Source organism: Callorhinus ursinus, unplaced genomic scaffold (assembly GCF_003265705.2).
Source record: "Callorhinus ursinus isolate GAN/ISIS: 27379988/994484 unplaced genomic scaffold, GSC_fseal_2.0 scaffold10, whole genome shotgun sequence".
Lineage (NCBI taxonomy): Eukaryota > Metazoa > Chordata > Mammalia > Carnivora > Otariidae > Callorhinus > Callorhinus ursinus.
The window spans coordinates 23832344-23901481 of NW_027397072.1; the positions used below are offsets into that span (position 1 = coordinate 23832344).

General features: G+C 53.7%; 2 protein-coding genes across 3 annotated transcripts in view; one reads left to right on the plus strand and one right to left on the minus strand.

Annotated features, from left to right (window-relative positions):
* Positions 1-4424: 4424 nt before the first annotated feature.
* Positions 4425-54649, plus strand: TOGARAM2 (TOG array regulator of axonemal microtubules 2). Of its 2 annotated transcripts, none has more exons than XR_012379547.1 (21): positions 4425-4560; positions 9757-9906; positions 12923-13061; positions 14982-15092; positions 16583-16864; positions 19400-19611; positions 20647-20831; positions 23760-23806; positions 26116-26282; positions 28735-28885; positions 29077-29238; positions 31453-31606; positions 31762-31867; positions 32712-32947; positions 34937-35095; positions 38938-39055; positions 39453-39547; positions 41109-41301; positions 42243-42436; positions 49609-49695; positions 54166-54217. XR_012379547.1 is itself a non-coding variant. In XM_073896835.1 (21 exons), exons 3-21 carry the CDS (start codon positions 13034-13036, stop codon positions 54420-54422), a joined length of 2967 nt encoding a protein of 988 aa, XP_073752936.1. In that variant the 5' UTR covers positions 4425-4560; positions 9757-9906; positions 12923-13033; the 3' UTR covers positions 54423-54649. The 2 variants fall into 2 exon arrangements, 1 of the variants encoding a protein (XP_073752936.1); XM_073896835.1 differs by having other exon boundaries at positions 42220-42436; positions 54166-54649.
* A 9070-nt stretch (positions 54650-63719) lies between these two features.
* PCARE (photoreceptor cilium actin regulator) overlaps positions 63720-69138 on the minus strand; it is a 9855-nt gene continuing 4436 nt past the window's right edge. The window contains exon 3 of the mRNA XM_025867675.2: positions 63720-63897. Within this exon, the coding sequence (XP_025723460.1) occupies positions 63720-63897 (178 nt within the window). The remainder of the gene's footprint in view (positions 63898-69138) is intronic.

Consider the following 69138-nt stretch of genomic DNA (forward strand, 5'->3'; position numbering starts at 1 on the left):
TTCATCATTTCATTTACTCAGTGCCTTCTGGGGCAGGCTGAGCCTCGTGCCCTGTGTCAGGTGTATAGAAATCACTCATGGTCCTTGTGTTCAGGGAGTTCACAGAATGGTGGGGGACACAGACACGGAGTCATCAAGCTCACCTGAGAATTACTGAGATGACAGGGAACTTAGGGACTGGTGGAGATAGCCTCATACTCAAATTGGGTGATTGGAGGCAAGTTTCATGGGAGGGGTTTATCCAGGTGTGGGCAGGATGTGGAGAAATCATGGGGGAAGCGCTGAGGCCGGCTGGTCATGCTGGGCACCCCCACCATCCCTCCTAGGCTTGAAGGGGAGTAGTTATAGGACCTCAGAATCACAGAGGGCTGCCTGTCAGGAGCCATGACCTTGACCTTTGTGTGACAAGCTGTGACCTTCAGGTGAGGGGTGCAGCCAGCCCTGCAGGACTGAACAGGGGAATAGAATCCTGGCCTCTCTCCTCTGTCTTCCGCTGGCCAAACCCAGGGGAGCCAGAAGGCAGTGGCCACTGCCTTAAAGTAGCCGGAGAGGTGGGCACAGAGAAGAGTGAAGGGGAGGGAAAGAGGCTGGGTTGTGGGGGGAGTGGAAAATAGCCTGCACTCAGACTCTTACCGGAAGGGGCAGGGAGCTTCTCCAGGAGAGGATGCTTGAGTTCTGTATCAGTTTCCTGGGCCTGCTGTAAAATGTACCACACACTGGGTGGCTTAGGACCACAGAAATTTATTGGCTTATAGTGCTGAAGCCCACAAGTCCAAAGTCAACCCTGTTGGCAGGACCACCCTCCCTCTGAAGGTGCTAGGAAGGATGATCCAGGCCTTGCTCCCAGCTTTGGTAGCTTGACTGTGGCAGCCTAACTCCAATCTTTCCACAGCATTCTGTGTGTGTGTGCGTGCGCGCTCACGTGTTCAAATTTTCCCTTTTTAGATGAAACCAGAGAGGGAGACAAACCATAAGAGACTCTTAATCATAGGAAACAAACTAAGGGTTGCTGGAGGGGAGAGGGGTAAGGGGATGGGCTAACTGGATGATGGGCATTGAGGAGGGTATGTGACGTAATGAGCACTGGGTATTATATAAGACTGATGAATCACTGAACCCTACCTCTGAAACTAATAATACACTTTATGTTAATTAATTGAATTTAAATAAAAAAATTTCCCCTTTTGATAAGGGCACCAGTCATATTGGATTAGGGGCCCACCCAACTCCAGCAGCACCTCCTCTTAACGGAACCAGTTGCATCTGGAAGACCTTATTTCCAGATAAGGTCCCATTCTGGGTTGTCAGGACCTGAAATGTCAACATATGAATTTTTAGGAAACACAATTCATCCCCTAACAAACTGTCTTGAAAGATGTGTAGGGATTCACCAGGCACACAAGCATGGGTGTGTGAATGTGTGTGCGTGTGTGCATGTGCACGTGTGTATATGTGCATGTGTATGTGTGTATGAGTGTGTATATGCACGTGTGTGTACATGTACGTGTGTGGGGGCGTGTGCGTGCACATGGGTATATGCACGTGCGTACACATGTGTCGGTCCATGCGTGTGTATATGCGCATGTGTATGAGTGCATATGTGTATATGCAAGTGTGTATGTGTGGGGGTGCATGCATGTGTGGGCATGTGGGCTCATGCATGTGTGTGGTGCTATACAGGGGGAGCTATTAGGCAGACACCCAGGGGCCTGAGAGCCACATGTTTGGGGTCTTTCAGGTGGCTTGGATGACATTGAATCTGGTCTCTTCTCCCTCACTGCCTTTGCCTGTGCCCCACAGGCTCCCCACACCCAGGAATTCCTCTGCCTGTGCCCCCGGCACCCTTCTGTCAGGGGCTGATCCAGGCTTAAACAATGTGGGGGCTTCTTTAAGAAAGAAGACAAAATTTGATCCGAAAATATTTAGGATGACAAAAGAAATCACAGCAAATTGGTGAGGCAGGAGATTCAAGCCCTTCCTTCTGGGATCTCTTCAAATGAGTGACCAGAAAGCTTCCAGATGGCAGCCTGCCCCTAGGCTCCCCACTCTCCTATCTGGGCAACTCTCCCGGCTGGAGTTCCACCCCTGCTGGCACCTGGCCAGCTCCTTAGCCTTCAGGCTTCAGGCTGATACCACACCTCATGGCCCCAGGCTCACTCTGGTCATGTGGTCCCGGAGCGGGGAGCATGTGACTCACCGAGTGCCTGCTCTACCCTGCCCAGCAGAGCTCCGAGTGCTTTCCGAGGGTCAAACACCTGGGGAGGTGGGAGAGCCAAGCCCCTCTCCGCTTGGCACTTGGGGGAACCAGGCCTCCAATAGCTTGTGTCTCGCCTGAGGTCGTGCAGTGTCTGGAATCAGGTCCAGTCTGCCCCCAGAGCCCTGCCTCTCAAGGGCTGCACGAAATGCCCCTGCCTTATTGTAGGTAATGCAGGAATGCACAGGGAGTTGGGCAGGGGGTGGGGGTGTCTCTCTCCATTACTCGGCTCCTAAGGGCAAACTGTCATCTTTCCTGTGTTTCCAGCATCTGGCAGAGACTGTGGCGCAGGAGGTCCTTGGGAGATGCATTATGCTCCCCTGTCCCGCAGGGTCAGGGCGTGAGCAGGGAGGCACAGGGAGAGACGGGGCTGACGGAGGACAGGCGGGGGGCCGGGCTGGAGGGACTTGTCAGATGTGGTGCCAAGTGTGGCCTTTACCAGAGGACACTGGGAGCCACGAGGGGTGTCCGGCTGGGGAGTGATCATCGGATCTGTATTTTCGAAGCTCTGACTCGGGCTGTGATGTAAGTACGGGGTCGGTGGGCGGTGCACACATGCCCTCTCCCAACAGAGCTCAGGGACATGAAGGCTGGCCTCATCCTGTGCCCGCGCTGTCTGGCGTTGCCACTGATGATTCACTCTCACTGATGAGCTATGAGACTTGGGCAAGGGCTCGCCTTGCTGGGCCTCAGTTTCCCCATTTGTAACCTCAGGTTTTTTTGTGCCGACCTCGCAGGGGGAGGCCAGGGCAAAACACATGGAAGCCTCTTCCTGCTCCTAGCTGCCACTGGTCCTGGTTTGGAGGAAGTGCCTCCTTCCTGGAGCCTCTGGTAAAGGGAGCTCAGGAGCTCAGTTCCCCTTGCCGGCTTGCGCCCTGAGGAGCGATGGAGGGCAGCAGCCTTCCTGTGGAGCCCAGTGGGCCTGTGGGGTTCTGGCCCCGGGGCTGGTGCCTGCCACTGGGGGGATCTTCTCAGTGCTTATGGGCTGGCCCTCCTGGTCCCCTCGTGGAACGTGGTTGCTGCTCCTTCCACAGGAGAGGCTCCACGGGCCTGCTCTCAGTGGTGTCTCAGAGAAGAGGAGAGAACCCAGGAAGGTGCTAGAAAGGCCTGGAGAGGGTTCAGTCAGTAAGCCCTGGGCACGTATGATTCAGCCGGCCAGGTCTCCTGGATGTGTGGCCAGCCTCCCACTGGCTTTCCCTGCTCTGTATTATGCATGCCTGCCTGTTCCCCTGTAACCAGCTTGGGGCATCTGCCTAGAAAACTTCGTAGTGTCTTTGGGTGAGTGGCTCTTTGCAAGGCTGTGTAAAATCAGCAAGACCCCTGGCTCCCACTGCCCCCACCCTGTGCCCCTTGGAACGGCGAGGGTTAGAAGGGGGTGGCGTGAGGATTGGGAGCAATTATCACAATGTCAGCCTGGTGTTTCTGCCAAGGGCCTGGGCTCGGCGAAGAAGCACATATGGGCTATTAGTGTTCACATTTTCCAAAAGCTGGGATAGTGAAATTGGGCTGGTGAGGAGGCCCCAGGCTTCTTGCTATGCGTGTGTTTCTGCTGGGGATGGGCGCTACCAGAGATGCGGGGCCTAATGACAGGCTGATGTTATCACAAGCTCGTTACCTGCCCTATTTAATCCTTACAGCTACCCTATCAAGTCAGTGTTGTTATCCCTATTTTATAGATGACGAAACAGAAGCTGGGTAAGGTTAAGGACTGGCCAGAGGTCACAGCAGGAAGAAGCTGGATCAGTATTCAAAGCCAGCTCTGCCTAGTGCCAAGGCCTGGGTGCTCACACTCCCTGCCCCTCTGCGTCTAGAAACAGCTGGAGAGCTGAACCAGAATTGGGCTCACAGGCCCCTGCAGCAAAGCCAGGGGTTCATTGCCAACGGCATCCCTGCCCCAAGCCCGCCACACACTCCCTTGCTGTGGGCACTGTGCAGTGGGGGCCAGCTGGCTCTCACCGGCAGCCCCACGGGACCGGTTGGCCACTTGGGAGGGCCCCGCGCCTGGCAGGGCCCCAGAGGAAGTGAGGCCAAGGGGAAATGTCTCCTGGCTCCCTCTGTCCCTCCTGCAGGAGCTATGGGCTCTTTCCGAGCAGTCGTTGCTATGCAGCCTTGTTTATGCAAGGAGAGCCTGGCAGAGGCCAGCAGCACACGCACAGCAGGGCCGGGAGCCTGTTTAACAGCCTGGGGCCGGTCAGGCCCGGGGCCGCCTCGTCCTTGCCCATCCAGGCCCATGGGCCACATGGTCTGCGGAGAGATGCCAGAGCCTGGATTCCTCCAGTGACAGGGGTTGGCCTCTGGACAGAGAGGTAAGGGGGATGTGCAGGGGTGAAGGGAACGGGAGGAGGGCCAGCCTGCCTGGAGTCCTCAGAGGGATGTGGAGGAGCTGAGCTGGAGCAAGTACAAAGGGCTCCGAGGGATGGAGGCCTTGGGACTGTGGGGCGGTCCTTTCCTCTCTCCGGAGCCTGCTGCTCTCTGAGCCTGCGAGCTGAGGAGGGGGGCTGCGCTCTCCTCCTGGCCATTGCCTCCAGCAGAGCTCCCTGTTTGGGGCTAAGCTGCACTCCCTGGGGGTGCTGAGGGATGAGGAAGGCTCTGTGTCAGGGGCGCTGGGGTGCAGGCCTTGGACAGGCTGGAAGAAGCAGGATTCAGGCCGCTCTGCCTGCTGCGAGGCCTGGGTGCTCCCACTCCCTGCACTCCTGCGTCTGGGTTTCAGTTCGGGCTCCACCTCTTACTGGCGGTACTGACTTAGGCTCTTTTCATTCTGAGCCTCAGTTTCCTTGCCTGTGAGGTGGGGGTTAAATGACGTTTCCCTTGCGGCTGCTCGTGAAGGGTGGAGATGGTAAGGAGAGAGAGGAGTGTGTTGGTCCCTGTGCTCAACAAAAGTTAACTTTTGTTGGTGCCATTATTATTATAGCGGAGATGATCGTGTTCCCTTCCAGAGCAGATTTGGGGCTCCTGAGACAAGGGTTTTGTGAACCACCTCTCCAGGACAAGGGCTCACATTGGCTGGGGACCTCGAAGGGCTGATGTTTCCTCCAGAGCCCTGAAAGGGACTCTAGGGCCTGTGCTGGGTGGGGGCATTGCTGTGGAGAGTCCTGGAGCACGGTGGTGCCCAGCCCCACCCAGGCCGGCCATGGAGGGGTGTAGCCAGGCGGGTCCTTTCTAACCCCAGGCTGGCCAGCTCAGCCCCTGCAACCTTGGCCTAGTCGACTTGAAGGAAGGGGAATGTTGTGGGAGCAAGTGACGGGGAGGGGTCAGGTTGAGCTCAGGAGGGACCTACTTCAAGGTCACCCATTGCCCCCAGTGCCACCTGAAAGGAACCTGACTTGGCTCACCGGCATGATTAGAAGTTTATTACTTGTTTTATACTCAACCTCTTGCCGACAGAAAGATGTATAAAACTTACCAACTGTTCAAAGTAGAATTTTAAAGTCAATGTGTAGCCCCCACTGCCCAGGGCAGGAAAGAGATGCCCTCTAGGGCAGCCCCCAGGTGCCTCCCTCACCGGACCCTTCCTATCACAGCTGCCTCCCTGCCCCCGAGGGTTGACCACACTCCTCATTTCCCCTGGCTTTTCCATAAAGTCTTACCATCTTTGTGTGCATGTCTAAGCTGCTGAATTTTGTCTTTGAAATTCATACAAACAGAATGGCAGCCTTTAGAGTCTTCTGTGCCTAGCTTCTCTCAGTAAACGTTGCACTGCGGAGTCACCCATGGTGCTGAGTGGAGTGGTGTTGAGTGGTTTTGTTCATTTTCTTTGCTGTGCAATATTCCATGGCATGAATACCCATAACTTTTTCTCCAGTTTCCTGTTGGGCATTGGGATTATTTCCGGATTTGGGCCACTGCCAACAGAGCTCTATGAACATTCTTGTACTTCTGTCTTGGTTCACAGCATGCAAGGTTTTCTCGAGGGTAGACGCCTAGGAGCGGTCTTGCTGGGCATAGGGCTTGCATGTCTTTAACTTTAGTAGATGAGCCAGACCACTTTCCCCTGTGGCCGTGCCCTCGTTCCCCTCGCCAGCCCTGCGTCGGAGGCCTGGCTGCTCGGCGTCTCACCAATACTTGGTGTCGTCCAGAGTCCTCCAAAGACTTGGCAATCTTTGCAGACTGGCGACAGGGACAGCGGTCTGACTAATTTGCATTTCCCAGATCAGCAGGGGGTCAGGGCCTGTCTTGCCTTTCTTCCTCCTGGCTTTCCTCCATCTTGGGGAGGCCCCTTTTTCCCCTGGTCTCCCTGCTCAGCCCCCTCATCATGCTGTTTGCCGACCTCCATTTTCCTCTCTGCCCTCCAGGCCCCTCTGTCCCTAGGCCCCATTCTCTTTCTTAGGGGACAGTCACTCATCTGTGTTATTCCCTTGCCATCGAGCTTGGAGCAGCAGTCCCGGGCTCCCGTCTGGAGGTCTGAGATTTCCACTGGATCTGTGCTTCAAAACCTCTGGATTTTGGCCCTCCTTGCATCCCTTCCTGGGCCTTGGCTTTCCCTTCAATAAAATAAGGACAGAAGAAATGGCCCTCCACAGAAGCCCTTTCTGTTTTCCAGGCCAAACCTGGCGTATGTCCTGGAGAGGCACTTGGAAGATTCTAGCTTTTGGTCGGGCAGAGTCAGCTTTCGCCCGGGGCCATTGGGAAAGGACAGAGCTGGTGGTCTGAAGCCTGCTGAGCTTCTTACAGGGAGACCTTTGTCAAGAGCCATTTCCTGGGACAGGACAGGCATGTAGACGCTAGGCATGGCCAGCACAAGTTTGCTGAGATGCTGATTGGAAGAGGTGTTTCTTTCTTCTCAGCCCCTCTGGTCCTCTTGCACCTGTAAAGTGCTCACACAGTGCAGTTTGATGACCAGAGCTCCAGCTCCTGGGCAGGGGTCCCCAAGCAGGGAAACCCATGCATAAAGCCTTCCTGGGGCAGTGGACCGGGCCTCTCTGTGTGTCAGACTCCAGGCCCAGGATCAAGCTCTTGGACAACTCAGCCCTTGATGGTGTAAATGTCAGGGTGGATGCAGCAGAAGACTTCCAAGGACTGGCCAGGGGCTGTGTGATTTCAGGCAGGATTGACACAATGGCACCCAGCCCCACCAGGAAACGTGGTCCCCGGGAACACGTTGTCATGGCTTTGGCCAGGCCCTGCAGTCTGAGGCACTGCCCTGCCCACTGCTGAGGTGCCCATTTGGGGGGAGGCCTGGGTGGGAGGTGGGAGAGGGGGAGGAGGGAGCTGGGGACCCTGCCAGCCGGTGGCCAGGGGTATGGCCATCACGGTACGCTTTGGCTCTTGAAGGCCCTGGGTATGTCCTGTAGCCTCGCCAGGCCCCACATTAACCCCTCAGTTACCAGCCAGGAGACTAGCTAACCTTCGGGGTCTCTTACAGCTGAAAAGTCAGAGACAGAGGAAGCAGATGAAGTCTCCTCTTGGCCCCACCATGTGAAGCTTTGTTGAATTACTAGCACATGTTCTGATTTCTAATTTATATTTGCATCAAGATGATACACAAAAGTGGGGCAGGCTCAGAAGATTTTGAATTTTGGAAATTTATGGATATGTCACATACCATTTTCACTAGGGCCACGACTGCTCATCCAGTGCCTTGGTGTGAGTTAGAAAAAGACACCTCTTTGTCAAGGCACTTTACTTCTATTCATCAGAAAAGGGCAATAAATGTGCAAATCTGTAGTGTCTGCAGTGTGAATGATATCTCTTTAATTATGATGCCTTGTGCAGTGCCCAACCTGAACAATCACACAAGGCGGCTGTGCTGGTCACTTGCTGTCATTGTTTTCCAAACAGAGCTTAAATAAAACTTTTTCTCAACCAGGGGCCTTCCCATGTCTTCTAGACCAATGATTCTCATATCAGAATTCCTGGGAGGTGGGGGGCTGTTTTGAATGTCACAGCCCTAGACATAGAGGCAGCTCTCTCCTTCCTCCCCCAACACACACACACACTGGACTATTGCAAATGGAAGGCCACCTTCCTCAGCTGTGATGGGAATAAAAATGGTTCGAGAAGTTCTGCTTTGGGCTCTTGAGCATGAGATCCACCCTGTCCCGGAAAGTCATTAAGATGCAGGTGCTAACCGTCTCCTTAACAGACTCTGTTCTGGTAAGAAGGGCTCTCTTGGAGCATTTCCCAGCAAGGTGATACTTGAGCTGTTCTTCTAAGGGTCCTGCCCCAGCCTGTCTGCTGCCTCCTGCTCGCCCCGGAAAACTTCCGCAACGAAGGTCATCTGCCAGGCGGCACCTCATTCCGCCACCCAGCCTCAACCAGGCCTCTGGAGCTTCTTGCCCCAAAAGCTTTCAAAAAGGATATTGTCCCTCTTCTCGCACATCTCAACGCACACACTGAAATTGTTATTAAAGAATAATATTAATAGGCCCCATTTGTTGAGTTCTCGCTTAGGGGCCAGATGATTTGAGATGCTTTTTGTATTTTATTGAATATGCTCAGTAACCTTGTGAGAAAGGCATTATCATTTCCCTTTTGCAGTTAAACGGAAGCTCAGGTTTAGTAATGTGTTGCGTGTGAAGTCTCGCAGCTGGTAGGTGATGGAATTTAATGCAGGGCTGTTGGCCACCGGGCAGTACTGTGTTCTTCTGCCTCGAGCAGCAGAGAACGTCAGCCCCGATGCCTCCGCTGGCCAGCTCGGTGACCTCCGTCCAGCTACTTAGCCTCTCTGAGCCCGTCTTCTTAGGCGTAAAATGAGGACAATAACATCTGCCTCGTTGCTCTATTTCAAAAGCTAAATGGCATGATGTGTGGCAGCACCTAGCGCCGTGCCTGGTGCAAAGCGGCGTGGAACTAAGAAATGTTAGTTCCCTTCCTTCGTTTCTTCTCAACAAGACTGTCTATAATTTCGACATTTGGGGCTCTAAGTTTGATTTCTTCATTCATGTGTGCTGCAAGCAGTCATGGAGCTCTTACTATGTGCCAGGTACTGTGTTTGGCACTTTGTATTTCTTTACAGTCCCATAGGCCTGCTAGCTGAAGCACATCCTGCTGTCTGGAGCACAGAAGGTTCCCGTAGCATTGACCCCACCTGATCCCAGTTATGGCAGGGAGGTGGCATCTGCAGTCAGAGGGTGTAGCTCCAGAGCTGGTGAAGAGGCTCCGGAAGGGGGCACTTATGGTTGGTGGGGGGCATGTCATCTATGAACTGTCTTCCTGCCGGCCCGCATGCCAGTCACTGCTGGAGCCAGGAGCCTGAGTGGGGGGCCCTGGGCACCTCTCCTGGGGGGTCTGGTGGGTGTGGGGATCAGTCTCCTGGTTTTGGTGGTTTTGGTAGCTCCTGGCTACCAGCGTCAGGAGTCAGATAATGCCATTTCCTCTCTTCAAAAGCTCTTTAGCGTTCCCTTCCCTCCCCACACGGGCTCTCCACCTTCTCAGCCTCGGGTCCTTCTGCCAAACCCCAACCCCACAGCCTGTTTCTTCCTCCATGCCCCTACTCAGACTGTTTTGTCAGCCTGCAAGGCCTTTCCTGTTTCCCTCGCCAGCTAGACTCTGCTTCCTTCCAGGCCCAGCGAGGATGATGCTCTCCTGTGGTGGGTCTCCAGGCGCCTAGTCAGACAGCTCTGCAGGTCTCCCCTGTGCCCGTCTCCACCCAGGACCCCCTGCGCTCTGCCTGGTGTCACGGTGGGCATTACTTTCACAGGATAGCATCCCAGGTAAGAACTGCAGGAGGGCCCGGCCCGGCCCATTTGAGCCTCTGACTCTACGGACATGTCTGTCTCCTCCACGTGAGGGGCACCCATGGCACCCGGTCTGTCTTGTAGGGACGGAGGGCTGGCCCCTCATAACTTTAAAGACAGCACGTGGGCGGGGGCAGGGAGAGGAAGAGTCCGCACCTGATCTTACTATCTACCAGCAAAGGTGCTGAATTCTTTTCGCACTTCACCTAAGCCCAACCAAACCCTTGGATAGGACATTTTTTTCAGATGAAGAAACCAAAGCTCAGAGGAATTAGAGTTAATATGAGTGGGGCAGGTGGGAAGGGTGCCCATCTGAGGCCTCTCTTCAGAGAGAAAATGTTTCTGCAGGGGACATTTTTGGGCTCAAAACCTAGGTTTGTTCACTCTGCCATCTTTGCCCATTCCCCTTCTCTACCCATCTTGACATGGCACCGCTGTTCCCACCCAGCACGTCTGAGGAGGCACAAACTCTGACTTCCTGGAACCCATGTCCTCGGAGGCCTCTAAAAGGAGGAGTGGGTAGTGTCATGGCCGCACAAGGGATGCTACATGTGTGGCAGCCCCTGGGAGGGGGGGCAGGTGGGGCTGCATCTCAGGATCGGGGGCCCATCCCCTCTGGGGCCTCTCTGCAGCCACAGGGGTGACTGGGATCTTGTCCCTGGGGCTGACGTTCTTTACTGGGCCAGTTCTAGCTTTATTTCCTTTCCACTTGAAACCTGAGTCCCTTCCATCACCTTTTTCATTCCCGTGGCGCCAGTCACCATGGAGCCTCTGTAGTCATAGCTTTAGTGGAAGGAGTGGACAGCGGTCAGTTACCTTGGGCCACTCCACTCCCGAAGCTGGAAAACCAAGGCCAAGGGTGGAGGAGCCAGCTACCTTGGGCAGAGCCTCAGGGAGTGAGGACAGAATCCTGGTCCCCAGAACCCACTGGCTACTAGCCCTTTAGGTCAGGGGTCGGCTGTTCCAATAGGAAACAGTCACTCCTCAGTGCCCAGAGCAGAACAGTGCCAGGGGTACATGGGGGCTCAGTGGATTGTGTCTTGGGGGTCAGGTGCTAAGTCCGGTTGATGCTAAACCCCAAACTTCTATCTATCCACATTGGGGCTGGAATTTCTGATCTTGGTTTTTAGAGTTTGTACATGGATTTTTAAGTTCCTACCAGGTCGTGGGCCTCCATGATTTCCCTGGGGAGGTGCCGTCCATTGTTCTCGCGTAGGACATAAGATGTGGTTGTTTGTCCATTTGTAGCTTGTGGCCACCTCCCCTTGGGCAGGTGCCTAGGAGGTCCTGCACGCAGACCCTGAGGGCCTGCCTAAGGGGTCAAACGTGTTGACACAGTCAGGAGCAGGCCCAAGAGGGGGTCTGCCTGCTGGGTTGCCCTGGCAAGCTAAGAGAAAGAAACCAAACAGATCCCTGTGGCTTGCTCCCTAGAAGACTCTAAATCAGTAGGGGCCAGAGGTGGGGCCTTGGAATCTGTCATTTTTATCAGTTCCCAGGTGATTCTGATCCACAGCCACAGTTGAGAACAAGGGCTGTAGCTAAGTATCACTACTCTGCATATAATTCGCATAGAAAGCCAACGCTCTGGTTAGATATGGTAGCAGCAGTCTGTGGGTCCTGCAGCTCTCACTGTCTACAAAGCCTGGACTCTAGCTTGTTTGCTTTAATTCAGCTGTGGATGGTGTGTCCCTGCCTGGAACATTCCTGCTGGGCTTTGCTGGCAGCTGCCTTGCCAATCTCTTGAGTCTCTTTGCCAGCTCACTGGGGCGAGGAGCGGGGTGTTGAGACCTGTGGAATAGTCTTCCACCACCTTGCTCGGGAGAAGTACTGTGTCTCACTGACATCCCCTTGTGGCCAAATACTTATCCTAGTAGTCAGCACATAGGGAGTTGTGAGGAAAATTCTCCTCGGACAGAGAACCTGAGTGCTTGAGGACGTAAGCAGAGAGACCAGGCAAAGGCTGGGCTGGAACCTCTGTTGGGGCCAGAAGTGTTGCTAGGAGCTGCTCTGCCTTCTGGGGCCGGGGTGGGGATGATGGCAGGCTGGCTTCCAGATGGAAGGCAGGTTTTCTCAGTTTCTGAGTTGGGATATGCTGCTCAGCAAAAGGAAGTTGGCATTGCATCTTGCCCTGTCCCCAGATGATATCTCAAGGGAGCTACTCCAGAGTAGAGACTGGGAGATGTGGCCTTTACCCCTGAGTTTGTCACTGATCGGCTCTGGCCATCCACCTCCCCATCTGTCATAGTGAAAATGGGTCACATCTGTCTCGGCAAAGACTATAAATCTGTGTGAAGTTGCAGAGTCTGTGGTGAGACCCTTGTCACATGGAAAGAGAATGAAGTTAGGTCCTGAGCAAGAGCCGATGACTGATCCCAGAGGTTTAAGGGGGACCAAGAAGAGGCTTGACGTGGTCAAGCAGTTGGCCACAGGACAATGAAATGACTCTCTGACAGGGTCAGAAGTGTATGGCTTGGTGGGCATGTGGACCAAGAACTTCATGCAGATAGAGCCTGGCATATCCGAGAGAAAACTAGAGAGCTGGTTTCTGGGGAGAGACCCTGCCACATACCCGAGTGATAAGCAAGAGTCACAAAGCTCGACTTTCGTCAGGAGCTTCCAGGGCAGTGGGCAGAGAAAATGGGATTCTGAAGAAAATAGAAACTAAAGGAGAAGGAAGGTGTCAGACTCAGCCTTGATCAGTTCTCCCTTCCCCGGAGACCCTAAGGTGTCCTTGTCAAAGCCACAGGTGAAACAGCTTTAGTGGGCTTGGTGACACTCTTCATCTACAGCTCTGCTCACAGTGGTACAGCCTTGGCACCTGCAAAACTTCGAGCGTCTCGGAGAGGCAGGATGTCAGAAAAGGGGTGTCCTTTGATCCAGCAGCAGATTTCCTCACTCCGAGAATACTTGGGCTCCTGATGGACTTCCTGCAAAGTCACTTAAAAAGTGTTTGTTACTTGTACTGACATCGCTCTGCCGCTCCCTACCGTAGGACCCTGGATGTTACAGGCTGCCGCCTTCTGGATACCCCAGGACTGTGCTCACAGCCCAGAAGTAGCTGCTGCCTCTGGACAACCTCCCAGGCACCTTCTCCACCCAGGGCATGAGCACCCATGATGCTGTCCCCCCAGGTAAAGGGCTGCACTTGGCCTGGGAGATGGAGCCAGGCAGGTGGCCATGCCTTTCCGCCCTGGCCCAGCTCCCTGCTGGCTGATGCTGGCCCTCCATGCTCAGCTTGCTGTCTGGGGGCTCCCGGGCCCAGGGAAAGGCTCAGAGTGTTCTAGAAAGTCGTCTGAGCTTTACCTCCCTTCTCTGTGCTGGTGGGCTGGCTGAGGAGCTGGCCTGTTTTGTGGTCAGAGGACATGGGGCTGGGCCCTCGGACAGCGGCTTCTCCATCTCTTCAACGGACAGAGCAGGAGAAGGGGAGGAACAGTGTGGCTAGCTCAGGGTCAGGAGATGGCGTTACAGGCCTGATGCTCTTCCTCTGGGAGCCAGCTGTGTGAACCTCCGTTTCCTCTGGAGAGTGAGGGGATCCACAGGTTCTGCCACAGATGGAAGGGGTGCTGAATGGTGGAGAGCTGCTTTTCCCTGGTGGGGTTGGAGCCGAGGCCCCGGGATGACAGAGTGGTTCAGGACACAGGTCATTACCTAGGGGCAGAGCACCCTGGGGCTTTGATATATTAATGTGAGGACAACTGCATAATTTAATGCCACATCAGATCCTGCCGGACATTAGATTCTTAGAGGGAAGTGGGGAGTGCTGAAAGCTTAAGAAAAACCTAGAAATCTAGAAATAGAATGAAGGTGTGACTGTATGAACCCCTAATCCTGTCCACCTCCTTTGTTTTACTGATCTGGGGATCGAGACTCAGAGAGGCTAACTTATTTCCCCAAGGTCACACAGCTGACAGAAACAGGAGGGGAACAGACTCCTGACTCCTGGTCTGGAGGCCTTCCACCCTGGGAGTGGGTGTGCTGGGTCGCCCCTGGGTGGAGGCTTCTCCAGGTGGTGGGTTAGGGCCCCAGGGATAGTCCTGAGGTGGCCTCGGATGGGGAGCCATGGGGGTGTTGGACCAGCGATTCAGCTTGCTAACATTCAAGTGCCTCCTGAGCACGGGTCCTGCAAAGACAAATAGGATAAAGTCCCTGTGCCAGGATGTGAAGGGTGGGGTGGGGAGAGGCCAGGAGGGGGAGGGTGGGGTGGGGTATGCCTGGGCGGCTGCAGGGGCGCAGAGGAAAGGCAAGGCTTCTCAGCGTAGTGGGTGCTTAGCCGAGGCTCCCCCTCTCCCCTCCCAGGGAGTCCTGACTCTCAGCTCAGCCCCCCCCAGCCCCCCTCCCGCTGGGCTCCTGGGCCCCACACTGTCACTGCTGGTTACTCATGGTCTCTCCCAGCAGCCTTCAGGTCTCACCAGGGACTGGGGAACAGGGTCCCTGACAGGCAGCGTTCAATAAATATCTACGGTTAGGGATCAATCAAATCAATTTGCTGAGCCGGGGAGGTTTAGGAGAAGACGAAGGGCCAGTGTGGGACACGCTGATGAGGGGCTGGAGGACTCCCAGGGGAGGGTTGTTGGGCAGGTAATTGGATGCTCCGCTCTGCCCCCGTGGGGCGAGGTCAGGGCCAAAGCCACAGGTCAAGGGGTTACCGCATGAGGGTGACAATCACAGGCACGGCAGTGAGGAGTAGCCCACGAGAGGTGCGAAGGGCAGAGGCGGGGTGGGGGTGTGTGTGGAGGGGGGGAGCCCGTGAAGGAGGCTAAGAAGGTGTGGGGTAGCCGGGTGGGGGTGCAGGGGCTGGAGCAAGGTCGGACGGAGAAGGCGTGCGAGTGTGACCGGTGGGGGAGCCAGGCCGAGAGGACTGGGAAGAGGGGGTGGTGGGATTCGGTGGGGAGTGTAGTACCCTGGCCTGCTGGGTGCGGGCTGGCGGGCCCCCTCTCTGTGGGCCAGGCTCTGGTTTGGGGATGGGCTGCAGAGACCCCGAGAGCAAGAGTGCTGCGGCAGCCTGTTCCCCAGTCCTGGTCTCAGTGGACTTCCTGTGCTTCTGTCCCCAGCCAAGGTTCTGGCTCCTGTGGCCGTGTACTGTGCGAGTGTCCCTCGGACCAGTGCTGGGCCCCGCGCGCTCCCGGGCAGAAGTGACTCCGAGCTCCAGACTTACGGAGAAGGTGAGGTTGGTGGGACTTGGCCTGCTGACTGGTCACACCAAATGGCCTTCCAGTGCCCTCAGTGGCCTCTCTGGGGACTGGGGGCAGAGAATCGGGGTTCCACCGGCAGCTGCCCAATCAGGGCCGGGGACCAGCGAGCAGAGCTTGGGCCCCCTCCTGGAGAGAGGATGTGAGTTGATTTCGATGCCTGGCTGTGTCCTCCAGCTCTTGGCACTGGCCACTTTTACTGTGGTCCCTGCTGCAAATGCCCTTTGGTCTTAGGTGGGTCCTTTCAGTTCTGTGCCTCCGGGGATGGAGGTGCACAGAGGGCTGCCCCAGGAACAAGGACGTGGGGATCTCAGCACACCTCTCACTCTCATCAGAAGCCAGGGAAAGCCGCCGTGAGCCCCGGGAAGACAGGGTCTGCAGCAGCCAGGGTGGTGGTGGGGACGGGGGCCCCGCTAGTGGGACAGCTGCTCATGTTATTTTCAGGACAGCCATTCTGGTTCTCGGCCACTCTCTGCTCTCACTTCCAGCTGCAGACCCTCTTCTCTGCAGAGCCCCAGTTCCCATGTTTGCGAGGGAGAACATGATCGTTCTAGCTACTTGCCCTCTTTCAGGCTACTCCCCTTACAGGCCTGTGGCCGGCACCTAGGTCAGCTTTCGCTGGGCCTGGTGCTGCCCAGGATCTGTGGCCTCTTCTGTGGGCCTTGTGGCTTAGGTCAAGGCCCTCCAAAAAGGCTATGTGTGTGGCAGAGGTTCTAAAAGCTGGTCTCTGTATTTGTTTTCCCTGGCCCTTCCGTGGTCTAGGCTCCTGCAAGGCCCAGTTCAAACATCACCACTTTATGAAGGCTTTCCAGATCCTTCTCTTCCTCCTCTATGTGCACAAAGCATTTTGTTGATATCTCTCTTATGGCACATCTCCCAGTTTACCTTGTAATGCCACTTAGGGATAAATCTTCTTTCTCTAATAGCTTGAAAGTCCTTTTGTGGCAAAGACTGTGTCTTACCCATCTCTGGATCTCCACTGCCTGGACTGCTTGGCACATAGGAGATGCCCTCTGAATGTTTATTGAATGAGTGGTTGGATAAGCTGGTGTCTGCATGGAAGCATGATTGGTTCTGGGTCACCTGAACTCTTTTCAATCTGCATTTGGTATTGTCAAGTGTACTGAATGGATTGGTAGGGATCCTGGAGATTGCTGGATGGTGGTCCCTGGACAGAAGGCCTTCCCTAAGTATATATGCCCTCATGTCTGTGCTGTCATTGGGCTGCATATCGACTCCCTTGTTCTTCCCTTGAGTAGCTCATGACACATCTTGTTAAGGTTAGGCTTCCCAGATACTGTTGAATGAATGAATTGACCCAAGGAGCGATGGTAACAACAAATGATTGGGATTCATGGGGCAGAGCCGGACTGTTCTAAGGAACCAGCACCGAAGAGTTCACTGGTACCTGGTGCCACCATGGGTGCTGTGTGCCCAGCCACTCTCGCCTCTGTCTCCCTCAGCCTCCCTCCAGCCAACTCCGAGTGTCCTGCTAGAGAAGCCGCTGCAGCTCTTGAGTGGACACGGGGACCCCAGCGGCCTCAAGTTGGATGCCCCCCTGAAGGGCTGGCCCGCCAGGAATGGCCACCCCAGGAGCCTTGCGGCCCTGTCTCTGGGGTCCAAACCCCTGGCACCCTTCTCCTCTCTGGAGTCTGAGGCCAACAGTGTGGCCCGGGACACCACCCAGATCAAGGACAAGCTCAAGAAAAGGAGGCTCTCAGAGGGCTTGGCGGCATCCTCCCGAGGTGAGCACTGGGCCCTGCCCACCTGCCTCTCACCCACCCTGAGGCCAGGGACTCAGGCTACCTGGCTGTGAGGATCAGTAGGTGTCCGGCTGGCAGCCGGGTTCTCTGCACGCTGGTCAGGACGCACCCACCCAGGGCACTGTCAGCCGCCTCCCTGGGAATGCACCTCCTGCCTGGGCTCTGCAGTGGCCTCCCGGCTAACCTCCCCATTCCCACCCTTGCCGCCTTCTCCTCCTCGTCTTCTCTCCAGGGGGATCCTTCCAAATGGCCCATCTGATCATATTCTCCTTCCCGCTCCCACCAACGATGCTTAGAACCACCCCGTAGTTTTTGGAAGTGCTTAGAGTAAGCTCCTGAACAGTCCCTGTGCATGAGGCTGACTGCCCTCACCCTGTGCCTGCACCACTCTCCCCTGCTCTCCGCTCGCTCTCTCCCCTGCTCTCTGCTGTCAGATACACTGACGCTCCAGTCCTGGAGCAGGTGGGCTCTCTCTGGCCTCAGGCTCTGACAGGCTGCTCCCCCCACCTCCGGAATCCTTTCCTCGCGGGGCTACCATTCATCCTTCCTGCTTGGCTCAGAAGCCTTCCCCAGAGAGGTCTCCTCCACTCCCCAGTCGGCATCCACCCCAGTGACCCTCTCTAATAATGCCCTCCAGTTTTCCCTCTGACCTCTCTTCGTAGAGCTGTGTCCTTACACATCTGTGTACTTACTTGTGTGATTATTTGTTTCACATGTGAATTTTGCACTCGGTGGTATTCTTGACGAGGGCAGGCGGGGAGTCCTTAGTGCAAGGCAGAGTTGCCTGGCAAGGGAGATTCTCCAGAAATGTTTGTTGAATAGATGAGCAAAGAATTGAACAGCGAGCACTTTATATTTCTCTCTCATCTGCGTGGTGGGCAAACCAGAAGAACAGGCCAGATTCCAATCTTAGCCCTGACACTGGCTGGCTCTGGGACTTTGGGCAAGTCAGTCACCCCTTCACCCTCAGTTTCGCCTCAGTGTAATGGGGATACTAATACTTCTGTGTGCCTGAGAGTTTGATGAAAACATCGTACACAGAATTCTCAGCACCCGGCATTGTGGGTAGCACTTAATAAATTCTCATTTCCTTTTCTCTCTCCTCTTCTCCTGGACTCATCACTGGGTCCTTTTTTAGCTCAGTGAATGCTTGAGTAACACAAGGAATAAGGAGCCTCGAAGTCTTAGGAAGGAAGGGGACATCCTCCTCACTGAGCAAGATGCTCCCCCTGCTGAGGTCTCCCCGGGGCTGACGTCGCCCAGGATGATGCAGGGGAGCCCCTGTAAGGAGTCCCCCTGTGGCTGGACAGTATGGACGCAGCAGGTGGGGGCTTGGAGTGCTGGAGAAGCTTGCTTAGAATTTCCAAGTGGTGCAACTTCTGGAGTTGCCAGACCAGTGACTCCCTCCCCAAGAGGTCTGAAGTCTTTCTCTAGACATGTCATCTCTTTGTACAAACTTCTAGTACAGGAGAAAAAGAACAGGAGTTGTTCTACGCAAGGTACGAATGGGATGTGATCTTGACTTAGCAGGTCCCTCAGCAAGTGTGGCGGGATGGGGATCTCTGGCCCCCTGAGCAGGGCTGCGCCTGCCCTCTGCATCCTGGATGGAGGCTGTGTTGGCCTCTCTGTATCACCTCCCAAATGGAGCCCAAGGCAGGTACCGTCGCCACCTGGCTTGTGACCCCTTCTTCCCTCCCTCCCCTCAGCACACCGACACAAGGCAAAGCAGAGCCAGGCTGGGCAGAGGAGCAGAGAAGCTCTTTTGATGCGACCACTTTGATGTAGCTGGAACAAAATGGCCTTGAGAGTTAAATGCTAAGTTTTTTTTCACCACCACCACCACTAGTAGTTGCAAAGATAATCCTGAGCTCTTTACTGTGGGGATGGCAGGAGGCATGTTGCTGTTCCTGATGGCGTGGGGCGGAGGCAGGGAGGATGCCTGTTGGGCACAGAAGTTACTCAGAAAAGAGCTAAAAGTGGGAGTGGTCTGCTTTCAGATGAGGTCAGGGTGTCTCCTGTGTCGAAACAGCAGTACCCACACATCATTAACTGAAAAGGAAGGGGGAACAGAAGTAATTTATGGGCACCTGCCACGTGCCTGGGACTTTCTTGGCATTTTACAGAAGTCCCTGAATTTTTGGATAACCCCGTGATGTAACTACGTGCAGTTTACAGATGAGCTAATGGGGATTCAGAGACTTGCCCAAGGTCCCACAGCTTCTAGCCAGGACTGGAGTCCGCTGTCCTGACTCCTGGTCTAGTACTGGTGTGTTTCCCGTCCTGCCCAGGCTGCCTCCGAATTTTAAAAGGGTGACTTTGATTGGCCCTTTTTACCAAAGTTTATAGGAATGGGCACGCTTGCTCAGCCTAGTGGTGGGGGTGGGCCGGGGTGGATCTCCTTCTGCTCTCACAGTCTCGGCCTCCCCTGGAACCGATGGCCCTGTTGCCAGTATCTGAATTCCCCCGTTCCCAATGCTCCAGGGACTAACTTATTCCTCACCCCCACCCCCTGCACAGTCTCCCTGGATCCTGTGGGAGGCCCCAAAGGAGTTCCTCTGAGGAGCACCATCCCCCGGGCCACTTCTCAGAGGCTGCTGAGGGCGCCCAGGCCAATGCCTCCCATCCAGAGCATCCCCCCCACCCCTGAGGCTGGCGGAGCCAAGGAGAAGGGCCTAGACCCACCTGGGAGCAGTCAGGGTCCCCAGGAGCTGAGACCCGGAGCCCAGGAGGTAAGGTGGCTTGACTGTTCTGAGTTTTGCCTCTCCTTCCTTCTGTCTTTGATTCCACTCTTTTTTTTTTTTTTTTTTTAAGATTTTATTTATTTATTTGAGAGAGAGAGTGCATGAGCTGGGGGAGAGGCAGAGGGAGAGGGAGAAGCAGACTCCCCGCTGAGCAAGGAGCCCGATGCGGGACTGGATCCCAGGACCCTGGGATCATGACCTGAGCCGAAGGCAGACGCTTAACTGACTGAGCCACCCAGGCGTCCCTCTTTGTTCCCATTCTTTACCACCCCCCCCCCCATTCCTGAGCCCTGAGCTTCTCTGGAGGTGTGTGAAGGGCTGCCCTCAAGGATAGGGGTAGCACTGGGAGGGGCATCTTCCCTGCAGCATCCAAAACCTCCAGTGCCAGGGCGGAGCTCTGGGGGCCTGGGCACGATCTGGCTGGCTGCCCCAGAGGTGCTGAGCACAGGCTGTGTGACCACCGGCCCTACACTTGGGGATCCCTAGGCCTTCTCTGGTCTAAACGTTCCAGAGTTCCTGATGCTTCTGACCATCCCTATCACAGGCAAGGGCGTGCGGCAGAGGGGAAAGGTGGCTGGGCTGAAACTCAGGAGATTTGGGCTCTGGTTTCCACTCTGCCCCTCACTGGCTGTGTGACCTTGGGCCAGTCACCCTCCTCTCTGGGCCTAGTTTGCACATCTATAAAAAGAAGGTATTAGACCAGACGTTTTTGAAGATCCCTTTCAGCTCTGATGTTGTAGGAGTTTCTGAAATGAGAAGAATAGAAAAACAAATAATAATAACAAAAAGAGAGTAGGGATGAGGGGGGTAGCCCGCGGCAGGTCTTCTGTCTTGGAGTGGTAAGGAAACAGTGAGCTTTCTGGGGGTGGTCCCAGGGTGGTGTGGCTGGGAAGAAAAACCAGAGGCCACTTCCCAGCACTGCCTACCACCCCAGGTGGCTCCTGATAAAAGGGACCACCCTGTGTGAGGGGCCTGGGAGGTGAGCCTCCAGAACCTTCCCTCAACCTCCGCTCCCGGGTGCAGATCTCCAGACAATACCTGCATTGCAATGACGAGAAGATGCACAAGTCGCTGGGAGGCGTTGTGACCCCGCCCATCCCGAAGGCCGCCGTGTCTGCTGGGGCCTCCTCCTCTACGGCTGGCCCCCTTCCCAGCTGCTTGCCTCCCGGCCAGGGTGTCCTGACGGGCCTGAGGGTCCCCCGCACGCGGTAAGCAGCCCTCTCTCCAGCTGGCCCTCTGAGATCCGAGATCTGCTGAGCCTCCAGTGCCAGGGAGGAGCTCTGGGGGCCTGGGCACGTGAAGGGCCTGGCTCACCCATGAGCCACAGACCTGGGGACCTCACAGATAGCTGATCCTTGAGCCCAGCGGGCTGGGCGTCTGCGCTTAGTAGAGAGTGTCTCAGCCTCCATAGTCCATCAGTTTGCTGATGTCTGTGGTTGTTGCAGTGATGAATGAAATAGGAGCTCTATTCACGGTAGCTCTTTGTTATTATGTATTTTCTTAACTAATGGATATTAAAAATACAAGCATTATCTGGTATCTGTATGGAAGTGGGAGGGAGTGGTCCACAAAAGCTTTGGATGTAAAAAGGGGTCTTTATACACAAAAATGTTTGGGAATCGGGGGAGGTAGAGGGTTGCTGTGTTGTAATGAATCTGGATTTATGGCTCTCAAGTGGGACAGACGGAACTCTTCAGATGTCCCAGATCATCCCATGGTCAGTCCAAACTGATGTCGGAGCAGGTGTGTGTGTGTGTGTGTGTGTGTGTGTGAGAGAGAGAGAGAGAGAGAGAGAGACAGAGAGACAGAGGCAGACAGGGGGAGAATGACAGAGGCCTCCCTTCTCGCATCCCTTTGGGGCCTGCTGTACTGCGTTCTGCCGTTTCTCTCATGTTCCTCACGTCTCCGTCTCCCATGCTGCCTCCCTGCCCATCTGTACCCACGTCCACCTCCTCCCCAGCCCCGGTGGAGTGTGGGCCTGCTCCTGGATCTGAATGCCCGCTCCGTCGACCTGTGCTTCCTCACGCCAGGCCCTTCCTCCCCTCAGTGGCGGTGCTGGTGGCTGGAGGGACTCTCTGGCCCCAGACCAGTGGCCTTTACTCCACCCTCCTTGCTCTCGACTTCACATCCTGTGAGGTACTGACGTCCACGTCCTTCCCCTTCCTTGCCCTCCTGACTTGAACCCTGCTCCCTGACCTCCTATGGCAGGACCTTCTAGGCAGTGTCCCCTGCGCCCTCCTTCGTCCACCTCTTAGACGTGGCTGTTCCTGCAGTTTGGTCCTGGCCGTTTGTGCCCAGCTACTTGTTCTCCCCTGGGGGAGTCCTGTCTGTGCTGGCAGCTTCCAGGGATGGGCGGCTCCCTCATTCCCTCATCCCCCGCTCTGCCCCAAGGTCTCCCTAGAGTTGGGCTCCGCGTTTCCATCCTCCTGGTGGGCATCCCCGGTGTCCTCATGGCCGATGCCGATCCGGCGTCAGAGGGAGGGAGGGAGGCTGTGCCACCATCATGGCCACACTGACGGGCCACCTCACGTTGCCCCAAACCCCCTCCCTCCCACGACCTCCCGGCTCCCACCGGGGTGCGGGCATTCTCTTCCATCTTCCAATTTCGGCACCATCTTCAGCTCTTGCTCCTGTGGCCCCTTGTCCTAGCAGATTGCCACATCCCATCAGGTCTTCTGTAAACAAGAGAAAGTATGAAGGCTGCCACCCTCTCTTGCCCCTGCCTCTCTTCTCCGTTTCCGCTCACGGGCTCCCTCTTGAGTGCCCCAACAGTTCCCAGCCCAGCACCTTGCTGCCTGGGCTCTGCATTCTAATCTTCCCTTCTCGTGCACCACCCCGCGTACCTTTCCTCCACGCCATTCTCATTTTTTTGACGTCCTGTGTCAGCAGGTTAAGGAGAGTCTCCTCGGTCTGACGTTCAGGGCCTGTCCCAGCCCACCACCCTGCAGGCCTCCTGGGCTGCCCTCTGGAGCCGGCCCACCCCCAGAGCCTCCCCGCCCCATCCCTGCAGTCCCAACACCAGCCTTCACCTGGGGGGGGGGGGCCCGTTCAGCTCCTACTGTTCTTCAAGCCCCAGTCGCACACCAGTCCTTGTGCTCAGGTCTTCCCTGCCCTCCCTGGGGAGGCGATCAGGGAAAGAGCCTCCTCTGCACTGTCCACACAGCATCTAGCCCACGGACCACCTGACCACACTTTTTTTTTTTTTTTAAAGATTTTATTTATTTATTCATGAGAGACAGAGAGAGAGAGAGAGAGAAGCAGAGGGAGAAGCAGGCTCCCCGCTGAGCAGGGAGCCCGATGTGGGACTCGATCCTGGGACCCTGGGATCATGACCTGAGCCGAAGGCAGACGCTTAACCACCTGAGCCACCCAGGCGCCCCCCTGACCACACTTTTATTTAAACCGCCTATCTATTCTTCAACGGGGAGCACTGCCGGGCAGAGGCCATAACTTGAAATCTCTGCCCATCCTTCTGGGGAACCCCCCGGGAAATGATCTCAATCAGGCTGGGAAGCCTTCCTGGAGGAGGTGAGGCCAGAGCTGAGTTTTGAAGCCTGAGGGAGAATTTGGGCGACGAGGAGGGAGAGACGTGAGGCATTCCCGGAGCCTCAAGGGGTGTGCGCACCAGCACCAGTGTTGGTGTGACACAGGCGGGTGAGGTTAGCAGGACTGCACGGCTCCGTGTGCTAAACCGAGGACTGTGAGCTTTACTCTGAAGTAGCAAGGTGCCACTGAAAGCCTTTAGGTGTGGAAGTGCCATCAGATCTGCGTTAGAAAGGCCACTTTGGTGACCAGAGAGGACTGAGCACGCTGAGGCGGAGACTCTTGCAGGATTGGCGGGCAGAAGCCATGGGCCCCTGAGCGGGGCAGCGGCGGTGGTCTGTGGCGTCTGTGTCTGGACCCAGCCTGGCCTGGCCTGGTCTTCGGTCGGCCTGCCCTTGACTTTGCGGATGGAGCTGCATCCCCTGCAGCTTTGAGCTCCTAGCCAAGAGCCTCTTTACAGAGCCGCCCCCGCCGCCTTCACGGGTCCCCCCGTCTCACCTGTTGCCCCATCCTGGAGCCACCCAGGCTCCTCACCGAAGTGGCTCCTACTTGCCATCTCTCATGGTGCTTTTTTTCTCCCCGATTCTTTCAAGATTGGTTCAGGAGAGTGGGCCTCGGGAGAAGACCCCTAAATCTCTGGGTACGTACTCCCCACACACACCCCTGCTTGCTGTTAATTCAACTCCCTGCTTCCTGGGCCAGGTAGGGGATCAGAAGTAGGGTTGGAGTAGGTGTGAGCACCCTCGGACCCTAGCCCCTCATTTTATGGACAGGGAAACTGAGGCCTCGGGCCATGCCACCTTGGAGGGCGGTACCAGCACATGGAGCTTCCTGGTAGCCCAGTCGCGAGGGAAGCCTGTGTGACCTGTGACCGGCTGCACCAGGACTGCAGGCTGGGGTCTTGTCCCCGGTCCCAGAGCCTGGAAGGTGGCCCGCCATATGTGCGCGCGGGTCTGCAGGGCTCCAGAGACCGTGCTTCTGACACCTTGGGCGGCTGCCCCTGCACTGTTTTAAGCAAGCAGAGGAGAATGTTCCATACCAGGCCAAGTGAGAAATTGAACCATATCCCCTGAACCCCTCAGTCAGCGGGTCCCGGAAGGCTTAGTGTTGGGAGAATAGGGCCATCCCGGTTGTTAGGGAGGCGGGTGGCCTGCAGGAGGCCGGGGCGCAGAGAGGCTTCAGAAGAGGGAGCCGGAGGCTCTCCAGCCTGATGACCTAAGTCTGTGGGGAGGAGGGAGGCTGAGCCCCGGGCAGGTCCGGTGAGGGGATCTGGATGGAGCACCCCGAGCCTGGGGAGGAGGTTTGGAGATAGCTGCTGTGCTGACCAGCAGGAGGGGGCAGACTCCTAGTCCAGCTTTTGGGCAGGTCACTCTGGACAGCTTAGCAGGTGGATTGGTTGGTGAGTGGGGGGCTGTTGCCCAGGAAGCCCCAGCCTCAGGACTCGAGCTGAGCCCAAGAGGCAGGCCTGGCATAGAAACCTCGGTGGGGGCTGCTTCTCCTGGTGCAGTGGGGGTGACCTCGGACTGTCTGCTGTGACCCATGCTGGCACCCACGGTGTCCCTTAACAGCTACCCCTGAGTGTGCCGGCATGGGGGTTTGGGCCAGGAGACCCCAGTTTGCAACTATTCCCCTGTTTGCATCCCCAGCTTGCTGCTTGAGAACCAGGTCCCCGGGGGCTGGGGGGGGGCGCAGGGGCCAGGCTGCTCAGACAAGGCTTTCTAGGATGTCTCTTGGAGGTGGAGGTGAGGAAGGGGATACAAAATAGTAAAGTCCTTAAAGGGCTCTCTGACCCTCCAGCCATTAGCTGGGGATAACATTGCCCAATACGTGTAACGTGCCTGCCTACCACATAGAAGGAGCTCACGTGGTATTGTCTGAAGCTGAGGGCTTCCCCAAATTGTGTGGCATTCCTGCAGTCCTTGCCCTCCTTAGCCGGCACCTGAACATCTGTGTCCTCTGCCCTGCCCCCTTACTTTTGGGCAAATGAAGCCTTTGCCCTTCTTCTGTCTTGGCCCTCGATCCTTCTCCTGGAAGCCAAGCAGAGGGATCCTTGGCAGAAGGCATGGGCTGGGCAGAGGTCCAGGGTAACCTGGGAGCCCTCCTGGAGGCCCCAGATTCAAGGCACCCCTTCTAACCTCAGGCAGCCCCAGATGGTGGCCCCCATTCCAATGGACCCCTTACTTGCAGGTTCACCCAAGGGCGGTGTGCTCCAGACGTTGATGACAGGAGAACCCAGTTAAAACTGATCTACCCCTGTCTTGCCTCCATAAGAAGGCACGTTACTTTTGAAATCTATTGACCAGGAAAATCTAGAATGACCAAGAAACACTAATGATTTGCTGTCACTTGGAAGTGAATTTGTATTGTATCAGTCACAAGAGCGTGTGAAGGTTGCTGGGTCTCAGCTTCCCTGTCCGTACAACGAGGGGATGGGACTAGCATTGGTTAGTTCTCTGGTCCCTTCAGGCTGTGTGATGATGGGACTCGGTTTATTTTCTCTCTTCCTGAGGTGCACGCCTCCTGGGGAGAGATAGACTGACATGCTCAGGAACTATCTTAAACTTCCTGTGGAGTTTAAGTTATATAGTGGTATATATAACTGCTATATAAGTGGAGACCCACTCCCTGTTTCCTGCCCTGCCTCCTCCCTTCCCTGTCTTACGATAAGGTGTGCAGTAATTATTGACTGAACGGTTGGATGGATGGATGCACAGAGGAGAGCAGGAGAATGTTGGTCCTTGGGCAGCCTGCTCTGTGCCCGCCGGCGCTGTTCGGTAGAGTTTCGCCACCAAGGAAGCATTGGGCGGAACCGTGGAGAATGGCAGGCTTAGGCAGTAAAATGCTATACCAGCCACAGGGTCATAGGGCCCCAGGGGGCAGCCCAGAAGGGTGAGTGCTGCTTCAGAGTGCTGGGTGTCCTCAGCTTCATTCTTGTTCTTGACCCCGCAGAGCCAAGACCTTCGGCCCTGCCTGTCAGAGACAGGTCTGCCACCCCTGAGAAGCCCGCCCTGCTTTCATCTCAGTCCGCTCCTACACTGACAGCTTTCTCCTTCGGCCAGAACAAAGGAGCCCGCCCCTCGCTCAAAGAAGAGGACCAGAAGGAGAGCAGTACCAAGGTATCTGGAAAGCGAGGGGAGGAGAAAGTGGGGGTCAGAGTGGACCACTGGCTGAACACAAGCATGTTTTCTGAAATACATAAATGTGGGGCCAGCCTGAGGAAGGCAAGAAAGAGCCCTGAGTCGGCTTCCCGGTGCTTAAGGCTGGAAGCTGTAGATGGTTTGGGGGTGAGGACCAAGGAAAGGAAGAGAAGGATGGGGGTTGGGGGCTAGGTGAGGGGAGGAGTGCAGTGGGGAGCTGAGGGGCAGGGTTGGGGGGGAAGGGAGGGCAGAAGGAGGTCACGCGGGGTTCGGGAGGAAGCAGGATGTGGAGAGCACAGAGGGGCTTAGGTGAACCAAACCGAGTAATTTGAACCAACTCCCAAGATAGCAACTGAGAGACAGCTGAAGGGCAGGTCAGCCAAAGACTGTGCTTGACAGGCTGACGAACACCTTGCGCTTCTAAGGTGACCTAGGTCCGGATGATTCCCTTCCCTGGTCTGGATGAATTTACTAAAACTTGAAGAGTCACTATTAGGGGAGCTCTGTGCTCAGTCTTTGAAGCAGAGATATGAGAGTACAGGAAACGTGCCTGGAAGGCCCGCTGCGCGCACGTGCTCTGTTAGAGTCCAGTGATGACGACGATGGGGTCTGGGCCGCGCGGCCTTCCCGCTCCAGCCAGGGCGCCGGAGCTCGACAACCGAAGGAAGAGGAATTCAGGGCTGTGACGTGACCCCACTGCCCCCCCCCCCCCCTGGCCGCTCACCCCCACGGTCAGACCCTGGACCTTGTGATCACTTCACCCCCCACTGGCATCTTGCTTTCAAGCATCCCCTTCGCCCATACCGCGTCCTGTTCTTCCAGCTTTGTCCAGCCACACCCCGGCCCCGCATCTCTTCCTGTTCTTGCATCAGCAATATCCTCCCCAGGATCACACCATTCCTACCAGCATCCTAGCTCTCCGTTATTTCTTTTGTCTCAAGAAAACAAAACTACTGCCTCATCTCCACCCGTTCTGTCCTGAGTCCGCTACAGTCGGGTTTGGGTCCCACTGCCCCCACGGAAACGGCCCACATCAAGGCCACCAATGACCTTCACCTTCCCACATGCAGCACAGCTCAGGGCTCTTCTCACTCGACCCGTCAGCAGCTTTGGTGGCTCACTCTTCTTGCAGTCCCCACCTTGGGAGGGACGGGGGTGAGGGGGTGGCTTCCTTCTTGGTTCTCTGCCTCCGTCAGATTTGGTTGCTTCCCAGTCCTTCTTGGCTGGCCCCTCCTCATCGTCCTGCCCGTTACACGCAGGAGGCCCCAGAGCCTGCATCTCTGGCCTCTGGTCTATTTCTACTGACCCTGTGTGACCTGTTCTGGTCCATGACATTAAGTGCCATCTATATGCTAAGGACCCCCAAATCTCCCTCTCTGGCCCAGACCTTCCCCTGACCTCCAGGAGCAGTTAAATTATATAACTAAGTATGTATTAACTGATACTCTGCATTTCCATTTAGGTATCTAATTATATTTCAAACTTACCTCCTCCAAAACTCAACGGTTGAATCTTTACCCCCTAAAATCTCTTTCCCCAGTCAATGGCAGGAAAAGGCAACTCCAGCCTTCCAGATCCTCTGACCAAAAATCTTGGGCCCACCCTTGCCTCCTCTCTTTCTCTGTCGCCCCACACCTCATATATCAGCAAAAGCGGTGGGCTCTACTTTGGGGACCTGTCCAGAATCAGGCCATTCTGTCATCTTCATTCTCACTACGCTAGTGCAAGCCCTACCACACGGAAACTCTTGGTTCTCTTTTGCAACTTTCCGTGAGTCTTAAATTATTCCCAAATATAAAACTATAAAAAACAACAACACTTAGAGGAACCCCGCATCCCCCAGTGGAAGTCCAACAATGTCACTCCTGTGCTCAGAACCTCGGTGGTTTGCTGTGTCCTTTAGAGGACACGTCTGACCCCTCACCATGGGCCACGGGGCCCGGTGCACTATGGTTCTGCCCACCCCTGCCACCTCTGACCCTGTGTCCCACCATCCTCTGCCTCGGGGTGCTCTGGCCAGTGTCCTCACCGCCCCCCAACCATGCCCAGCACACTCCAGGCTCAGGGCCTTTGCATTTGCTTTCCTCTGCTTAGCACCCTCCGCCCCTAGAAATCTGCATGGCCTCTGCTCTCTTAGTTCATTCATGTCTCTGCTTAAATTTCCCCTCCTCCGGGAGTCCTTCTGGGCCTTCCTACCTAAAATGGAAGCCCTGTCACCCTCTGTCCCTCACTTTCCTCCTGGTACATACTGCCTGACGTTAGAGATTGGTCTGTTTGGCAGCCCTCCAGGAGCAAGGTCTCGGTTGTTTTGTTTACTCCCAGAAGAGTGATGGCAGGGAGGAGCCACTCACATTCCTGACTGAATAAATGCAGGTACAGAAAGCGCCGTTGGGTCCTCACCGTAACAGAGTTTACCTTGACCTTCTGCCAGATCCACGTCACCATCTCCAAGTCTGCCCAGGAGAAGATGCGGCTGAGGCAGATGAAGGAGATGGAGTTGCTCCAGAGGGCAGAGGAGCTGGAGAGGGAGAGGGAGCTTGCTTCCCAGAGCCTGGCCTCCCGGAGAGCCCTGATGAAGGAAGGTACTGGGTGCCTGGGGCCCAACTCCCTCAGGCTGGGGAGACTTCTTGGCCAACCACTGGGCAAGAGAAGATTTACCCACAGCTCCCCATGCTCCCCATCCGGACACTGGACAGGGAGCTACTGATGGGCCCGTGTCCAGAGGAGGACAGGCAGGACCAGTGCCACCCTAGGACTCTCTCTGCCTCCACAGGCCTCCTTCCCCTCCGGGGTAGTGGGACCATGTCTGTGCCCACGGGGCTGAGCAACCCGCACAGAAACATCGGTGGCATCCTGAGGAAGCGGGCCAACCGGGCCTCACTGCCCAGCATCCCTGTCAGCAAGCAGGAGCCCAGCTTTGCCCGCCATGCTTCAGGTAGGGCCCAGGCCGAATGCCTGGGGGACACATGTCCCTCTCGCTGCGTTGCCTCGGGATGCTCTGGGGTACAGCAAAGGTGACCTGGGCCGTTCTGCTTCTTCCTATTACCTGTGTTAGAGTAGAGGGCAGTCTGAGATGCGATTGCCTTGCCAGAGAACGAGGGATAGTATGGGAGTCAAAAGCATCTACGGTCCAGACTGGGGATCCAGGGAATTGCAACTAGAATTACCGATAGAAAGGCAGGTGTGCCCAGCCTGCACGACATGTCCTAGAGGACTCACCAGTGCACCGGGACCACCGATGCTGGGGAAAAACACCCACGAAAGTAGCCGGAAACATCGGGAAGGGGAAGAGAGGGATCCGTAAAGACCTCGGGTTCCTGCAGTTTGCCTCATAAAATGTCGGGGTGGGATAGGGCTGATTACAGCCTGGGATCCCAGGATCCAAAAGTTCTTTGGGGTGCTCAGGAAGGTGCCAAGGCACAGTAGAGGCTCTGACCCCATTCTACCGGGGCAACATCTATTTTGCCTCACTTTTTTAGATATTGGGCATCCACCTGACATTTCAGTTTTGAAAGATTTTGCTACTAAAGAACATTTGAAAACAACCAGCCTGACTCAGAGTTTCTTTAAGTGTGGGCTGTAGTGGGACCATGGTGACAGCGTAGAACACCATGTTTGGTGCCAGAAATAACATTGACGCATCCTTCTTCTCTGTTCTCTATCCCTTTGATTCCGTCAAGTAGAAAGTCTTAATTCAGTGCTGGTCTTGAGCATCCCTTTCAGGCTTGGCAATCTCCTTTTTAAACAAAGAGATCTTCCTTCCAGCTTGAGTCATCAGAAGCTGCCTACAATTTGGTAGCTGGAGTTTATGACGTCCTTTTACTTTTATTGCAAATATCCTAACCTGTGGCGAATAATATTTGTTTACCACTTATGGTAGTGACATAAATTTCCCTTTAGGATAAAGTTATTTAAGATCTGAAAAGTGGGTTGGCTTGAAGAAAAAAATGCCATATAAATAAAATTACAGGTAATGAAGAGACATGGCAAGAAGTCATGAAAGTGGTGATTGAATGGTTGATACTTGGGAGATATTGATCTATATAATCCATCCCACTCATTTTATAGTCAACAGGACTGAGACCAAGACCCAAAGTCACCTGAGTTTACTTAAGGTGATGCTGGTCCATGGGGACTAAGATTTTGGCTAATGAATCTTATCCAATGGCAAAGGTGAGAAGAGAATCTGGGAATGAGGTCTTTTGGTCTTTACGTAAAGGATTTAAGTAAAGGATTGCCCTGCCAACTCAGATTTGCCTAGGACCTCCTGGGTGCGCCATCTTGACAATCATGCTGGTGGAGATGAGCCTCTGAAGAGAAGTAGCCAGGAAGCGAGGCGTGGCAGTGTGAGCTCCGGGTTCGGAGGAGAGCCTCTTGTCATGGCTCCGCTGATGGAGACGCTGAGGGACTGTGGGTGGGGACCCACACCCTTCCAATGCCTCTGAGGCCCCGATGATGTGTTTCGGGCATTGGAGCAGGTAGATGGCTAAACTGCCTTCCTGATCCGCTAGGATTTTATGATTCTAGCATCCGTCCCCAAGGAAGGGGAGCCTAGAAAACATGACCTGAGTTTTAAACAACATCCCTGCTTATTGGCAGTCCCTGCCACATCTTGACCACACGGGCCCCCATTAGCTGCATTGTCTCCTTTGAGCTTTCACTGTCCCCTGCTTCGTCCTTTGGGCCACTTCCCTGCCTTGCCCCTGGGCAACTTCACAAAGGATGGAGAGTGGGGGAAGGAGGAGAAGCTGATAACACAGCCTCCTGGGTGGGGATGAGGTTAGAACACCACCAGTGTGAGTAGGGGCTCCCTCCTCACAGACTTATGAGCCTCTCCCAACCACAGATAGGGCAGGGTTGGGGGTGAGTCACCGGCACGGTGGGCTTTGTCACGTGACATCAAGCAGAGTATCACAGGCTGGCTTGTTTAGAACCATGAGGATGGCAGGGCTGGGGCGGAAAAGGCCAACAAAAGCTAGAACTTTCGGAGGTGTCCGCGTCTCCCGGCGGGGGTGGGGCGGGAGGAGGACACACAGATCCTGCCCTCCAAGCCCCGGGCAGCTCCTCCTCTGAGCACATCTCGTGTTAGGCCAGGCCTGGGTCTTCCTGCTGAAATGTGCCATGTTCCTTTTCCTTTCTGTGAGGGCAGCCAACTCATTACCTGTGGTGCTTACCTTGGGGTCTCCCGAGCGGGAAGAAGAGGAGGAGGAATTGGATCCTAGAACCTTTAAGGAGTTGAGGCCTTTCTCGAACCCTGAGGTGGGGCTGATGGATGCCCTCCAGTGCCTGGAGAGCAGCGACTGGTGAGGGGACCCCTTCTCCTGACCCCAGCTACCCGCCTCCCTTGCGGCGGGAGAGGGGTGGTGGTGGCGGGGGGTGGGGAGTGCCCCGATCCGCATGGGGAGCAGGGCTCCTCCCTCCCCACCTGCCTGTGACAGGCCTGGAACTCGCTTCTCAGGCAGATGAAGGAGAAGGGCCTGCTGAGTGTCCAGCTCCTGGCAGTTTGTCATTCAGATGTCCTTGCTGGGAGGCTACACGACGTGTCCTTGGCTGTGACGGGGGAGGTGAGGCCACCTAGACAGCCTGTGTCCTGTGCACTGTCCCCACCCTGCAGAGCAGGCCGTCCCCCTTCCCTGGTGTCGCTGCTCAGGGTGGGTCACATGGCAGCCACGGAGGGGCCATGGCTCCCTGGAACGTGGCATCCCCTGCTTATTTCTTAGCCCTCAGCCACAGAGGTGGGAGGTAGCCGCCCATGTCTCAGATTGGAAAACTAGGCCCTGGGGTTTCCTTGTTTCTAATCTCTGGGCACTGAAACAACCAGAGTCCTGTATGCCTCTTCGTCCCAGCCCTGTGCTGTCCTCTGTACTCAGATGCCCAACAAGGGGCTGTAGCGTTCTGGGCTAGATCTCCAGCCTCAGGGAAGTTGTAACATCTCCCAAGGATTTTTCTCCCCTGGGGCTGGGGCTGGGGTGGGGGCCTAGGCCGGGCCCAGGGAGGCAAAGAGATGCATCTTATCATCTGGGAAGGCCAGGTCCCTTCTTGGGAATAGACTATTCCAGTGGTGGGGGTGATGTTGGTGGGGGGGGGGGGCCTGGGAAGACTAAATTGAACATTCTTTGTAAAAGTACTTAGAAGACTAAGTGTTGCACAAATTTCAGATGTTCAAATTTTAAATTTCAGGTGGAATTAATCACTATGATGATAACAATAATAACATTTCTATAAAAAATGGGGCTGTTTTGTCCAGAGCTACTGCATGGTTTTCGTTTCCAGCCTGGCAAGGCCTAGGCCTGCAAGAAGGGTGGCGGTGGCAGGAGACGGTGGGGCTGTGCCCCATACTTCGTATGTTCTGGAACCCTTGGCAGGGTCCAGCAGTCCTTGAGGCTCCCTGTCCCATCTCTCTCCTAGGTCACCAACCTCCGCTCCAAAGTGTCCCGCCTGGCCATCAGCACTCTGGGAGCCCTCTTCCGGACCTTGAAGAAGAACATGGACCAGGAGGCTGAGGAGATTACCCGCGGCCTGCTCCAGAAGATGGGGAACACCAGCGAGTTCATTCAGAGAGCCGCCCACCGCTCCCTGGGGGCCATGGTGGAGAATGTGACCCCCGCCCGCTCCCTGGCGGCCCTCACTTCAGTGGGCATCTAGTACGTGGTGGCTCGTTGTCGGAGGGGTGGGTTGGGAAGGTAAGGCAAGGGGAGAGGTCTGGGGATGGGAGAGGAGCAGCCAAACGCAGGAGGTGCCCCACACATGTAGCTGGGGGGAGGAAGACCCCTGCTTCCTGGGGTGCTTCTCTCCCACTTTTCTTGGGCTAGGTTGGGGATATTGAGACGAGCTCAGGGCAGCCCTGAACCTCAGCTGCAAGTGGAGAGCTATGGCGTTCTGTTCAAGGCTGGGGAGTTCAGAGTGTCCGTGGTAACATCCCTGGAGACCGGGCTGAGAGCCAGCCTGCGGCCCGTGTGCCTCTCCCAGGGGATGGGCGTTCTTTCTGATAAAATCAAGGCTGTGAGCAGAGCAAGGCACACAATCTTACTCTAGCTCACACCTCTTGGCCTTTTCCCAGGGAGGAGGAAGGTGCTTGCCTACCAAGGGAGGCTTTCTGCAGCCAGATTTGCTTTCACCTTATTCAAAAACCCAGACTAAAGCAAAACCGAAACCATTTCCCAAACCCTTTCTCCCACAGGGCCAAACCTCTCTCAGCCCCAGAGCCACTTGTAACACAGATGCAGGGGCCTTCTGGAAAGCCCCCAGGGTGTGTGGTAGCCACCGCCAGGCCTTTGCTAGCCGCACCACAGCTGGGTAGGAAGGGTGAGGGGCTCCGGAGTCATGTTGCCTGGGTTCACATCCTGGATTGTTACTTAACTTCTCTGTGCTCAGTTTCCTCATCTGTGAAATGGGAATAATAATGGTGCATACCTCTTCAAAGTGTGAGGAGTAAATGAATGGATTCATGAAAGAGCGCTCAGAACCATGCCTGCCTTTACCGTAACATTCACTGAGAGCTCACTGTGGCTGCCACTAACTTGGGAGATGTTATTTGTCCTTTTTTCTGGATGCCTCCCTTCGCTCAACTTGCTCACCTGCAAAATGATGCTAATAGTGGCTTATGGAATCGAACAGATAATAGATGGGGGGTGTTTAGCAGGGTGCCTGGCTCTGAGGCTGTGCTAAGTACAAGCTGAGGCAATTGATCATTGTTTTTTTTTTAAGATTTTATTTATTTATTTGACAGAGAGAGACAAAGCAAGAGAAGGAACACAAGCAGGGGGAGTGGGGGAGGGAGAAGCAGGCTTCCTGCTGAGCAGGGAGCCCGACCTGGGGCTCGATCCCAGGACCCTGGGATCATGACCTAAGCCGAAGGCAGATGCTTAACGCCTGAGCTACCCAGGCGCTCCAATTGATCATTGTTGCAAGAAGCAGGGTCTGGTGTCTAAAGAACTGTGGGCACTCAGGCCCTGTTTGAAAGAGTGAAAAAGAAACAAGTGACATTCTGATGGGTTTCCCCTGTTAGGGTTACCAAATCACCCATGGATCCCCTGTCCCTCCCTCCTGTCTCAGCTCACTTGGACAAACGTGCAGTTAGCTCCCACTAAGTGTGGGCATGTGCCAGGCACCAGCAGGGCACAGGATTCCACTGGGGGGAAGGAAGCTGGGCGCCAGCTCCCCGGGAGCTCCTCGCCCGGCTGGGGAGCCACAGGGGTGCACCTGTACTTCCCAGGGGACCAGGACAGCCCTAGCCCCAGGGAACATTCTGCCGAGGGGGTTGGGGAGGGCAGAGAAGGAGACAGGGATTGGGTAGGATCTTTCTAGGTGGGGAAAAGGTGGGGAGGGGAAACACGGGCTCAGGAAAGCACAGAGGTGGTGAGCACCTGTGTGTGTGTGTGTGTGTGTGCAGAGCACCACGTGGCTGTAGGCGCTCCTTCCTTCTCCTGTCGTTACCACTGTCATCCTGGGTTCTATGATCAGGACGTGACTCCTCTTTTCTTGAAGAGTCCCTGTAGTCCATATGAGAGATTGCGGAGCCCATCACGGCATGAAACACGGAGGCACAACTCTAGGTCCACGTGCGGCAGTCTGGGGACCCCACACCCCATTCCTTGTCTGCACCCTTGACTGGGATTGTATTTTTTTTTCAGCCACCGAAACCCCTCAGTCCGGAAATGCACTGCCGAGCACCTCTCAGCCGTCCTGGAGCAGATAGGTGCCGAGAAACTTCTCTCGGGCACCAGGGACAGCACGGAGATGCTGGTGCGCAACCTGGTGAGGCTGGCGCAGGACTCCAACCAGGACACCAGGTGATGCAGGGCCAGGGGCTGGGGGCTGCCTAGCCGGCCAGCCCGGGGCAGATAAGGCAACCAGCCAGCCCTAAGGGCCCTGGCCTGCACAGCTCAGCTTCCCTGGGGCCATGGGAGGGATGGTCAGACAGATCGCAGCTGTGTCCTTCCCTTATGGCCGCCATCCATCTCTCTCCACCGGCATAGCCAGGCCTGGAGGAATGGCCGGCACTGCACGCCTCTAGTTCTCCCTCTCTCGCCACTTCTCTCCCCCTGTTCCCGAACCACCCCAGCTCCACCCTCTGAAAGGCCATTCATTCTTTTCAAGGATAGGGAGCAGATCACTCTTCGTTATTACGGACAGGGCAGTGAATAAGAAGAATTAGGCCTCTGCTATCCTGGAGCTCACCCCTAGTCGGGTGGACAGATAATAAACAAATAAATTATTATGGTCACTTCAGATAGAGATAAGGGGTACAGAGAGAAGAGCACCACGGTGGCGAATGGGGTGGTGGCTCCTTTGATGGAGAGTCGGGGGAGATCTTTCAGAAGAGTGACACTGGAGTTGAGAACTGATGGGCCAGCAGGAGCCAACTCACTGGGGGTCCGGGGTGTGAATGTGCCAGCAACGGAAATGTACAAAGCCACCCCCCCCCCCCCCCCCCCCCCGGATGGGAGTATGCTCGGTACTCTGGGAGCAGGAAGGCTGGGCTGCAGGGCGCCCTGGCGAGTGGGGCAGGGTGGACGGGCGATGAGACGGATGAGGGCCCCTCGGGCAGCGGTCAGGAGACAGGATTCTGGCTGGGTTGTGACCGGAGGCCACTGCAGGATCTTTAGTAGGAGTGTGAGAAGATATTCGACGGTGTAAAGCAGGAGAGTGATAGAACCTGATTAGCGGTCTTGGAAAGCTAGGGTGAGGGTCCAGGTAATCACACTCCTTAGTCCCCGGGACACTGTGGCCAGGTCTGGAGACCACGCCACGTCCGGTACACCTCCACAGGGCATGTCCCCCCTGCCTTCCGTGCTTTTGTACAGACGAGAGCGCGCCCTCCCCACCGCAGCGGTGCTCCACGGAACAGCCTCCCACATGCTCCCTGGTGGAGCCCCGGGAGAATGTCTGGGAATATTCCGCCGGGGGCAGGACTGTGGTCAGGGGCATGTGTCCACCTAAGCCGCCCGAGCATCGTGGGGAGCTCTTGAGCACACCGCGCCCCTCCGCTTCCCTCCTTTGGGGCCAGTGCCTACGTCCTCATGACCTTGCGGTATCTGGAGTTCTAATTTTTATTGATCTAATGGGTAAAAGTGCCAGCTCATTATTATTTCTGAGTGCTTTTTGCCCCTGGTTACTAGAGTTTGTGTGTCTTTAAATGCTCGCTGTCTTCTTGATTTTTTTTTTTTTAATCTTTCTGGCTGCTCATTAGAGGATTGATAGTAGGGGAGGGGGCCAGGATGGAGAAGGGACACCAGACAGATGGCTACTCCCCAGTCCCTGCCAGAGGTGCTGGAGGCTAGCAGAGGGGAGGGGAGAGCTGGACTGGGGTGTCTTTTGAAGGCAGAGCCAACAGGATGTGGGTGGTGAGGCTTTCAAAGAGAAATCAAAGATGATGCTTGAGTTTTTAAGCTGAACAATTGGGTAAATGATAGTGTCATTTACTGAAATGAGGAACATTGGTGGGGAACTAGAAGGTTCTGCTTGATTTGTTTTTAGTTGTTGGGAGGGGGATGGACATTCAGATCTAATGTCTCTCCAGCTGGAATGTCGCCCTCCATTCTGACCTCTCTCACATTGCCGGCGTTGACGACACTCCACTTTCCTTCTTGGCACCTGTGCTTCCGGTGTCCATGGACCTACACTCCCTAGTTCCCCTCTTCCTCTATGGCCGCCTCTCCACCTGCCTGCCCTCGGGATGTAGATGGCCGCAGGAGTGTCTTCATTTTTGTCCTCTTACAACTTTCCCTGAGTACTGTCACCATTTCCGTGGCTCCAGCCACAGCAACTCTGATGCTTCGTAGGGTCTCCCTCCAGGCTACCCCTTCTCTGAGCATCAGTGCTTTACCTCTAAAGCCTCTGGAGGACCCATCACCGCTGCCAGATGTCCCACTGTCATCTTCGGTGCAGAATTTCCCTGAATGAACCCATCGCCTTCTCCCCAAGCCTGTTTCTCTGGCTGTGTTCCTTCTACTCTAAAAAGTCGCTATTATTTACTGAGTCATCTAAGATGCAGAATGGGGACCTTCATACTTCATTGATTCTAAGACACACAATTTCCCCCACCTTTTAATATCTTACACTCAGAGGCGTCTCACAGTTGCTGCTGGCCAGGCAGCAATTCTGATTTGGGTCTTAACTCTCTGCACATTCTCAAACGTGGGCATTATTGCTCATAGCATAAACCTTTGAATTATAGTGTGCATTGTAGGAATTAAACTAGGAGCCTTGCTCGTTGCCTTTTATATTTATTTTAAGAAGTCACCATGGATGCTCTGTGGGGACTTGTTGAGTTTAATTGCTCCCTAAAATGTCTCAGAAATATTACACTATTATTAGGCACTGAAATGAAAAGTTATAGTGTATGAGAAGAGGCATGGAACTAGAGCAATGGGACATAAATTAGATATGAATGCAAACAGTCATAGAAGGAACAACCCAAATTCCGCACTTCCTTACAGGCAACCACCAAGTAGTTTACCCAGCCTAAGGAAGGAAGGGCACTGCCTGTGAGTAACGTTACCTCTGTTTCTGAGATATACACGAAAGTGTTGCCTTCCCACATGGGGCAGTGTCGTTGAAGGTAGTGGAAATTGCCAGTGCTTTCTATTTTTTTTTTCCTCAGTGGAAAATAATCAATGGTGCATTTTATAATCAATGGAGTCTTGGGTTGAGGGAAATAATGACTGCAGATGTTTCCTGCTCCACCTCCGATCAGCTCCCAAGCCCTGCAGTCTCCACTTTCTTAGCAGGTCCCGAGGCTGACCTCCCCTTCCTCCTCCCACTCTCTGGACTGTCACAGTGGCCTCTTAACAGGTCTCCTGGCCCCCACCTTGCCACCAGAGATGTGTCCTCCACACTGCTGCCAGAGACTTTTCCACTAAAGTGCAAATCTGGTCATTCCGCAGCTTCCCGTTGTCTGTGCTTTAAAGCCCAGCTCCTTCACATTTCCAGAGATTGGGTCATATCCGCTCCAGGCCCTACCTGCTGTTTACCAACCACACGCCTGCTAACGTGTCAAATTGTATTACAGACCCTGGAATGACCCCCACCTCCACCCCCCTTCCCCCCTGATCCCAACCCACTTGTGAACTCCTACTCCTCTTTTGAGTCCCAATCTAAGCGTCACCTCTTCCATGAAGCCCTCTTTGATTTCCTCCCCCACCCACTGCTGTTCGCTAGGTGGAGCTGACCACTTCTTTCCAGACTGCCCCCCCTCCCCCGCACCCTTCCTCAGACTTCTAGATGCCTCATACTAGAAGAAGTTAAGTACATTTTGGTATAGTCATCCAATGGAATATTATGAATCCACTAAAAAGGATGATATGGGAAGATGATTAATGATGAAGTAAGAAAAGCCAGAGGCAAGTTGTATATACATTCTGGTATCAACAAAAATGTATATGCGTCAAAAAGGCTACAAGAAAATATGTGAAAATTTAATAGTGGTTTTCTCTTGGTAATGGGGCTACGGATGATGTTTATTCCTTTATGAACCTAGTTTTTAACTGTCTTAATTAGCAATTATGGTCTTAATTAGAAAAAGTATCAAAAACTCTTTTACCACAATTACAAAACTCCTGTAAATCTGTAAAGCAGATTTATGATGCATTTCTATGGCTGTTTCTTCATCCCTCTCTTTCTCATGCGGCAGGTTTTATGGCCGCAAGATGGTGAATATCTTGATGTCGAATACGAAGTTTGATGCATTTCTGAAGCAGAGCCTCCCGTCTCATGACCTACGGAAGGTCATGGCGGCTATTAAGCAGCGGGTGAGTTGGTGGCCTGAGCAGGTGGGGGTGGGGGGGGTGTGGGGGAGTTCAGAGCTGAGCTGGGGAGGGGAGTGGGGTGTGCATTCCAGAGATTCCATTTCACCCATAACCCCTGCCAGGTGGGATAAGGGTGGTTTCCTTCCCCTGTGCTCAGACCTGGCTCTGCCCCTCTCTGCCGGTGTGCCTTGAGCCACCCTGGGCACGTCCACACTGTCTCCTGTTAAATGGAGATCTTGACCCCTGCCCCGACTACCAGTGGCCTGGAATGCTCAGTTTTGCCCTCAGAAGCTCTGCCAGGTGGAAGGGGTTATTCCTGTCGCTATGGTCTAGCCTAGAGTGGTTGGCAGTTCCCCGGAGGGCCACCCCTTCGGCTCATATTCTGTGTGCCTTTTTCAAGGGAATAGAAGAAAGCGACGGACTTCCATCTGCCAAGGGCCGCAAGGTGTCGAGGAGTCTGGTGCTGGGTGAGGACGGGCTGCCCAGCGAGGATGGGTATGGCTGCTCTTGTCTCTCTGGGGCTCCACATCCAAGGCTGCCGATGGAGATGGCCCACTGGCCCTGGGCAGGGGTGGCTCTGGGAGGCTGTGTGGATCTGGGCTACGGTGGAGACCTAGTTGGGTCTGCAGCACTTGTGGGTGAATTTAGAACAGGGGTTCCCCACCCAAATCTCAGGGAGACCAAATCCCGGGATCGGAAGCACCGGCGGGAGACGTTGGTTTCTGCAGTCCTGCGGGGTGGGTGTAATGGCACTAGTCCGCACGGGGCGTGTTGCTGGCCAGGCTGTCTGCCCCAGCTCAGAGCTTCTCCACCCACTCCGAGCCGCTCATCCTGTCGCCGTCAGGGCAGCCTGGGGTGAGTTTCGAGGCAGAGCTGGGGCGAAGGCAGGTGCGAGGGAACGGGTGAGGAGGCTGGAGGGTGGGTGCTGGCAGGAGCAGAAACAAGGCAGAAACTCTCTGGTCACTGAGGTGCCTGAAACTCAAAATTCTTCTCCCTAGCAGGCGCTCAGGGAAACCCCCACTACCTGTTCAAGACCAGCTTCCTGCTGTCCCCCACACCTGGTCTCCCCGTCAGACCAGGGCAGCTCATCCTCCTTGCCCGACACCCACCCCCCCCCCCCCCCCCCCCCCCCCCCCCCCCCCAGCCATGCTCTGTCCCCTGCTGTGTCTCTGCTTATGCCACACCGCCTGCACCTGGAACATGCCTATTTCTTCTACAGGATCCCACAAGACCCATATTACTGTCACCTCCCCCCAGAGGCTCTCTCTGACACTCTCTGCTCTCTGTTCTTCGGTCTTCTGTCAGCCCCTTGGCTTACCTGCCTCCATTGGTCTGAGAGCTCCTTAAGGCAGAGAACGTGCCTCTCATCTCACTGTCCCCAGTGCCCACGACAGCGCTGGGCACTCAGGGGGCCAACCGCGCGGACCGCAGGAACGAATGACAGCATGGATGACGTTGGGCTCTGTCAGAGGGGACTTGCGTGTAGGGCGCGAGCTCAAAGAGCCACGTTCTGAGCTGGGCGTGGGGGGTAGGAGCGCTGTATGGAACCGCTCTCATGCTGGCTGGACTGGGCCAGAGGCTATGATAGACATGCGCTCTCAGCGCAAGAGAACAGGGCTTCACAGTTCCCTGGTCACTGGAGAAGTACGAGCAGGGCCAAGGCAACCGGATCAGGATAAAGGCACTGGCAAGATCTTCCCTCACTCTTAGCTTAAATGCGCAGTCGCCTCCGGTGGGCTCCCGCCTCTCATTCCCATACCAGCACCTCCCCCTTCTTCACGTGTTTTCTGAAAAGAGGAAAAAAAGGCAGGAAGAGAGGGACCTGTCCCCTGACAAAAGGGTGGGCCTCTAGGCAACCTGATTGCTGTCCCCTGAGGAAACAGGATTTCCAGGGTTCCAGGGCCGGTGTCCTCAAGCCGCAGGCCGAGCCGCTGGGGGGCGGACCAAGCTGCAGGCAGCACTCTTGTCTCGGTCTCACCTGTCTGCGGGCAGGGCATGGGACAAGAGGCGCAGCCGCCCTCTGGGGCTGCCCAGGTCAGAAGTCCCTTCCACACAGGCTCAGCTCCGGCGGCCCTCAGCAGGCGGGGCTTCGCTCCTCCGTGCGCGGCGGCCTCAAGGTGGCGGGGCACCTTTGGGAGCTGACGCGGCTGCTGGAGGCCAAAGAGTACCAGTCTCGGATGGAAGGCGTGGGGCGGCTCCTGGAGCACTGCAAGGCCACGCCGGAGCTCATCACCGCCAACCTGGTCCAGGTGAGTGCTGCCCCAGCCCTGCCCCCCGCCCCCCCGTCTCTCTCCTGTGGGTGCGACTTCAATTTGGAAACCTCAGGACAGAGTTGGACACGGTGCCAGATGCCTCAGGGTAAAGGGAGCCGGAAAAGCACCTGCTACCCGGTTGCCTTGGTGACACTGTGAGACTGCCCGGAAGTAGCTGCGTGGGACAAAGGCCCCGCCTCCTGCCAGGCGCCTTGGGACCACCCAGAGATGTCCTGGGCATCTCTCGTCCCTTTAGCGGATTTATGGCGAGGAGGGTAGAGGTAGAGGGTCCCAGGGCTGAGGGCTGCTCCTGGTCTAGCCAGGCACATGATGTGCTGGGGGCAGAGTATGTGGTTGGCCAGGCGACTGGGCCAGGATGGGTAGATGGGTGGGTTAGGAGCCAGCACAGGCCCTTCACAGACTGGAAACCAGGGCAGATGCTTGCTTCTTCCAGGATCCAGGCTGCTGACGGTCAAGCTATGTAGCACAGTAGTTAAGACACAGGCTCGAAGTCAGCAGACTTGGGCATCCATCCAAGTTCCTTACTAGCTGTGTGATCTGGGCAAATCACTTAAACTCTTTCTGCCTCAGTTTTGGCTTTGTTTTGAATGGTAAACTAAGGGTGGGGACACGTGCCTCATGGATTAAGATCATTCCATGAGAGGGCAGGGTACCCCTAATGAGATGCTTTAGATGCTTTGATGGAATGAGTGCTCAACAGGTGGTTGCTCTTCCCCTCTTGTCCTCCTCCCCTTTTGAGGAGGTAAGCGCCACACCACTGAGAGTGTTCTGGCATAAGTTGGATGACCCTGTCGGGGAGGCAAGAGGAATCCCTGCCAAGGGTGGTTGGTTGGGTTGTGGGCTTCCTGCCCAGCCTGGGTTTCCATGGGCTCTTGGTTTCTCTTCCCTCAATAGGTCTTTGATGCTTTCACCCCAAGGCTTCAGGATTCCAACAAGAAAGTGAACCAGTGGGCCCTGGAGTCCCTTGCCAAGATGATCCCCCTCCTGAAAGAAAGCTTACACCCCATGCTGCTCTCCATCATCATTGCTGTTGCAGACAACCTCAACTCCAAGAACTCGGGGATTTACACTGCCGCGGTGACTGCACTGGATGCCATGATTGAGAATCTGGGTAAGCCTCCTGCCTCCGCCCTGCTTGGCTCTGGTAGGGCGAAGACTCGATCCCTGAGCTCGCCCCAGGGTGGGCTCACCCTTCCCGCTGGGAATCAGCAGAGTGCTGATGGGCACTGGGGGGCTCTCAGGCCAGATGTTTCCCCGAAGGCTGCGTAGGACGGGGTGGGCAGCCCAGGACCTGGTTGGCAGGCTTTCCCATGTCACATCCACCCGAGTGTCCCAAATGGGAGGCGTGGAGGATAGATGTGTAGATGATCTAGTCTTGCCTCCTCAGAGTACATGTGACAGAAATGACTCATCCAGGGTCACACAGTACCGCAGTGATTGAGCCAACAGGGCATTGAAGGAAAAATGGGTCCGGATTGCCAGGAAGAAGCTGGAAGCATCGCCAGCAATGTTTTTAGATGTAGCGATGATAGCGGTGGGGGTGGCTTGTAGGGGATGGCGGTGAGACAGCAGAGCAAGCCTGCTGGAGAGGACAAAGTGGACGGGCAGGTGGGCCTCCTTGATTGTCTGGTATAGGAGTGGGGCTGGGATCCCATTGGCTTTTGAGCGTGGAACGAATGAGAGTTGCCTTTGAGGAAGACTGTTCGGGGCCAGGGCTCAGGGTGGGAGGAATCTGGGTGAGGAGTAGGGAGTGAGGGTTGGGGGTGGAATGAAACGGGAAAAAGGAGTGAGCTATGGGAGACACATCAGGAATGGTGAGAGCTTCTCAGTTCCTGTGTGCTTTGCACTAACACATCTTGGTTCTCCAACACTCCTAGGTGGGATTTTGGGTGCATCCACTTCTGCTTGTCATTCTTTTCTCAGATGCTTAGAAGGCGATATTTGGCACGTCTAGGACACATACCGAAGTGCAAGTGCATGTGGGACATAGCACCTGAGTAGTCATGTCCAGAGCAGAGGAACACTGAGTTTTCACAAACCACTCTTGCCACGATGTAAGGAAGCTCGTGACCTGAGGACCACCTGTGCTGGTCTTGTTGCTGTATGTCCCCATGAGCACAGAGCCACGTCCTGCCTTTAAGACCCATAGAGCATCCCCATGGTGAGGCTGCAAACACCGCCAGGCACCCCTCCCTTCCCAGTGCCCACACCCTGTGGGAGCCCAACTCCCTGGGGCTGGACGGCAGCTGTGTCCTTGGCTGAAGCTTCCAGAAGCAGTTTCAGTTACAAATCAAAGGCCTGGTCAGGCCCTTCTCTGCCTTTCGAGTCCATAAATACTGTCAATTTCCTCTCTTCATCTCAAAGGGAATTTATGATTTGCTGAGTTTGTTGCTGTAGAACAAACAATATAAATCCAGCTTTAAATTACGGCTTGTTCTCAGTGCTGCTCTGGGTAAGTGAGATTGCTGTTGCCAATAACCAAGGCTCTTGGCAAATCACTGCAGGCCCTGGATTTATTGGGAAAACCTGCACCAAGCAAAATAGGTTTTAGCTATTTGAAGAGGCTAAGCACCCTTGTTGGCAGAGAGGCGCTTTTAACCCTTCCCTCTCCGGGTGTTAGTTTCCACTTTCTGCCACTGGGCCATCCTCCTAGAGCACGCAGGAGCTCTGGAGCTTTGGGCTGCAGAATCTGGTGTCTTGCGTTGTCCCAGGACTCAGGCCTTCTCTACCTGGGGCCCTGTTGTACCTACCTGGGCTGGCCATCCTGGAAAGGGGGCCTGGGGCTGGCCTGCTTTTTTTTTTTTTTTTTTTTAAGATTTTTATTTATTTGTCAGAGAGAGAGAGCACAAGCAGGGGGAGCAGCAGAGGGAGAGGGAGAAGCAGGCTCCTCACTGAGCAAGGAGCCCGATGTGGGACTCAATCCCAGGACCCTGGGATCATGACCTGAGCCGAAGGCAGACGCTTAATGACTGAGCCACCCAGGCGTCCCTAGCCTGCTTTTGTCATCTGACTACACCTTGAGTCAGGTTGCAGCCTCCAGGAAGATGCCCATAGTTGTCCTTTCCTCCTGGGACAGGGTCTCCTTGGAAATGGCTGATGATGCCCCTTCTGGCCCATCAGCCAGAGGATCTATGTGGGGAGAATGGAGGCAGGCGTGAGGGATACTATTTTCCTCTCTAATCCTTAGGTCAGTGTTAGGCTGGAATGGAATGTTGTTGGCCTCGAAGAGTTGGATGGAGCCCAGCAAACCCCTGGCAAAAAAGCTCCTGTGGGGCCCAGAGGGTGAAGCCCAGGGTCTTGGCTCTGGGTCATTTTGAGCAGGTGCAGCAGTGGGCTCTCGAGGCCACGTGGCTGTGCTGTGAGCCATACCCATTCTGCCCAATGAGCAACTTTGGTTTTGGAAGTGTTTTTTTTTTTTTTTTAAGATTTTCTTTATTTATTTGAGAAAGCATGAGTGTGTGTGTTGGGGGGGGGATGGCAGAGGGAGAGGGAGAAGCAGACTCCCTACTAAGCAGGGAGCCCCAGGGACCAGGGAGCTCCGAGGACCCTGGGATCATGACCTAAGCCGAAGGCAGACACTTAGCCAACTGAGCCACCCAGGTGCCCCCGGAAATGTTTTTAACGATGAAGTGACCAGCTGATTTCTATATCTATGAAGGGCAGAAGTGGAGGGGTGTAGATCGCCAGTAAGAATTCATCACTGCCAGGGAGTACCTAGGGTAGAATCAAGCTCTCTCTGGGAATGGTTCTCATCTGCCTGGAATGGTCTGAGTCTGACCTGCGGAAGGAAAAATGGATGCAGGTCACTAAATTTCCCACTGTCCCAGGGGATTGGGTGGTAGAAGCAGAGACTGGAGCAGGAGTGGCAGAAGGGAAGGGGTGTAAGTCTTCCTTTCCATTTCATCCTGGTGGCTCCAGTCCACCCTCAGCATCCCGAGGCCCCTCCTGGAAGTGGCTTGGAGCCCTTTGAGCAGAGGGAGCTTTCTCCTAAGCCTAGTGTCATCCCCCTCAAGGGATCCAGCCTCCAGGCTGGAGAGGAACCATGAAATGCTGTGAAATACTTAAATGTGGAGAGTCACAAAGGAATGTCTCAGCATATTATGGTTTGTTCCCCACTCAACGGGGGCCATGGGGACCGAGAACACAGCCGGGGGAGTCCATCTTCTGGCACAAAGTCCAGATGGCACAGCCAAATTGGGAGGTTGGCTTTCTTAGGCAACCTCTTAGGGTCCCTCTTGATTCTGAAATTCAGTGATAAGTTGACTCATCAGCCACCCCATCTCTTCCAGTTCCTTGGTCTTCCTGAGGGTGTATGGGGTGGGTGGTATGGTGGTCGACAGAGCAGGTAGGGATTTCTGCCCATGTCCCCTTTTTCAGAGGTGGTGAGGAAGGAGGCATGTGGGTACCTTGCTCCCTGACCTCTGCCTTTCGTCACTGCCTGCCTGGGGACCTCTCCAGAAAGGACCCTGGAGAGGCATCCTTTCTACTCAGCACCAAGACCTTCTGATTTCAGGGGAGTTATTCTGGGGATCAAGGCAGTTCCTGAGCAGACTGGCTGGTTCTGTCTTTGGGCCCTGTTACCAGGTTAGCTATAGAAGAAACTTCACTAATTAAAACATCAGGCTGCTGACAGCCCACTCCCTCCTGGTCAGACTGAGCGTCAAAAGGAGTTCTCTTAATTTAGCACAGCCCCCAGCCAGTGCTGGAGAGAGCAGATAAGCTCTGAAATGGGCAGCTTCAGATCTACTTTTGTTATTTTGCTCTGCTGACTCTAAATTCATTACCTTATACAAATCATATGACCAACATGGTATTGTTCAGGGAATTTAGAAATTCATCCAAGGTGCCCCTCTAGTGTACCAGCTGCTTAAAAATCTCTCTTCTCTTTCTTGTCTACATGTGTACACATTTCCCTGGTTAAAGATTGTAATGTAAATACAACTTAGACTTTGCTTCTTTCATTTAACTGACCAGTTTTTCATGGTACCATGCAGCTTAGCTTAAAAATATAAAGTTTATTTTCCACCATGTAGAAGTCATACTTGTTCATTATTGAGAAAATGGAAAATACAAAGCATTGGGAAGGAAAAATTTGAAAGCCCCTCATTTTTAGTCTCAACTTCTGGAAGAGACCATTATTAACATTTGGCACTTTTCATTTCAGATATTTTTTTCTGTGCCTATTTGTGTCAAGTCATGATGATATTATGCATTTAAATTTGCCTCCTGCTTTTAAAAAAAAGCAGAGCGTAAGCCTTTATGTATGATTACACACTTGAGTCACTTTTAACAGCTCTATCCCATGCCTAGACCATAGCTTGCATTTTTCTGTTTAAATGGATTGTTCCCACTTTTCCTGCGTTGAGTGGACCTAGTTTTGGAGGCTGTGTGACATGAGATTCACAGAGTCCTGTGCTTATTGTCGGGGATCCACTTGGACCCCAGTTTCTTTGCTGTCACTATCCATGATACCATACTTTTCATGCTTTTAAAACAGTTCTTCTCTGGCTTTCCAGGAGCCTGAGGATGACGTGGTCTGGTGGCTGTGGGGCTCGGCCACATGGGGCAGGTGCGAGGCCCCATAGACCCCTGCCCCCTAGCAGAGAGGGAAGGCAAGGCCAGGGAGGATAAGTGTGTGGCCTGCCAGCTGTGGCTGTTTGCTTGCCCTGTGTGGGCAGCACCGAGGCCCGCTGTGGTTTCTTTGTAACATAGCAGAGGGACCCATGAAAAACTCGGGCTAACGGAGCATGGATCTTTAAGGTTTCAGGTTAGATTCCAGCCTCTTAATGGTCTTTCCACCATTCAGGTTGCTGGGCTTTTGGAGCATTTTTGGGTAATGATAGTAAACAGTAGCAAAGATAACTGATACTTACATAGTAATTACACACTCAGGGCACTATCCTAAGCATCATAACATGAGAGCAGCTCTAAGAGGAAGATATGAGTATTATCGGCTTTTTATAGATGGGTAAACTGAGGTGTAGGAGGTTCTGTCCAATGTCAACACAGAGAAATGTGGAAGAGTTAAGGATTCAGCCCAGGCCACCTGGACTCAGAGCCCACACCCCTCACCGTATACTTTCCCGCTGCTCAATAAGCCTGGGTGTGACCTGGAAGGCGAGCCATCACCACAAAAGCAGACGGCGGGAGAGAGGCCAGCTACTTGGGGCGTTGAGCTCTGGGGTTTATAAACCAGCTCGGGCATGCTTAATGTCTCTGCTTTAACACTCCCTGTAGTCCTGGAGCATTTATTGAGCACCTGTTGTGTGCCAGGGACATGGGAGCATGATCTGGCACAGATGTCTGCTGGATGTGCATTTTCAAGTACCCCCAAGTTCTTCACCTCTCTCTGGCTCTGGGAGGCCACATCAGCCACCAGGAGCGGGGAGACCCAGCTGTGTCCAGAAAATGTCCTGGACTGAGTGTTGTTGGGGAGAGCAAGGAGGCAGATGTCCTTGTCTTTTGAGGTGAGCTCATGGCTAATGATGGGGTGGGACAAATAGAAGCACCTGGAAACAATGCAGGTGACATTGATATAAAGACCTATTCTTACACAATTACAGATTTACCAAGACACCCTGAGACCACTTCTTGCTAACTGCAATATTCTAGAGGCGGGCCTCTCTTTTATTTCCCAGAACGAATTATTATTATTTTTTAAAGATTTTATTTATTTATTTGACAGAGAGAGACACAGCGAGAGAGGGAACACAAGCAGGGGGAGTGGGAGAGGGAGAAGCAGGCTCCCCACAGAGCAGGGAGCCTGATGTGGGGCTCGATCCCAGGACCCTGGGATCATGACCTGAGACGAAGGCAGTCGCTTAACGACTGAGCCACCCAGGCGCCCCAGAACGAATTATTTTAAAGACTCTTGCCTAACTTACGGATGGTGCTTTTGCAAGGAGCAGGGATGTATGTGATGTACACGTGTACATTTTCTCCTCTGTATCCCTTACAGCTCCCAGGAGGAGAGCAAGGGAATGAGCTCTTAGCTAGAATAGTTGCCTGGTGGGAAAAGCGAAGCTTTGATTGCATATCCAGGGGGATGCTGAGGTATTTGAGGGATCCGGAGAAGGTGGAACTTGCCTGGAAAGACTTCCTCAGGTGGGTCTCTAATCTCTGTCCCCTGCTGAGAGACATCTGGCCTTGAGCAGGACAGCCCCTGGGACCCCAGGACACACTTTCTGGGGGCGCCTGTGGTAACACCCATGACAGACCTCCACGACAGGTGCAGGCAGGCCCCGTGGCCATATCCCCCGAAAAGTGGTTTTGTTATTTGCGTTCCATCCCATGGGGTTTTGTGGGGACGGCTGGGGCAGTGTTGGGGGCTGGGTGTGTATCGTCTACATGAGCACGCTTTTCTCAGGTAAAGGGCTACTTTGCTCACCTTGTGTGCCTCTGTGAGGAACGCGGGACTTCAAGTGTAATAGTTTGAGAAACCAGGAGACGTCAGCCAGAACGGGGAAGAACGAGCCGTTTCTAGATTTAGCATCTATGGGATCCTGCTGGGGTTGGCTTTAGAAATACAACCGAAGAATGCCAGAGGGCTTCTTTATCCCCAAACATTCCCCACCCTAGTTGCCTGTGATTTCACCATCTGTGGTTCATTTTAATAAACACTCCATTGGCATCCAAATGGGGGAGCCCCCAGTCCTCGGGCCCCACCATGAGCGTGGCTGGGCAGCAAGGAGAAGTGTCTCCTGAAGCCCGATGTGGCTGAGAGCCCAGTGGGTGTCAGGGTGCTGGGACAATTGGAAAAAAAAGTTAAAAATCCCTCCTTCCCCTAACCCTCCTGAAGAGTGGGTTGGGGCATGTGGAGGACAAACTCTCTGGTCTTTACAAGTATGCCGTCTGGGCCCAAGTCTCACACAGGGAGGTTACAATATAAACTATTGAGAGCTAATACACGCCCCCCGTGAATCCCCTCCCCCGACCCAAACAGAGCCAGCCAGAAGCTTCTGCTGCTGGTAGGGTGACCAGCCCTCCTGGTTTGCCCAGGACTGTGAGCAAATGCTCTTTTGCCCCCAAACTCAGCAACTTTGAGGAAGGACAGACAATAGGAACCAGACCTGTGGGAGTAAGTGAAACCTGTTTGGGAGCCGGTGTAACTATATCAGGCCACTCACTCTTCCCCAAACACCCCATTGTGACTCAGAGAATTTAATTCAGCTCCCCGACAGGTCTCCTTCCCTGTGTGGGTGTTGCAGGTACTTGGCACTGAACAGCGGGTGCCATCGCTCGGGCCACGGCATCCTGGCCGCTGACACCCTCCTTCTCTTCCAGACAACTTCTGCCTCCTACAAGCGTTTGCTGGGCGGGTGCGTTTCCTGAGTGGCCGCGCGGTGCTTGAGGTCACGGAACGTCTGTCCGGTGAGCATCCCGGAGCCCCTCGCCCCAGCCTTCCAGTCAGCTTCCTGGCATGAAGCTGAACCACCCACTATCTTAGAACCCCCAAATAATCCAATAATCCTCACAGGGCTTTTAGAAAATTTTTGATAATCTGCTTTTTTAAAAATAATTCCTGCATTACCAAAAGATAATCTTTGGTCTTGACCAAAATGAGGCAGGTTGGTACATACACTAACTCGTTTTTAAGAAACGATGATGCATTTCTTCTTTGCACACAGGACTTCCCCTGGTCCATAGGGTACCTTTGTGTGAATCAGAAAAATCCCCAGCTCTTCTGGGTAGACCCTGGCTCACGGGCATGGGGCTCAGTCAGCAGCAGCCCTGTGGTGAGCATGAGAGCTGTCCCTTCTTGGGCATGCACAGCCTGCAAGGCAGAGCACAGCCTGCAAGGCAGAGCACAGCCTGGATGCCAGCCCTTCACCGGGCGCCCGGGCCCATGTTACGCGGAGTTGGTCTGAGTCTGCTCTGCTTTGTTCAGGCTTTGGCTGAGGAGAGCTTGCTCCAAGCCGATGTCTGCTCTGAGTTTGCAGTCTCGAGTGATTTCTTTCAGGGCTGAAACCTCCTGTGGCCCTTGAGCTGGCAGAATGGAAAGGACACAGGCTTTGTGGCAGACAGACCCATTTGCCACACGCCAGTTCTGGTCTTGGGCAGGTTACTTGGTTTTCTCATCTTTCGTACTTGCCAGAAGCCTCCTCTTCCTTCTTAGGAAGGTCCCATGCAGGAAGGAGGCAGGAGGACTCTGTTCTCTAGACCTCTGAGCACCGCTCCCCCTAACATGCAGACAGGTGGTGCTGCCTCCATGCGTAAATCCTTGCATGGGTTGTCCTCAGGCTAGTGTCTGGCTCCCTGGCCCTCCAGGCTCTGCCCCTTCCCCCGCCTCAGTTGTATGCACTGGATCATTTAATCCTCATAACATCATAAGGAGGGCGTGGGTTCCATGATTATCCCCTTTAAAAAAAAAGATTTTATATATTTATTTGAGAGAGAGAAAGAGTGAGAGCATGAGCCGGAGGGAGGGGCAGAGGGAGAAGTGGACTCCCTGCTGAGCAGGGAGCCTGACACGGGGCTCGATCCCCGGACTATGAGATCATGACCTGAGCCGAAGGCAGATGCTTAGCTGACAGAGCCACGCAGGTGCCCCAATGATTATCCCTTTTATAGAAATAAGGAAACTGGAGCTTAGAAAGGTTAGGTGCCCAAGGTCCTTTGCCGAGAAATCCAGGATTTGTCCCCGGGAGCCTGGCCACAGAGCCTCCCTGAGCAGCCCCTGCCTCTGTCCCCTGGGTACCAGCATGCCAGCCACCCTGCAGAGACGGATCTCTCATCCCCTGTGCCTGCCCACACGTGGCTGGTGGCCTGTGGAGCCCCTTTCTGCCCTTCTTCCTTCTTCCTCTACCTGGGCGGTGCCCGCCTGGTCTGGTGCCAGCCCCTGGGTCTCTTTCTCCCTAGCCCTCCTGCCTGAGTTTCCCGAGCCTCCCAAGAGCAGGTCCCACCCTGTGCCAGCCCCGGTCCGCATTGGGGTGCTCAGCACATGTTGCCTGACTAAGGGTGTCATTCTGCGCCTCCACCCGCCTATCTCTTGCCCTTGGCCTTGCCTCTGTGCCCTGGTTCAGTCCTTCTGGTGTCCCTGGAGTGGACCCTCACCTCCCATCCAGGTGCCAGGCCTTCTCCTTCAAACAGGTGGGGCAAGCAAAGTAGGGTTGGGGGCCACAGTGTCACGATCTTGGTGCCCAGGGGCCATGTAATGGAGACACTTGGCCACCAGACAAGGAACCCTTTTCTCTTGTTCACAATCTGCGTTCTCTGGTTGAAACCCTTACCTGTCCTTGTACAGGTGATATATGGGCCCCAGAGGTGGATGGGTACCTCACTTTAGATTATCCATTTAAATGTAAATATTTTCTACCTGTTTCCAAGAGACCTCAAAGGCAAAAGTTTCTACATAGCTCTCCTGGTAGGTCGGTGTCAGCCAGGAGCCGAGAGGAACATTTCAGTTGACACAAGGTGTGGACTAATAATAGCACAGCTTAACAGGAGTAAATCTTTTGCTAATTACTTCAGCTGCCTTGTAAGCTCCAATTTAATGGGGTTTTCTTCCTCATGATCAGAAGGGCCACTGCCTGCCTTTGCTAACTTGAGAGGCCCACTGCTGTCAGCCAGGTGACCTCCGCCTCCCGGACCCGGGGAACGGGGGCCTCACTGTAGAAGTGAGCTTCCTGGGCCTGTGTGTGATCGCCCGGCTGCTGGGAGGGAGAGAGTTCAGGTGGGAGTGCAGCGTGCCGGGGATGGGGGCTGGTGAGGTGGGGCGGGTGAGGGGCAGGTGAACCTCTCACCGTTTGGTGGGCACAGGGGAGACCTGCCTGGGCCTGGTTCTTGGGATAGTTCTCACCTTGGTTTGCTGGTGGATCCCATGGAGGCTTAGGATGTGGCTAATCAGGATCTTTGGCTTTCTTTTGTTCCCTCTGGCCACACCCCCCCCCCCCCCCCCCCCCCGACCTCTCCCTTGCTCCTCCTAGCTTCCCATCTTGGGGCTGCCCTGGTGGCTTTCCTGGTACCTGTGCCCTCCTCTGAGCCTGTCTCCAGCTTCAGCGTTTCCAGCAGGTCCCGCCTCTGTCCCACTTTATGAAGCTGCTCACCAGCCAACATGGCTGGGCTGATGCCCTGGGTGTAGTCCTGCCTTCCCCAGGAATGAGGACCACCTTTACTTCTGAGGCTTTGGTGACACTGGGGAGCCTCCGGGGAGGCCCCACAGGGTGGGGTGCAGGAACCCTGAGGGTGTGGCTTGAAAGCCAGCGTACACACTCCATGAGAAATGACACTGCTCCAGTGGGCTTTGCTGGGGGCGGGGGGGCAGCTCATCTCTGAACCCCTGTTGTCCCAGCCTGGCCCTGGAGTCCAAGGGGCCCTGTGGGAAACATCCTGGGGGGTTGGATGATGTTACACTACTGAAGGAAGGACAAATTGGAGATTAAAAATAAAACTCCTGGGCACCTGGGTGGCTCAGATGGTTAAGCGTCTGCCTTCGGCTCAGGTCATGATCCCAGGGTCCTGGGATCGAGTCCCGCATCGGGCTCCCTGCTCCTTGGGAGCCTGCTTCTCCCTCTGCTTCTCTCTCTCTCTCTCTCTCTCTCCCCCTCTGTCTCTCATGAACGGATAAATAAAATCTTAAAAAAAATAAAAAAAAATAAATAAAACTCCTCACCAGCCCCTGACATGGGGAACCCCTAGAGACTTGGGGTCACCGAGGGGTGCACAGCATGAGCTTTGGAGTTGAGGCAGGCTCTTGACCTCGTTAGATGTGTGGTCTGGGGCAAGCTCCTTGACCCCTGAGTGCTGGCTTCCTCCTCTACGAGATGGACCAGTGTCCTGCTTCTCGAAGCACTGTGAGGACAATGGAGTCATGCTACAGAACTCTGAGCCCCAGACTCTGGACTCAGGCAGTGTTAGTTCCCCAGGTGTGTCTCAGCGCAGGGAACGTTCCAGTTTCCTTGTTCCATCAATAAGTGAAGGTCCTTTGCTCTCACCAGCACTTTTCCTTTGGTAGGAGGATAGGCAGACTGCACTGATTGGACAGAGAAAGCATTGTTAACATGGATGCCCTCAGGGTAATGTGGCCTGGCTGAAGGCTGGAGGGGCCCCTGTGAAGTGACTTAGGGTTCTCTTGAGGTGGCTTTGACCCTGGCATTTACTCTGGAATGGAAGTTTTGCTGGCAGGGGTAGCCTGCTTGTGGGTTTTTTGGGGACTAAAGAAAAGTAGAGGGCCTTGGAGAACCAGATGCAGGGGGTTCATCACTGAATCAAGGGTCTGTGCAGAGCTTGCGGGTTGACAAAGCACATTGATGCCTCCTGGATTACTGCTGGTCTTGTCGTGGGGTTTGGCATCCAAACACTGGGGAGGCCACACTGGTCCTATCCCCTGCTGGCTGCTTTATTTTTCAGAATGCTTCATTTGAGAGAGTGTTGACTTTTCTCCCTGGTACGGTTTTTCTCTGTTCGTATGAACTCAGAGAGGTGGGAATGTGGATTAAAGTAATACTAGATTGCAGTCCAGGTGTGTCTGCGTCTTTCCTCTCCCCGGGGCTGCAGGGACCAATTGCGACCATCATGGGCTCTGAGTACTTTTGCGTTTGCATACTCATTCCTCCACTGAAAAAAAAACTTAAAAATTGTATTTTATAACTGGCTGGTATAAACATGAATATAAACGAAGTTGGATATCTTCATATTTTTTGCTTTTGATTTTAAAAGAAATCAAGCCATTTTCATGGGCCCCTAAATGTGTCCGAGCCTTAGCTGGTGTGTCTAATGACTAGTTGGCCCTTCTGGGCGGCCTGCCCTTTGGGGGGAATAGAGTTGGTGTCCCAAGAGAGGGCAGCAAGAGAGGGAGAGAGTGCCTGCCTCAAGTCAGTCTCTCCGTTTTCTGTCCAACAGTGCTGGTGGCCTCCGTGTACCCCCAGAAGCCCCAGGCTGTGGAGCGCCATGTCCTTCCAGTCCTCTGGTGTTTCCTGGGCAACATGACCGGGAACGGTGTCCTGCCCGGGCACAGCAGGAACGTCCGCACGGTGGCGCGTCGGCTGTCCAGAAGCCTCCAGGAGCACATGGGCTCCCGGCTGCAGGACCTGGCTGCTGGCCAGCCACGGCAGGTCCTCAGAATGCTCCAGGACCTCCTAGACGCAGCGCCGCCGTGAGGCAGCCCCAACCAACGTCACCGACAGAGGGATGGCATTGGACAGCAAGACAACTGGCAGCTCATACCCCTTTCAACCGGCTAAGAGACGGACCTGAAGTGGGCAGTTGTTATATCTTACCTTATTTTATTTTTACGATGGAGTCTTCTCCAGGTCTACTTTCTCTTAGAGTTCCAGATGTATATAGTATATTTTGAAGTAGAATAAAAGCAGTACTTATTTTTCTAAGGTTTTATTGTCTTGTACTTTTTTAACCTGAGAATTTTTTAATAACTAGGGTTGTCACAAAGGACACAAGACAACAGCAAAACCAGCTGCAGATGGCACGGGGACGAAGAGTCAGGGAGGAAGAGTGTAGCACAGACCCACAAGGTGTAGACCGTGTCTGGGCACGGCCCCCCATCTGTGAGAGGCTGGGCAGCCCTCCACAACCCAGAGACCCTGAGTTGGCCATTCAAATCCAGTTCAGTTGTTATAAGGCTGATTCGAGGTGAGTAGAACAACCCTCTCTGGGGTCATCCTGCTTCTGCCTTAACAAAATCTTCCAAGGGAGGGTTTGACATTTGCGTTCCTGAAAGCCTTTTCTGGAAGCCGGCATTCTGGCTAGTTCTACAGAAGACTAGATGATGCTTCACACTCGAAATACCATCCATGAAAGCACGTGGTGGAGTATAAAGCTACAGGACGTGCAGGGGTCATGTGGGAACTCTGAAATTGCACAGGTGCCCCCCCCCCCCCGCCTCAGGCTGGGTCACGAAGCTGGAGGGGTGTGCTGGATGCAGGATGTGCCAGAACATGAGCAAGCTGAGAGAAGGTGTTGCCCACGGATGCAGCAGCAGGAGAAGTGGGGTCCTGCGGGGAGAGAGGGATGTGTGGGGCTGGGACTCTGGACACAGTAGGAGTGGCTTTGCCTTGTCTGGGGCCCATCAAATTGACCACAGTGTGACCAGGAAGAATTAGAGCTCGGATCATGACCTCAAACACACGGGGAAGGTGAAGGCTGAGGGGCAGCGGCTTGGTCCCAGCCAAGGAACACAGCCAGACCCATAGCAACGCTCTGGGGCAGATCCACATGGCTCAGGCCCTCAGACCCCAGCACCCTGCCAGCAAGTTTTCTGGCAGACCCCACCAGTGGACCCCCTCCACTGTCGCCCACCCCTAGGTATAATATCAGTTCCATATCACTGTTGTGAGCCTCTCCTGAGGAGGATGGCCCAGAGCAGGCTGGGGAGCCCCAAATCAACTTACATATTTCCAAGTTCATGGGTACCCCTGGCTGAGAAAGCCACTTTTTCATCTTGCCTATGTCTCCTCGTGCAGCCAGTCGGGCCCCCACCCTCCCAATGCCCTGGGGTGAGGTTGGTATGGCACAATCATCCTGGGACTTGGGCTTTTAATAGGTGGCATAAGTGTGACTTTGAGTAATTCTAGCCCCAGTAGGAGCTGCTTCTCACTAATTGTGACCCCAGCAGGGGCTTCCCAGCAACCGCCCTCCCTTAGGCTGATTCTGACTGAACCAGGTTAAAGGCCTGCTAGACAAGGGGGCATCAGAGATGCCCAAGAGGCTGATTTGTAAATGTTTGTAAAGTTTTACACCATTTAATTAATTGTGTTTGCTTGGAGTTTGGACAGACTCTGGTTTGGACGGGGAGACTGACATTTTCGGCTTGTCAAGATCCTAGAACCTGTACGAACCCAAGGATGCAGAGTCTGGCAGGGATTTTGTAGGCAGAGACTAAGCTCAAAGGCATTGTCTTGTCTTCTATGCGCATCTTCAAAATGGAAGCTTCCAACCCCCTGTGCTCTGTACCCACCCTCCGGGGTAGAGGTGTTTAAAACAACTGAAAACAGCTGAAAAGCAAAGAATAACTCTGCAGGGTTCTGTTTTCCTTCACTATTTTAAGTTTAAATCTAGTCTCTGGGCAGCTGGGCTCTGTGGGCAATGCCTCTGGCCCAACCCCACTGGGGAGGGGCCAGGTGGTTCTTGGTGGGTGGGGTGGGGTCTCCAGAAATTTCAGTGTCAAAATGTTTCTTACGAAATTAGCTTAAATTTTTTTCTAAGATTTATTTATTTTAGAGAGAGAGAGAGAGTGGGGTAGAGGGGCAGAGGGAGAGAGAGAATCTCAAGCAGACTTCCCACTAAGCTTGAAGTGCGACAGGGAGCTCGATCTTACAACCCTGAGATCGTGACCTGAGCTGAAATCAAGAGTTGGGCACTTTACTGACTGAGCCACCCAGGCTTCCCCCACATCATCACTTTTAAAGCCTGGGCCTGTGAGGAGGAGGCAATGAAGATGGAGGGCTGGGGGCGGGGGTGGGGGAGGGTCCGAGCGGAGCCTGCTCCATTCTCTGCTAAGCTGTGTGTGCAGCCAGGAACTCTGCCTCCCTAAGATGCTCTCGGGGCTGGGAATACAGCTTCTAGCTATGCGAGGGCTCCCCTCTCCCTCCAGGGTAGGAATTAAGGACTAGACTTGTCTGAGAACAGGTAACTGCTTCGGAAATTTCTGGGGCTTGAGGAAAAGCTGCCTCTAGGCCCTTCTTCCTGGCTTGTTTTCTTTTTCCTCTCGCTCTGCCTCAGCATCTTCCCGGGAGACAGAAAGAAATACTGATGTGGGGCCTCACCCCCAGGGATTTTGATTCAGTTGGTACAGTGCAGGGCCCAGGGTGCTGTCTCCCCGCCCCCCCGCCCCCCCTCAGCTTTATTGCAATATAATTGACGTAGAACATTGTGTGAGTCGAAGGTGTACAAAGTGTTGATTTGATACATTCTGTCTTGCAAAGTGATCACCCCCATAGCATTAGCCAACACCTCCATCCCATCCCATAACTACCATTTCTTTTTTTTGTTGCGTTTCATACTCTTAGCAACGTTCAAGTAGACAATATAGAATTATTAGCTGTAATCACCATTCCATACATTAGGTCCCCAGAATTTGGATCTTCTAATTGGAAGGTTGTCCACTTTGATTATGTCCCCATTTCCCCTATTAGGCAGCTGGCTTGGAGAAGCTGTGCCCGAACCACCTGTTTCCTGCTGGGCTCCGCAGTCCCTTGGGGGGGGGGTGCGGGACAGCATCACCTCTGGGGCTACTCACCAGGTGGGCGTTTCTGGGTCTGGGACCAGTAGACCAGTTTGGTCCTTATCATTACTGGGGCTTATTGGGCGGGGGGGGGGAGTGTTACTTCTCCTTATTCCGTCACCTGGTGTCTCAGTGAAGAAGGTTATAACATTTGAAGGTTTTGTTTTGTTTTAATCACGGCTTTATAATTACCTCTCTGGGGGTTGACAGGGGCTATTAGCATCACCTGGGGTTCTCCTTGAGAGTCTTTACACCCAGAAAGTGATCCAGCACCTCTGTGGCTGGTGTCAGCAGCCATTAACTAAACAATAGCTCTAAAAAGTCACCGGGTTTTGTAAACACAGCCAATCCTGTCCCCTTCCAAAGGAGAAAAAAAAAAAGATAAATAATTTTCATGAAGGCAATTTGTTTCCCAGGGTCTATAGTTCCTTTCTGTCTCATCTGCTGGGTTTTACTACCTTGGGGCACTGGCAATAAAGTGAGAAAGCTGTCTCCTCGAGTGCTGTCTCTTCCAGCCTGGGCGGGGGGGGGGGGGGGGACGGGTTCACCTAGAAGCCCACTTTGGGGGTTCATAGCAACAAGGAACAAAGACTTTTTTTTGGAAAAGACTTTTTTTTCTTAATGCTGGGGGCAGTTTTATATGTGTGTGCAGGGGAGGGATGGGGAGCGGTAGAGGAGGTGATTATAGAAAATAATTCTCTTGGAAATTTTGTTTTGAATTTCCATCCAAGCTAGTTGCAGAGGAGTGGCTAAAATTACAGCTGGCCTTCGGCTGGATCTGAAAAACAATTTCCTATTTGTCAATGTTGGAGAAAACTGAGCATTTCTTCCACGGAAGGTTGTGGTGTCTTTTGGAATAACCTCACTCCTGCTGGCTGTCGGTGTTAGAACCAAGGCTGGGCAGGAGCTGGGGAGCCCCACTTGCTGGCCAAGTGTCTTTGACATCCCCCAGCCTCCTTTTTTTCATTTGTCAAAGGTGTTGAAAAAAAGACTTGCTTTTCATCTCATGCGATTAAAAAAAAAAAAAAAAAAACACTGTAGATAATCGTATTTCGAAAATGTAGAGTGTTACACACAAAGAAAATGTATAATTATTATTAACTCCAGCTTCAGCCCAATAAGACCTGCTGTTCAGGAGGCACTGAAGTCATTCCTGGCATCTGACTGACAGATCACCCACGACTCAGTATGGGAATAAGTGGGAAATTCTGAAGCTTAATTTTTTCCCCCGTTTGGAATATTTGACATTTGTAGTCGTGATGGCAGGCAAAATGTTTTAAAGTCTTTTCACTTTGAAAGATATGGAATCCTATGGAGAAGGAAGTCAATTTGAGCTGAGTTTGACAGCTATTCTTAACTTTCTCCAAGAATCAAAGCACAGATCTGGAAGGAGGGGGATACCCTACTTTCTTTTCTTAATCGGAATCTTGAAGTGCAGAGATGGCAGAGATGAACGTTACAAACAAAAGTGGGAGAGGGATCATCAGTTCAGTTCTTCCAGAGGGCTCAAAAAAGATGGTTTGGAAAAAGCGAGTTTGCCTGTGTCTTGTAGATGGCAGGGTATGGAGGTTGGCATTGCCATTGCAGCTTTCCAGAGGAAGGAACGGGCCCCTAGAAGCCGGGTTGCAGGGTGGAGGGGATGGAGGTATGGGGCTTAGGCTTCTGGGTCCCAACCATCGGGAGTGGGATAGACTCCAGCTCCCCAGGGTGACCGACACATCCACCACGCCCTCCTTCTTTCTCTTCCTTCTCCTGGTTTCTTCATTCCTCTTCTTCCTTGGACTCAGGCCCACCAGGCTTGTCTCGGGGCATTACCTGATTCCTGCTGGGGCTGCCATTCCAGCCAAAACAGGTTGTTGACTCGTGTGCGAGACGTCAAGGGTGCCTGGAATTACAGCATTCAGGACCCGGGCTACTACATGGGTGGAATTCTGTAGTCACAGGGCCCACAGGCTATCGGTCAAGTTACTTTCTGAAGTCCATGAGAGTAATCAAGCCAGCAGTGTCCAGGGTCTTCCATAAGAGGAAATTAGAGTGTGGAGTGAATTAACCATTTGCTCCTCTGTGTGTGCAACTCATCTTTAATTACATTTCATAAAAATATCGGGGGGGATTGATGGAAGTTTATTTAAACTTCAGGTAGGCACAGGGAGTGAACCACAGTGCAGTATAACATGTTCTGTTAATATAGGCCCAGAACACATTTACTTTATGGCAGTTCAACAGAATCTCTGACGTGAGGCTACTTAAAAATATATTACCTTTGCAAAGCTTTCCTTGAGAAGATGCGTTGGGTGTGGGCAGCCTGTAAGCAGTCAACCAAATGATCAATTGACAAACATGTTGACACTTAAAATTTACTGCATCAACTCCCCTGATACATGCAAAACACTGGTTTATTTCAGAAAAAAGAATGTATTTCTCAAAACCCCTTTCATTCATGTTGCAGTGTTGGATGAGACAAGTCTTATCAAACAAAAGCTTTTCACAGTGAAAGAAAAGTCTCTTAGGTTGTCTGCCCTGAATTTTCTAACAACATGGATTATTTCAGGTTCTGAACTGGGTACATGATGTAAGGAAAGAACTAGATGCTGCTCAGAGTGAACAGCCACACAGATCCAGGCTGTGGACAGAAGTTATATTTCGTCTTGAAGATTGTATTTATCCTTGCAAAAAGCTATCACTGTTCCACCAGAATATTATATCTGCTTTTTTCCTCCATGAATCCTTTTGATGGAACTGGAAAATTGTGTTTTTCCCTTGGGGCAGAGCTATATGCTACGTTACTAATGTGTTAGATAAAGAGCTGGAGCACCTCTCTCTCCTCAGCTCTAGGGGTCTCCATGGGTGTTGACAATGGCTGGACACCCCTGGAAAAGAGTTGGCCCAAACAGGAATATGGGTAGAATATGCACCTCTTAAATTGATCTCCTTTTCTGGGGTGAGCTCTCTTGTGCCTTTATACCCAACATTCCTTCTTGGTTTCTAACTTTGGGAAGGAAAAGTGCAGACTCCTGAGTCCTTAGTGGGTTGCGTCTATTGGTGTCATTATTCTAAAAAGACAAGACAAAACTGAAGCCCTGCTCTCCCTTCTCCTTGGAGCCCAGGAAGTGGGTTGGGCTCAGCAAGGACGAGGTTCTTGGGTGGAGGGGAGGTGGGTGGGTGAGAGTGGCCCATCTGAGAAGCTGTGGGATTGGGCTTGTCCCTCGTGACCGCCAGCAGTGTGCTTTCCGAGGCAGAACCAGAGACGTGGGTTTGAGTAAAGGCCTGGTCTCAAGGAGGGGTGAAACTGAGTTGAAGCCACACAAGTTGCCTGTTGTGGTACATTTAATTTCTTTTGTTCAATGTCCAACTCACCCGTGATTTGGGCTAAGTCTGGTGGTTGGGATGGTAGCCAGGAACCCACATCTGTGAGCCATCTGCTCCAGTGCTGGCTGGGCCCTGCTTCACCTGTGACCTTTATTGCCTCCCAGCCCCTTGGCTTTGGCGACCCCTCTGCTTTACCCCAGGGGAAGCTGACTTGGGGCTCTTGAAGCAGTGAGGTCCTTGGCCAACATGATAGTCTCTATCAGCTCACTGTTCTGGCTGCTTGGGCCTAGAGGTCTCTGACTGCATCATGTACGGGGCTCTGTGGCAGGAGCCCAGCACTGTCCTGGCACAAGTAGGTGCTCGGTAAATGCAGAGGGATGAGGAGGAGCCCTGACCTGCCCCGGGGCTGACGCAGGGACCCTGGAAGCCCTGTGTTCATCCACTGCTGCCTGCAGTGTGGGGACGGTGGGTGCCCACTGCTGCTTAGCGGCCTAGCTCGGGGTGGGGGTGGGGGGCAACCTCTGCTCTCAAGAGAGCCTCCTGCCAGGCACCCTCAGGGAGGCTCATTCCAGACTCTTCCAGGGCATTCTCTTTGATGCTGACCCCTTCTGGGAGGTAATAGGCTGCCTGGCTCCCAGCTGCCCACACTGAGCTTTCATTGCTGCAACTGGGTGCACTTGGCCCCCACCTACAGACTCACACCAGCCCCAAACCTCTAAGAGGGGGCCCTTTAATGGGGAGCTTGGCCTCACTTCTGCCTCCTACGGATCTGGCTCCCACTTCCTATCCTGGTTCCCAGAACTAGACTTTTTATTGTCTCTGTGGTTACACCCCCATGTTGTCTCACCATTTCATGAATGGTGGCTCTATCTAGCCTCCCTTTGTTTCTCTGTTTCTGCTGTTTCTTCCCACCTCTGGAAGTCTGCCCCTAAACCCTAGCCCAGGGCCCCTACACCCTAGCCCGGGTCTCACCTTCAGACCTCAGGAAGTCTGCCCCTAAACCCTGTCTGCTTTCCGACAGCCCTCCATGGAGCTGCTCAGCCGTGAGCCGCCTCTCCTGGCCTGCATGCTTCCCCTCGGCTCGGTGCCCAGCCTGCCCGGGGCCCACACCCTCATCACCCTTCGGCAGCTGGCCTGCCCGGGTAGGCACACTGGCCAGTTCTGTAGCGAGCACGTTTCCTAAACCTGGCTGTTCTCACGCACTTACCTCAGCCCTGCCCCGGGAGCTGGACTTCCTCCCACTTCCTGGGGCCCAGGCGGTTCCCCAGGTCCACCCACTCACCCCTGCGTGGGGCTAGGCCCGGAACCCACCCTGCTGTGCCTGAGCTCTGCTCTGACAGTTAGCGCAACCCCACAGCAACCGTGTGGGTGTGGACAGACATTTCCCAACCCAGGGGTGCCGTGTGGCCCCTCCTGGTAGTTTAATCAACTGTTCCTTGGGTGCCTTTGAAGAAATCAGCCTGGTCACCCCTATTTTAATAACTGGACAAGTCAAGGTGAATTCATTTACAGGTAGCTGTAGTCCCCAGCACCCAGCGTAACACGTCCTTGAGCCACGGTCTATTTCAACAAGAAAGGACTTGAAGTCATAATTTTCCCAAACTTAAAAAAAAAAAAATCAGCTTTGCAGCAGATCTGGAGGATGGCCCCTTAGCTGTACCCCGTGGGTGAGATTCTTGTCTTTTGACAACCCACTGAGCCAGCATTGAATCACCCAATTATTGCAAATTCATTTCTAAATAGAAAGCACTCCACAGCCACCCATGGAAACATTCCAAGATCTGCAGCTAATATCTAGCGCATTGGCATGCATGGTAGTTCAACCTCGGCAGGAGTTGTGCGGATGACTTGGGAATAAAGTTGGCCGAGAAGCCCTTGGGGGAGACTGGCATGCGCACGAGCGTTTGTGTGCTTGCATGTACGTGCGTGTGCGCACATCCTCCTAAGCTCCAGCCCCCGCGGGGCGTGGGGAATAGGCTGCTTGTTTGCAAGGCTTGGTTGCACCCACCCAGTTTGAGAGGCATGTGGATGCGTGGGGCAGAGCATCGGAGACACGCCTGCCTCTGAGACACAATCCGAGGCCGCTCAGCTGCAGGAGCGGGCTGGAAGCTTGATGTTGGGAGCTTTGGGTCTGTGCTTGGGAGGGAGGAGAGGAAAGAGGGGGAAGGAGGGTGTGTGTCTTAATTCCACCTCAGTCTTCCGATCTCTGGAGCAGTCAGCTTCTAAATAAAGCTCTCAATGGTGACTTGAATGCTGTGCCACTATTTAAACTTAAAACAAAAACAAAAACAAAAACAAGGCATTCCAACCATTTGTACGACTAGGTTTGCTTTAGGCAGATAGAGCGAGAATGGAACGAAAAACAAGGGATTCTGGGGCCAGCCACACCTGCTTGAATTTTTGCTCCGCTCTCTTTCTAGCTGTGTGGCCTCAGGCAAGACTCTTCCGGGCTCGGGGGAAGGGGCCCTTTGGTTTTCCTATCTGCAAAACCGGGAGAATGCCATCTGCTTCATTCTTTGTTGTGAGGATTAAATGAGTCCAGGAAACTAACCCAGGTAAAACCCCCCAGCTCATCAAGCATTTGACAATTGCATTTTTCCCCTAAATTAAGGCCAGTACTTGAAGGAATTTTTTTTTTTTTTTTTTTTTTTAGTACTTGAAGGATTAAAGAGTGTCACTGTGGGGTCCAAAGTTATGGTTAGCCTTTAGACCCCAAGGCAAACCAGACTCTGGGGCTGAAAATGGCAAAGGTTTAGAATTTAGCAGACTCTCTGGGCAGTGCACCTTCCAGATCTTTCTAGGAGTAGGAGTTTGGTTGGCCCACCCTCTATGGGACAGTCTGGTGCTTGGCTTTCACCCATCGCCTTCTGGGGTGACTGGCATCCGTGTGACCCTGTTGGTTAGCCTGTCAGGCTACTTCCTTCTGTTGAGGCTTGTCCTGGGTGCGGCTGGCTCTGGCCTCCCGTTGCAGCCCGTGACCCAACACGCAGAGTTCTGGGGGAGAGGCACCCCTGCCACCGCCCCTCAGTTCTGGGGCATAGGGGCTGTTCCATGGCTCTGTGTCCTTCTTGGGGCTCTCCTCACTGCTGCGGCAGAGAAAAAAGACAGATGCAGATCAAACACTCCTCAGTTGTTCCTTCTGGGCCCCCCTCCCCGCTCCCCTCCACCCCCATCCATCCTGGCTCGCTCAGTCCCTCACGGTCTGTTTCACCCACAGGCCTGTAGACCCCCCGTGCCAGGCCTCCGCCCTTCCTCACCAGGTTTGCCTGGCTGGTGCCATCCTGGTGCGTGCCTGCTGTGGTCAGGCACCGTGGGAGCCGAGCCCCGGCTGTTTGTGCGGACGGGTTGAGTCCTGTTCTCCTCATGCCCAGGATCTCACTGCTCTGAACAAAGCAGCTCCCACAGGAACTCTGGGAGCTGGCCTTTATTCTATTTTTGTTTTTAAAGCACTTCTTGTTTAATAAAGGGCTAGGCTTAGCTAGCCTAAAAAAAAACAAAAAACAAAAAAAACACAAACAAATCCCACCACACCCTGCTTTGCTCAGCGGCCTCCCTTTTCCTGAACAGAGTAAAATGCCAAGTGCTTGGCCCAAGCCTGGCATTTGGCTAGAACAGAGCCTCCCAGCTGCTGAGTGACACAGCAAGAGGGCCTTTGAGGGGAGAGGGACACCCAGTGTGCATTGGGGGTGCAGAATGCAGGAGGATCACAAGCGTGGGGCAAGCTCAGGCCAGAAAGGGGACCAGCTCCGGAAGCCACATGGGCTGTGTGCTGGCAGGCTGGCCTCATCGTTACTGCCTGGAGGTGGGAGTCCGGCTGTCTGGGTTCGAGTCCTGCACTAACTAGCTGTGTGTCCTGTAGCACATTCATTAATCTCTCTGATTCCCAGTTCCCTTCTTTGTAGAACGGAGATGGTAACAGCACGCATCTGACAAGGCGCTCGAAGGTATCAATACTGGGTGAGGCGTGCAAAAAAACCCTTCGCATACGAACCAGCACACGATAAGTGCTCAGTAAACGACCAGCTGTCACGCTGGTCCTGCTTCATAGCATGAGCAGGAAGTCACGCCTGGAAAGGAAACTAGGGACCACCCTGTCACATGACAGGTAGGCACCTGAGGGTCAAGCCTTGCCATCAGTCACCTCAGGTCCAGGACTGGACCCAGCTCCCATGTGCAGAGACCCGGAAGGTCCTTCTCTCTGCCTCTGACAGCAGATTCTTAACCGTGCCTTGAGCTTTATTCCGCAGCGCGCTCGGCGCAGTGGTTAGGCTTCCATGAGATGTCAAACCAGTGGAGGGCAGGGCGCCTGGGTGGCTCAGTTGGTTAAGCGACTGCCTTCGGCTCAGGTCATGATCCTCGAGTCCTGGGATCGAGTCCCACATCGGGCTCCCTGCTCAGCAGGGAGTCTGCTTCTCCCTCTGACCCTCTTCCCTCTCATGCTCTCTATCTCCCATTCTCTCTCTCTCAAATAAATAAATAAAATCTTTAAAAAAAAATTATTATTTAAAAAACAAAAAACAAAAAACAAACCAGTGGAGGGCAAGTTTGAGTTTGGATCCCACTCAGATGAAGGTGGCCGGAATGTGGGGTGAAGTGGGGAACTAAGTGAGGAGCTAAGATGGGCATACACGTGATTTTTAGGCTGTGAGAATCGTACCGTGCTCCTTAGAGCCAGCCTCACCCACGCTGGCCTCGGGCCTCGGGCCTCGGACCCTGTTCCCGGGCCCTGCGTGATCGAGTGTGATTTTGTGCGCAGGACCAGCTCCCACCTTCCTTGCTTCTTCTCCCTGTACCCCTTTTAGAGCAGGGAAAGGCATGTGCAGGATGCACCTCCCCTGGGACCCTTTGCTGCTCCCCGACTGGAGTAGCTAGCAGGAAAGGGAGAGGCATGCTTGGCGTGCGGTATCAGTGGAGGTGAGAAACGATTTTGTCCTAGAACCGTGTCTTCCCCGACCCCAACCAGGTTCCACACTTGTGTGAGGCTCAGGCTAGGAGGGAGATTTTCCTGGTTGCCACGATGTGGCTGCGGTTCCGCCTGATCCCAGAATGGCTGGGGAGGCAGGCTGGCCAGGTGCTGCCCCGGGGGTCGGTTGGGAGCCTGATCTGGGAAATAGGGTTGGGGGACTGGGCGGCAGAGAGCCCCTGCCTGGGTGGTCCAGTCTAAGCAAAGACTAAAAGCACTGTATTTAAGGGAGAAAATCTGGACCCTTCTTCTTTTTTTTTTTTTTTAAAGATTTTAGTTTTTTGACAGAGAAAGACACAGCAAGAGAGGGAACACAAGCAGGGGGAGTGGGAGAGGGAGAAGCAGGCTTCCCGTGGAGCAGGGAGCCCGACGCGGGGCTCGATCCCAGGACCCTGGGACCACGACCTGAGCCGAAGGTAGACGCTTAACGACTGAGCCACCCAGGTGCCCCTGGACCCTTCTTGAATGTTCACCGCCCCCCAGCGTGCTAAGACCTAGAGACGGCACCTCCGCCCGGGGATTCAAAACATAAATAACAGTTGAAGCGTCCACAATAGCCAAACTGTGGAAAGAGCCAAGATGCCCATCGACAGATGAATGGATAAAGAAGATGTGGTATATATACACAATGGAATATTATGCAGCCATCAAAAGGAATGAGATCTTGCCATTTGCAACGACGTGGATGGAACTGGAGGGTGTTATGCTGAGTGAAATAAGTCAATCAGAGAAAGACATGTATCACATGACCTCACTGATATGAGGAATTCTTAATCTCAGGAAACAAACTGAGTGTTACTGGAGTGGTTGGGGGTGGGAGGGATGCGGTGGCTGGGTGATAGACATTGGGGAGGGTATGTGCCACGGTGAGTGCTGTGAATTGTGCAAGACTGTTGAATCACAGATCTGTACTTCTGAAACAAATAACGCAACATATTTTAAGAAAAAAGAAAAAGAAGAAGATAACAGGAGAGGAAGAAAAGGGGAGTATGTCAGAGGGGGAGACGAACCATGAGAGATGATGGACTCTGAAAAACAAACTGAGGGTTCTAGAGGGGAGGGGGGGAGGGGGATGGGTTAGCCTGGTGATGGGTATTGAGGAGGGCACGTTTTGCATGGAGCACTGTGTGTTATGAACAAACAATGAATCATGGAACACTGCACCAAAAACTAATGATGTAATATATGGTGATTAACATAACAATAAAAAAATTAAAATTAAAAAAAAATAACAGTTGAAGCTCAATAACTGAGCTTCCTAGGTGAGCCTCCAAGGATCGTTCCCAATCCCCTGGGCCCCAAGATCAGGAGGATATAAACATCATCATTTTTTCTATAAAAGGGGCTCGTGCCTAGCTTGGGATGACGGGAAGCAGGTCAATGCCAGGTGGAGGCCGGGTTGTCCCGTCTCTGCCACTACATACCATGGGGTGGTTGCATCCCTGCAAGTCCCTGCTTGGGGAAATAGCCCGTTCTGAGTCTTTCTGGCTCTCTGGCTGGCTTGTTGGCTAGTTGCGTGATCTCAGGCAAATCCTGCCTACTTCCTTGGTCTGGTTTCCCGTATGCAGGAGGGCAGGGAAAACAATGCGTCTACAGTGTTTTCTAGCTGGCATGCTTCTGCTCTCAGATGTCAGCTTTACAGGGGTGGAGGGGTGGAGGGACTGGGGGATGAGCGTTTTCCCATCACATCCAACACATGCTCACAGTTTCAGTTCCGAGTGGCTCGGAGGTGTGGTCTTAACCAGGAGGCAGGGGAAGGAGTGTGAGCCACTATTGCGACCTTCCTTCCACACAACCTTGGGAAGTCTCCCGTTTATAAATCCTCCTTTCTTTCAAGCTACAAGCACTTCTCCCCGCCCACCCCATCTCCCTAAGTATTGAGATTCAGGACATAAAACAACCTTTTAGGCTGCCCTATTCCATGGAGAAGCCTGAGAGAAGGGCATTATTTTCTTCTTGAACAATTTTATGTTACTTTATTATTGCTCCTGCTCTTAGTGTTTTTAATTAATGCCATTTTATTGTCCTGTTCTCCCAAGCTCTTCTCCTGAAGGGCACAGTTTTAGAAATGTAATAAGAGAATAAGTGGCTAGTGTGAGGAATAATGCATTAACATTTATACAGGTTCTTAGATGAAAAGCACTGTGCTGTAGGAAGCCCATTTTAGATTTAAGAAAAGAGCAGCACTACATTAAGATTCTTGCAAAAATAATCAATATTTCATTTCTTTCAAGTGGCTGGGGAAGTTTATATAACTATAATAATGCACAACTTTCCCTAGATAATTTTATTTAAAATCGACTGCCGAGTACTTTGTAAAAAAGTACCATTTATGCCTCAACAGATTGTGAAGTCTGTAACATGTATCACTCTGGCCGAAATAAACTGCTGATTGATGCAACAGTGGGCATTTCGAAGACAGCAAGGACTGTGCTGGTTGAGCTTTGTCCCATCTGATACCAAGACACATTGGTAAGAGCTCTTCTCCAACAGGGTCTCAGATAGACAGTTTTCTTCTCATGCCGCATCCTGGAGAAGATACATTTCCCCATGTGTTCTACCTACTTGGGCATATGTGTCTTTCTTTCCATGTTCAGGCAAATGGCTCTACCATGCCTCATGACCTGTTGCTATCTCATGCCCAGGCCTGCCTACATGGCTGGGCCAATGACCTGTAAGTCAGCTGCCGTCTCGAGAAAGGCGCACTTGGAACTCGGTCTGCCAAGGGTATCGATGGCCATCCTTCCACTGATACTGGTACTCGGTGCCCATGAAGGGTCTTGTTCTTGCTCTACACACCTCCAAATGGGTAGGTGGAGGTGACGCTAGAATGGAAGAGAAGTGGAGGCAGGTCTACACACCTCCAAACGGGTAGGTGGAGGTGACGCTAGAATGGAAGAGAAGTGGAGGCAGATCTTTGGGGGTGTGGGAAAACTAAACATTTATATTCCATACCTCTAGGACCAGTCATCTCAAGGTATGTCCCCTGGGTGTCCCCGAGACACTTTTGAGGGGATTCTATGAAGTCAAAACTATTTTCAAAATACTGTCAAGATGTTATTTGTCTTTTCCACTCATTCTTTCATGAATGTAAAGTGGACTTTCCCAGTCTATGTCCTGTGTGATGTCCCACCAGATGCACTGCCAAAGCAGGTCTGAGAAGGCCACCATCTTTCCTGGAAGCCAGACATGAAAGGAATTTGCAAAAATATAAGACAATGCCACTCTTTCCACTAAATGTCTTTGTTATGGAAAATATACCTACTTTTTTTTTTTTAAAGATTTTATTTATTTATTTGAGAGAGAGAGAATGAGAGCCAGAGAGCACGAGAGGGAAGAGGGTCAGAGGGAGAAGCAGACTCCC

Bases quoted from the DNA above. Each gene is read 5' to 3' on its own strand.
- TOGARAM2 (XM_073896835.1), top strand. From the start codon at position 13,034: ATGAGCACCCATGATGCTGTCCCCCCAG. The intron at 13,062-14,981 runs GTAAAGGGCTGC...TTCTGTCCCCAG, and splicing joins CCATGATGCTGTCCCCCCAG to CCAAGGTTCTGGCTCCTGTG. The intron at 31,868-32,711 runs GTGAGGCCACCT...TCTCTCTCCTAG, and splicing joins CCTTGGCTGTGACGGGGGAG to GTCACCAACCTCCGCTCCAA.